General features: G+C 43.0%; 5 protein-coding genes, 1 long non-coding RNA gene and 2 pseudogenes across 6 annotated transcripts; 5 read left to right on the forward strand and 3 right to left on the reverse strand.

The window, feature by feature from the left end:
- Positions 1–2,456: 2,456 nt before the first annotated feature.
- Positions 2,457–4,593, forward strand: LOC127293617 (uncharacterized). The gene is made up of 9 exons (XM_051323258.2): positions 2,457–2,578; positions 3,089–3,278; positions 3,440–3,479; positions 3,595–3,680; positions 3,797–3,882; positions 4,010–4,070; positions 4,153–4,185; positions 4,276–4,311; positions 4,441–4,593. Exons 1-9 carry the CDS (start codon positions 2,457–2,459, stop codon positions 4,531–4,533), a joined length of 747 nt encoding a protein of 248 aa, XP_051179218.2. The 3' UTR covers positions 4,534–4,593.
- A 171-nt stretch (positions 4,594–4,764) lies between these two features.
- LOC127297837 (U2 spliceosomal RNA) lies at positions 4,765–4,926 on the reverse strand (annotated as a pseudogene).
- A 2,934-nt stretch (positions 4,927–7,860) lies between these two features.
- LOC127297838 (U2 spliceosomal RNA) lies at positions 7,861–7,982 on the reverse strand (annotated as a pseudogene).
- Positions 7,983–20,262: 12,280 nt separating this feature from the next.
- Positions 20,263–22,596, forward strand: LOC127293619 (uncharacterized). Its single transcript, XM_051323259.1, has 2 exons — positions 20,263–20,624; positions 20,839–22,596. Exons 1-2 carry the CDS (start codon positions 20,367–20,369, stop codon positions 22,363–22,365), a joined length of 1,785 nt encoding a protein of 594 aa, XP_051179219.1. The 5' UTR covers positions 20,263–20,366; the 3' UTR covers positions 22,366–22,596.
- Positions 22,597–24,814: 2,218 nt separating this feature from the next.
- On the forward strand, positions 24,815–30,119 carry LOC127293621 (uncharacterized). The gene is made up of 10 exons (XM_051323261.2): positions 24,815–25,139; positions 26,090–26,282; positions 26,360–26,517; positions 26,640–26,785; positions 27,764–27,826; positions 27,941–28,033; positions 28,535–28,696; positions 28,818–28,915; positions 28,989–29,152; positions 29,390–30,119. The coding sequence occupies exons 1-10, from the start codon at positions 24,908–24,910 to the stop codon at positions 29,701–29,703; spliced, it is 1,623 nt and encodes a 540-aa protein (XP_051179221.1). The 5' UTR covers positions 24,815–24,907; the 3' UTR covers positions 29,704–30,119.
- Positions 30,120–31,986: 1,867 nt separating this feature from the next.
- LOC127293622 (uncharacterized) lies at positions 31,987–38,778 on the forward strand. The gene is made up of 2 exons (XR_007845991.2): positions 31,987–32,631; positions 33,996–38,778. It is a non-coding gene; the product is annotated as an uncharacterized lncRNA (long non-coding RNA).
- A 7,630-nt stretch (positions 38,779–46,408) lies between these two features.
- On the forward strand, positions 46,409–51,193 carry LOC127293620 (cationic amino acid transporter 3, mitochondrial). The gene is made up of 14 exons (XM_051323260.2): positions 46,409–46,788; positions 47,795–47,996; positions 48,111–48,195; positions 48,285–48,425; positions 48,513–48,631; positions 48,711–48,807; positions 48,880–49,052; positions 49,153–49,219; positions 49,478–49,636; positions 49,786–50,032; positions 50,140–50,248; positions 50,332–50,444; positions 50,551–50,626; positions 50,724–51,193. The coding sequence occupies exons 1-14, from the start codon at positions 46,647–46,649 to the stop codon at positions 50,875–50,877; spliced, it is 1,884 nt and encodes a 627-aa protein (XP_051179220.1). The 5' UTR covers positions 46,409–46,646; the 3' UTR covers positions 50,878–51,193.
- Positions 51,194–51,610: 417 nt separating this feature from the next.
- Positions 51,611–55,444, reverse strand: LOC127293624 (RHOMBOID-like protein 12, mitochondrial). Its single transcript, XM_051323264.2, has 8 exons — positions 55,052–55,444; positions 54,811–54,934; positions 54,577–54,696; positions 53,571–53,681; positions 53,246–53,275; positions 52,927–53,031; positions 52,789–52,830; positions 51,611–51,989 (listed from the first exon to the last, which is right to left on the reverse strand). Exons 1-8 carry the CDS (start codon positions 55,339–55,341, stop codon positions 51,903–51,905), a joined length of 909 nt encoding a protein of 302 aa, XP_051179224.1. The 5' UTR covers positions 55,342–55,444; the 3' UTR covers positions 51,611–51,902.
- Positions 55,445–70,329: the final 14,885 nt, after the last annotated feature.

Raw genomic sequence — 70,329 nt, forward strand, 5'->3', positions numbered from 1 at the left:
GCCACACCAAGCCCTCCTAGGCCGCAGCCCCAAGTGGCCGGCGCCCTAGACCCCCTCTCCCAAACCCTAGCGCTCCTCCTCCACCACATCTCCCGCATACGCTTAGCGAAGCTCCGCCGGAGATCTCCATCGACACCGCCACCACGCCGTCGTGCTGCCGGGATTCCGAGGAGGATCTACTACTTCCGCTGCCTGCTGGAACGGGGAGAAGGACGTCGTCTTCATCAACACCGAACGTGTGACCGAGTACGGAGGTGCTGCCCGATTGTGGCACCGTCAAGATCTTCTACGCGCTTTTGAAAGCGACAAGTGATCGTCTACCGCAGCAACGAGAGCCTCCTCTTGTAGGCTTTGGAAATCTTCAAGGGTTACTCTCGTTCATCCTCTCGTTGCTCCCATCTTCTAGATTGCATCTTGGCTTGGATTGCGTTCTCGCGGTAGGAATTTTTTTTCTATGCTACGAATCCCTACAATCTCCTGGTTTTCAAAGAACCTGAGATACAGCCTTTGAGCCAATATACTTTCTCTTGAGGAGTGTTTGCCATACTCCCTCCTCGGTAAGTAGCTTAGATAGCCATTTACCGAGTAGGTCCCTATTCTTGACCTAGGATCTTGGATGTCAAGTCCTCCATGGTCTTTGGGGCGACAAAGTACACTCCACTTAGCCAGTCGATACTTACGCTTCTTACTATCCCCTTGCCAGAAGAATCTTGATAAAAAATAATCCAATCTTTTTAAGACTCCTCTAGAAAGTTGGAAGAAAGATATCATATATAGTACCATGTTACTTAGTAGTAAATTGCCTTTCCAACTGCTTATTCTAATATTTAGTCTTTCCTCAACCATTTTTCATTCGGCATTGGTTAGTCTCCGATAATGCATCGGAATACCCAATTACCTAATCGGAATTGGCCTTGCCTACAGCCGAAAAGCTCAGCATATTCTGCAACATGGTCTTAGGCCTCAACAAAACAAAACAACTCACTTTTATGGAAATTGATTTTTAGACCCGGTACCTGCTCAAATGTTGTTAACTTTAGATTTCGAGCTTTTTCGATTTCATGATCCATACAAATAATTGTATCGTCGGCATATTGATGAATGGACAATCCTCCAACAACAAGATGAGGAATGACCCCTTCAATCTAGCCCTCTGATTTTGTGCGTTCAATCAAAACAACAAGCATATCAGCCACTATATTAAATAGCACTGGCGATAATGGATCTCCCTGTCTTAGTCCCTACTTGGTTTGAAAGTATTTGTCCACATCATCATTGACTTTAATATGCACCTACACACTAAGGCTGAACCCATTTTCCCTTGTTAGTTTCCAGAACTTCTATAGTGTTGCCTACCTTTCCTGTTTTGGGATAAGCTTGTCGACAATGTAAAATTTTAAGCATCTAAGATAGATAGATTTATTGATGTACAATATATTTTTTTCTTCATTGAAAGGCATGCAGATGGCATTGCATTGATAGGACATGCCCATGCGCTCGGGCTGCTAGGTGTTGGCAGCATAGCCAGCATAGGACTTCGATCAGATCTCACACATCTAGTTTGCCTGATAAGTTTACCTCAACACTTCATTACTGCACCTAATTTGTCATTGCGGTTCTTTGCTTCTTTTCTCTCGCATTTATTGCCCTTTTTTTTGTAAATGTGATGTGAACCTTTCATGGATTTGGCGGAGTCTGCATGTGCTATGGAAACAGTACCTTGTGACATATTAATAATAAATTCTAGTTTCTAGGTAATCATTCTTCTCGCTTCTTATCATTTTGAAAGATCTTTACTTTTCTGCTAAACTTTCCGCCTATGCAAACCAATTATGATGAATTATGTTAATGTGGTAGAATGTAGAGGATTGTAGGTACACAAAACTAGTGCGGTATCTCTAGTCTTTTACAAGAACTGTATAAAAGGGTGGCTGGGTTGATAGAGAAAGACGCCATCACTCGTTCTTCTTGATAAAAGATAGGACATACACTCCCAGTTCCTTTTGCTTCCGCGGCATATACTGGTACTTGTGTATTTAATGAGTTTTAGTTTCTTTGCTGGTTTACTGCATTCTTTTTTTCTAATACGGCTATTGCTCCGGGGTCCCCCCCCCCCCCCCCCCCCCTAAACTTTGTTCTATTTAGACGGTTAGGATCTCTGCTGATACCCCTTCGTGGGTTGACTTAACATGTGTGTTTGGTTCATGGACAAACATGTACATGATGGGATGGGATAAAATATGTTTAATTAACGATTAATAGAAAAAGATAAATATGTCATTAACACACCGGTTAATATGTAATTAATGGGTCCTTTTCCCTTTGTGGTAGAGGCCGGACCTAGCGGGCGGCCGCCTACCCGTGCCTAGCAAGGTCACTACCCGCACATATTTAGCGAGGCCGTTTCTGTCGACTGGGTGTGGCGCAGACGTAGCAAGCTCGTTGCTCGCCACGCCATGGAGGCCGCCGCCGCTGAGCTAGGGAGCCACGTTGAAATCAAGCCCGCCGCTTACCACGCCCTGGAGGTCGCCGATGTCGAGCTGGGGAGCCACATGGAAAAGCAAGCCCACCGCTCGCCGTGATATGGTGGCCGCCGCTGAGCTGGGGAGCCACACATACGATGGTGGAAGGTGTCGGAGTCGCGTCGACGACCATGGATTCTCATACGGCTAGTGAGATTAGTCATGAAATTCACGGATCATATGGTCCAGCCTTTCTCAGAAATATTCGGCTTTTCGGATGGGATCATTCATATTTTCTGGTCACGAACCAAACACACGTTTACCACCTGGACATCGTTCGCAGAGGGGACACCGGAGCACAGCCCTTCTAATACAGGATGCAAGGTCATCGATATTCTGCTTGATCTTCCATTTAATTTATGTATTTGGAAATGTTTTCTGTATCTATATGGGCACCCAAGTTTACAAAATAAAGAAATTTGATGGATTCTGGATCTTTAGTTACACAAGCTGCTGCATTGTCCTTTTGCCACTTGTTATGCCTTCGTTCTAAAACAGAGAGTTGCACAAAACAGACAGCCAGATTTCCATGTTCCTTACTCACATGTGGTGAGCTTGATTTTCAGAATGAAGTCTAACAACAAGACAGCACAAAGCAGTGATGTTTCTTACGTGTCGAGCATGCTGGCCTGTCGCATTCTCAGGGCAATGCAGCCGACAAGGAGTTTACTTCGTTGGACCGATGACCTCCATAAGATGAGAACTGAGTTCCAGCTCAGTGGCAAGGCAAGGCGAGTGCGCAGCCAGCCCGCCCGGGTTCGAATCCCCATCTCGCGGTAATTTCGCGGGAGGGGCGAACTTTAATCGGGTTATCATCCTAGCGTCTATCCGCGGGGAGAGTCCCATTTCTACCTAACAACATATAGTCAAGGGAGGGATCATTCCCCCGTTGGTCAACGTTTTATGATCTCCATAAGATCTTCGTGGAAGCTGTAGCGCAACAAGGAGGTCCCTATGGTTTGGTTTCTTGAACTTTGATCCTACAATGTCGAACAATTCATTGTTTGTTCTTTTGATCTGAAATCTCTTGATGAAACCGACGGTGTGTCATTCAACTCTTGCAACTCTTTAGAGGCAAAGCCAACTACGGTGAAGCAGACAATGGAAGCTATGGGAGTCACAGGCCTCACAATCCAGAACATAAAAAGCCACCTCCAAGTACCTCATACGGCCCTACGATCTTGCAGCTTTACACCAGATATAAGATATAACTTGCATCATTCCCGTTCCACAGTGCAGGATCTGAATACACTTTGCTTATTCTTGTGTGCCAGAGATACAGGGAAAAGTGTGATTTAGGAGGTCAACCTCCTCGGGATGTTCGAGGTGCTGCATCACCAATCATGGCAGGACATAATCTGTATGATTCCTATATGCAATCAGATTGTTGGATCCGCATGCTTTTCCTGCTGTGGTCTTTTCTTAGAACACTGACTGACGGATTGTGGTGCTGGTGCATAAGTTCTGAAACATGTTCTGATGCGCAGGACATCTGACAGTGAGATTGTGATGGACAATACCGCAGCTATGCGTATGGCTGAAATGGAGGTATAAATGATTTCTTCAACTGAAGATTTGGAAATTTCTCGTCATTTGTTTCTAATCGAAGCTATGTTTCCTCGTGAATTAGATGGTGAACTATTTTCTTATGGATGACAGGGAGGTACAGTTTTCTTTGCATACCTGCAAATGCACTTGATCTGTATGTGAAGGTGTGATGACAACCTTATATTATCTATGTTGCCTCTTGCAGATGGTGGATAACGAGTTCTCTGCAGACGAGGTGCAGGTACATTCAAATGATCAAATCATGTTTTACCTGTTTCGACTGATCACTGTCTCCCTCACATTAACGAAGTTTTTGATGCTGACACGCGGTAACACTTTGCTACTGTTACATAAAAAAAAATTGATACAGATGATGGAGAACGAACTGATGAATGAAATCAAGGCGTCGCCAGGTTCTCGAAAAGAATTGCAGGCAGCACCTTGTGCTTTCAACGGTGCATGAACCAGCTCATATGCGTAGTAATTCGGCAACAAGAAGAATGGTAGGCTAAGGAAAATGGCAGGACTCAGTCACAGCGCCCTTCCAGTTGCTTATAAAATAAAAAATTTGTTTCCACAAGTTTTTGTATGCAGCAAATCTTTTGATGTGGCTAAATGTACAGAGTTAAGTTCAATCATTAAAAGTTGTGGTCTTCTTTTCCAGTCCGATTGGTAAAACATTTGATTGACTTGGTTGGGGTGCGCCAGGCCTGGGCAGTAGTGCAACACCCAGGCAACACCTGAGGGCCCCAGTGGCAAGCCACTGTGGTGGACCCTCCCCCACAAAAAATAAATTTAATATCGTTGTGGGCACATGGCCCACATATCAGATATCTATACCTAATAATAAAGGGAGTAGCGTTTCCGTGGTTTAGTCCGTCACTTTACGCTTTCGTCAATCCGTCTAGGCGCTTTCGTCCTGTCCCTGTGTATACCACGTAGGCTAAAGCGTTTGAGTTCGGGTGGTAATCCTTACTGGTACCGGTTCCATCTCTGGTTAACAGGAGGTCTGGTCTCTCTTGTCTTCCTTTGTAAAACGTTCGTTGCTTCTTTCCACGAGTCCCGTCAGCTCTGATTACTATCCAGAGTTGCCTTCGATCAGACTTGCCGTATTAACACGGGCTGACCCGGCCTTATAATCCATGGCGCGACTTCATCTAGCGCAACCAGACGCGTTCGGCTTTGGACTTGCCACACATCCCGAGCCAGGGGTCAATCCTCTCGAAGAACTCGATTTGCAGGAAGGCTATTCTGAGAAGTTCGAGGAGGATCCGGGGCAACCACCGGAAACCGTCCAGCCGAGGGTGCTGACATGCTCACGATGTATCCTGTGAGATGGATGGCTCCGTCTTCGAGCTGTTGGATCCGGCAGAGGTGTACGTTGCTCGCTATGAACATGTGGTGTGATCCGCTCGGTGATTTTAGCAAAAGACAGAGGACGGAACTTTCCTGCTCCCAATCCGCTCGGTGACTTTTGCTTGTAGTTGTCAGAAACAGTAAACCTCATATATTGTTGCTAGACGCATGAAGTTAGTTGAACCTGCTGTAGCGCGGGCAATTAATCCAGAGTGGACGTTCGTGAACTCTGTCAAGACAAGAAGTCCACAAACAATAGCACAACAGCCAGCCGGCCAGCCAATCCAATTAAACAAAGAACAAGCAAAGGAAACTACAGCAACTATCCTCGCTGGCCTGTTAATGTGCAAGTAGGCGGCATGAGCCTCCGCTAGCAGTAGACGAGCGATATCCGCTTTTCTCTCAGGATGATTTACCGACCTAACACTGAATAATTCTTGGTATGGAGATGCCTGGTCTGGGCATGTACAAATCTTGATGCTTTCGACAGAAACTTTTTCTTTTGAAAGCTCAACGGGGGAGGGGGAAACCCCTCCACCTGAAGTGAAAATTTATTGAATCATATCGAGGGTTTACAGAGTTGCTCGCAAAGCAGCATAGGGCTTACAGACGGAAACCAAACGCTACAAAGTCACACAAAATAGGCTCTAAGAGCGGACAACCATGCATCTACAGGTTGCCGATTGTGGCGACGGGGAAGCCGGTGAAGCCAGAGGTCACAGTGCGTCGCGAGGAGGGAGAACATCTGCCTGGGGTGCAAGCGCTGGGCGTCGAAGACCATGCGGTTCCGGCTCTTCCAGATGATCCAGAGGGTCAGCAACACCAAGGTGTGTCGCACCGGCGGGACGAGGTCACTGTGGGCAGCGGCGAGCGACGCGCAACCCTCAGCCAGGTCGGTCGCCGAGGCCGCAGCATGCGCCCCAAGGCCGGCAAACCAGGGCCCCAACCGAGGGCACCTGAAGAAGAGGTGCAGCGGGTCCTCATCGCGGCTGCAGAAAGGCAGCGAGCGGCCGACAGGATCCCGTGCCTATGGAGCAACACACGCGTCCTGGTGTTCCCGTGACGGGCGATCCAGAAGAACACTTTGACCTTGAGTGGCGCGAAGTTCGCCCAGTTGTAGTCGGAGAGCGGTAGCACGATGCCAGACGTTTTCATGACACGGTAAGCCCCAGCCGTGGAGAAGGCGGCGGCCCCCGGTAACGAGCGAGTGTCGGGATCATCGAGAGAGACGCCACCTGGAGCGACGTCGCCAGCGCGGCAAGCTGGGAGCGAGCGATAGCCGTGACGCGGGGGTGTAGCGGGATATCCAGTGGTGATCGCGCAAGAGCCGCGGCCACCGTGATCGACGGATCAGTGCAGTGAGTCAACAGCTCGGGGACGCGTGCGAAGAGGGGCCCGGCGGCGTGCCAATTATCAAACCAGAACGAGGTAGTCGCACCATCGCCAACCCGCACGTTGGTGAGCCCGCGGTAGATCGCGAAAACACGCTTGAAGGATCGCCACGAGGGGGTGTCGAGGGGCGACGGAGGCTCGGCGATCCCATTGGCGCCATACCAGCGGCGAAACTGGCTGTGATGGAATTGAATCATCCATGACTGTTATGATCTAAATCCCAATGGGTTTCATACCATGGAGAGGGTAAGTTTGATTGCTATATCACTACATTCTTTAGTCTGTTGTCTTTTGAAAAAATGATACGATGCTGCATTTGTGTAATATAGATTATAATACATTATTTGCTGATATCAGAGAATTAAGATTTTTATCTGAGTTGCTTTTCATGTAAGATATTTTCTGTTAAAAAGCCAATGTGGTAACAAACACAACACGTATGCATACCAGTTCTTCGTATCATGTATTATTGAAGTCATCTACTCATGCATTATTAATTGGCAGTAATGTAAGTAATATATGTACACTAGATTGAAAATATAGATACGCACAGGTTCTCCTGTAGAGATGCTAGGTTGCAGGCTTCCAACATATGAACCAAAAGAATAATAGCATCTATTTAATTCTCTGCAAAAGCTGGTTCCATATTTTTAAACTAGCATCATTGTTGCAAGCGTTGAACCCTTCAATATTTATAGACGGTAAGTATTGATATGGATAAACTTATTACTTGATTTAACCGGTGATAATATCTTAAGCAATGATGTTTCGTTGCTTATGGATCTAATTATCTCGAACAAGTATTGGATGGCTGCTACCTATAATGCAACCTCATTTTTATATTGCTTATGGCTGTTTCAAATATAAACATATTATAACTAAAAAAATGTAAAATAATGGAATAAATAAAAAATAAAAATGAATTATAAGAGAGTAGATCAATTAAATAAAAAGATTATAAAATATAAAGATTATAAGTAATGGGCGAACTAAGGCTAGGGTTTGCAGTTTATCCGACGTTGAGACAAAATTTAGATCGAGCAGAAGTTTTTAATTCAAAAGTTGTTTTTCCTCTTTCCGTTGCAACGCACGAGCATATTTACTAGTTAAACTGATAAGAACATATACTACACTTGATCTTAGCCAAAAGGCCGAGAAAGGTATGAGTTGCTAGCGCGGCCACCCCGTCCTTCTTATAGCACAGCCGCGCCCGGTCTCCTGCTTCGCTCGGCGAGGTGGGACTAAACAAACGAACCACTAGACTCAGCTGGCGTCGGGGAGCAGCCAGGTTCGAAGAGGCTATCAGGCTAAGTGGGCTTTCGTTTCAGCAGGGCCCGTGGGATGTGCTCAGATCGAGAGATGCTTCGTTTGGCCCAGTCGCCTTTGTATACTCGGCCGATGAGTACTTATTTTTAGCCCAAGAATGCATGTCCGTACTACCCTGGTAATACTTGGCCACTCAGCCGAGCAGCTACTATGATTCAAAAAATGTGATCATATACATAACTCCATTTCATGATATAAGCCGTTTTAGCAAACTATGTCTCAATGAAATTGTAAGTTCTCGTTGTTCGATGTGCTATATGCTAGTACTATATATTACTCCTGGGACGAAACTAAAATCGGTGAGAATAAGTTGCGATATTGCATCAAATTATTGTGTCGATAAGTTCATTCCAATATTATCCATTGTAGTGGACTCAGAAAAAGTCAGCCAATCCGTGCACAACTAAAGTATGGAGTTACTAAGCAAATAAACCATGCAAAATTGTGCGACTAATCGATGTATGTGTTTTATAAGCAAGAAAGTGCCAAGTATGTTTATACCCGCACGCGTATGTATAGAAGCAATCGGGCAAACACACACTCAGGTGTAGATATTATAGCATGTTCAAGTTCTTGCATGATTATTTTCCATTGAACTAGATTTGTGGTAAGTAAGATCAATTGACAGCTAGCCTTGTTTACAAGAAGCGGTAGGTTCAAGAAATAACACACTCAGGCGTTTTTTGAGTAGGGTTAGATCCGACATACCGGTTGCATTTGGTGCCTATCTACCTAGCGTTCTTTGGTCCTCGGTAAGTTTCCATGCGGAAGGTGTGACTATAAAAAAGAACCGCATACTCTGCACTTGCTCACCTACTTAAAGTTGTACAATTTAGAGTGAAGCACGCACGCATCACTAACCCGTAACTAAAATTTCTCTTGAGAGACGGCAAATACTTGACATTTAAGCCTTTTCGTCTGAGATAGATCAACGTATGTATGTGAGGCATCAGGAATTGTTAACATGCTAGGGCGATAACAGGTGCTCTTCCGTAGACTATTTAGTGAAGGTTCAGAATCTTATCGAGCTGAAGATGAAGTGTATTCCGTGAAGGTTCAGAATATTAGAGATATATTTCGTGTGCATGTATTTGGTAGTTTAGGATTTGCAATCGTATTTTACCTTATCTCTAGGAGAGCTTTCTTGATCTTTAAGTCTTGTATCACTATATATACTCGTTCATGAGGCTAAATAATACATTCATCATATTCCGCTTATCTCTCTATCGTTCTACGTGGTATCAGAGCGGCACGCTCCTTGACCTTCCCCCTGGGAGGTTGATCTCCATGATTTGCTCCGGGGCCGCGCAACCCGTATGAGGGTTCGCCCGCCGATCGGTTGATCGGCTGCCCTTAGTCGCCCTTAGTCTTTTTTTCGATCTATCGATTGGTTCTTCTTTGTCCGCCAGTCGCTTGACCGGTGTTTTTTTTTTGGTTTACCAATTTTAGATCGGATTGAGTTTCCCATCGCCGTCGTCGACCTGCGTCTCTACTCTGACAACGGCGTCGATCTACACCGGCCATCCTCAACAGCCGTGTGGCATGGCCGCACGCGTCACACACGGGAGGCCTATGTGCGACACAACAGGTTGTCTCACCCACACGATATCCATCGCCGGTTTGTCTTCGCCTTCATCGTCTGGGACATCATCGGCAACGTCACCATCGGCTCTGATATGCGTTGTCCACGCCATGGGCGTACAACTTCAAAGTCGGTCTGATCAACTGATAGCGCGCACGTCTCCGCTAAGCACGCCCCCGAGCATAGGGGTGGACACAAAGCTCAAGGCTCGAGGCTTGGCTCGGACTCGACAAGGCTCGGCTCGGGCTCGACTCGGCTCGATGGCCAGGCAAGCCAAGCCTAAACATTCTAATCAAGGCTCGAGGCTCGACAAGCCCGCTCCATGAAGCTTGCAAGCCGGCTCGAAGGCTCGATGTAATAAAAAAATGTCATAGCCTTTGCCAAAAATACATCATTTCACAATTAAAAAACAATTTAGAATGAATACATCCATAACATTGTCAAACAAGTTTCATAAAATACTAATAACAAAATAATGTATCACAAGGTTGCCATACAAAATGCATTCAGTTAGTACAATATGAAGTTTCATGCATCAGCAACACATGCACTTACTAGTAGAGCTAATAGAACATGCACCGTGATGAGCAGGTGTCCAAATTAAATATTGTTAAACAATGCTCTGTTAGCGTTCCCAAACTGGAACCGAACCAGTACTAGCAAAGTAGCAGCCGGTGGTGGAGAATCAGAAAAGGAGCAGCCGGAGATGGGAATTCGTGGTGGTCTGGTTAGAGGGGATGAGCAGGGTGCCGGTGCCTGGCAGATCTGGAGGAGCTGGCTGCACCGGTAAGGAAGACCATTCACTGACGGACGGAGGGCCACTGCTACCCCCAGATAACTGGCACCTCGCGGGAGCTAAGGCATCAAATCGAGAGGAGCAACTGAGCAAGAGTAGGGAGAGCCATGGAGGAGGAGATGAGAGCGCTGGTGGCTGGCACGAGAGGTGATGGTGGCAGCGGCCGTGGCGCCGCCGGCCCTGCCTGAGATGAATGACAGAGTGAGAACGAGGTCAACGGGATGGGAATTGAGGACGGATTCCTCCCACGCTGGGGGGGCAGGTAATTTGGCTGTTGGCTCGACGAGCCACCGAGCCGAGCCGCAAGCCTCACGAGCCTCGCCTCGAGCCTCGTTTCTAGGTAATTTTTTGCTACAAGCCGAGCCAGGCTCGGCTCGATTTTTCTCGAGCCTGTCCGAGCCAAGCCACGAGCCGGCTCGGCTCGGCTTGATTCCACCCCTACCCGAGCACTCGGCTATCACTGATCGAGCATCGGTCTGCTATTGCGTCGCCTCTTCGAGTCACAGCGCCGCAACCTTTGGTCCACAGTACCGGCCTCTGGCGCACCTTCCAAGACGTGTACCTCACCGGTAACTAGGGGTGGAATCGAGCCGAGCCGAGCCGGCTCGTGGCTTGGCTCGGTCGGGCTCGTCAAAACTCGAGCCGAGCCCAAGCTCGGCTTGCTGGTACAAAGTTTCTAAAAAGAAGGCTCGAGGCTCGGCTCGAACGGCTCGCGAGCCCAGCCAAAAAAATCCCCAATGTCTTCCTTCTTCTCTGTCTCGTACGGGCCAAAGCTCAGGCCTTCCCACGCCTCCGCCGCTCATGCCTCCACCCACGGTCGCGACTCCTATCTCTACCGGCGACCGCAAATTTGAGCGGCCACTCCTTCGCTGGACTCTCCTTCCTTGGAATCTTCTCCGCTGGTCACTCCTTACCTAGACGTTGCTGCACTGGTCGCTACTTGTTTGAGCACGAAAGCTTCGTCCATGGCGCTGTCCCAGGAAAAATCAGAGGCTCTTCGTGGGTAACTGGTCATCAACAAGGGGCTGCTGTGGTTGATCTACGTGGATTTGGTCTTGTAAGATCGGTTGCTTCTTGGTAGTTTTTTTTTTGCGAGGAAACCACTGATTATATTGAAACAAGAGTTACAGAAAAGAACACCTGAAAGCTAGAAATTACACACAGGTCCTTTCTGCAAAACAGCATCGCCGACGCGGAGAAGAACGTGCCGGTGGCGGGCCGCCGCTGCATCTTCGCACAAGCCTTGGATCGGAAGATGTCCCCAGGCGGCGGGGTAGTCACCGGACCTCGAACTCCGGGGAGCCTCCACTCTGCTCCGCCGGTAACGCCGTCTTGATCCAACATCAGGGGCTTCGGGATTGTCAACTGGATCCGCCGCGTCGAGATCCAGAGGGGGATAAACGCACGCATCGTCCACCGGGACCCGCGAGCGCGGACGAGGAGGCGCTCCGCCATGGCGCTCCGAAGAACTCCACCGCTGGAGGGGACGAGCACCACCTGCAAAACGAAGACCAGCCGCGCCGCCCACTCCAAAACGCCGGTGGCCAGGGTCCCAGCAGAGCCTACCCTACACACACAGACGAGACGAGGCTCCCCCATCCTCCCGCCGGCGCAGCGGCCGGCGGAGGACAGGGGACCCGGCGAATCGACGGCGAGGGGGTGGATCTGCTCGGGGGTTCCAGAAAGTCGCCTCTACTGTAGCGGGAGAGGAGACGCGTATGAAAGTCGCTTCTTGGTAGTTATTCCCGAGTCTTCTTAGATTAGGTGATTTTATACAGTTTTCTAAGACGTTTTAGCAGTTTATAGATTCACTGATCCTTGTTTTGTTTTTAGTCTATTTTTAGCGTGTAAGTTCACTTCTCTTATATTGTATCTAGTCTAAATGAAAAGTATCTAAAATATTTTATATTAGTGAATGGATTGACTACTCAGTAGCTATGATTTCCTTTAATCTTTTCATTCATTCTTCCTTTCTAAGTGATGAATTATTTTTACACAGAAGTTGAGTTGTAGGCCAAGCTACTCCATACCACCCATAACAATTGTTGTGGCTTTAGTTAACAATGTTATAAATGTATCTATGCTTAATTGTTTTTTATAACTGTAAAAGTTACATTTTTATTAAATGTTTATGGCAAAATAAATTATTACATCGAGCCTTCGAGCCGGCTTGCAAGCTTCATCGAGCAGGCTTGTCGAGCCTCGAGCCTTGATCGAAAGGTTGAGGCTTGGCTTGCCCAACCTTCGAGCCGAGCCGAGCTCGAGCCAAGCCTTGTCGAGCCCGAGTCGAGCCTCGAGCTTCGAGCATCAAGTCCACCCCTACCGGTAACCTCGGGTGCTGCTGTATGCCGAGCTGGTCGGCGCGGAAGCCGGTTGCCGCACACCCCGCGCCCAGATTACTAAACTGGGCCGCAGCCCAACATCAGGTAAGCTGGTTTTTTCTTTTTCGTTTCTTTTTTTCTGTTGTTTGTTTTCTTTTTTAAAAGAATCTTTTTTAAAAATCTGAATATTTGTAAAAAATTTAAAAAAATTAAATTAAAAATAAATCACTTTTTAAAAAATCTGAACATTTTCAGATTTGAACATTTTTTAATTTGAACAAAAAATTTATTTTTTTTCTATGAACAATTTCCGAATTTGAACATTTCTAAATTTGAACAAAATTTATTTTTGAACAATTTTCGAATTTGAACGATTTTTATATTAGAACCATTTTCAAATTTGAACAAATTTCGAATTTGAACAAATTTCATATTTGAACAAATTTTAAATTTAAACAGTTTTCGAATTTTCGTAATTCTCAAATTTGACGTTTTTCGAATATAAACTTTTCTATTTTGAACAAAAGAAAAAATAAACAGAAAGAAAAAGAAAATAAAACAGAAAACGGAAAAAGAAAAAAGGAAAAAAAAGAGAAAACGAAAGCGAAAAAGTTAAATGGGCCAGGCCCAATACCCGACCAGGGGTGTGCGGCAACCCGCATCGGCACCGACCTGGTCGGAGAAACCTATTCATCGCTTATTGCGATCTCTATCTCGGACACCGCACAGGAGCATATTTATTGGGCCGGCCCACTATCAGCGATGGGGCTGTTCATTCGGTTTTTCGTGGGTTCTGGTCACATAAGTTCCTGGCTCTTCGTCGGGTTTTTTCTTTTTCTATTTGATTTTTTCTCCGGCTTTTCCTATCTTTTTTTCTACTTCTTTCTAATATATTAGCAGTTTCCTGAACAATTTCTGAAATTCAAACAAATCTTAAATTTGAACTTTTTTAAATTTGAACGTTTTTAGGATTGAACAATTTTCTAGTTTGAACAATTTTCGAAGAACACTTTTCAAATCTGAACAATTTTATACTTTGAATATTTTTTGAGTTTGAATGTTTTTCGATTTGAAACACTTTTCAAATCTGAACAATTATTAATTTGAATTTTCTAAAATTTGTATATTTTAAATGTGAACAATTTTTTAGTTTGAACATTTTTTGAATTTTGAACTTTTCCAAATTCGAACTTTTCAGATTCGAACATTTTTGAAATCTGAACATTTTTTGATTTTGAATTTTTTTCAAATTCGAACTTTTTTAGATTCAAACATTTTTTCAATCTGAACATTTTTTGATTTTGAACTTTTTTCAAATTTTGAACTTTTTGAGATTTGAACATTTTTAGATTCGAACATTTTTAGATTTGAACATTTTTTAATTTGAACTTTTTTGAATATTGAACATTTTGAGATTTGAACTTTTATAGATCGATTTTTTTTAATCTGTAATATTTTTAATCCAAACTTTTTTAGATTTAAAATTTAAACAATTTTTAAATCTGAACTGAAAGGAGAAAATAGAGGGAGAAACAATACCTTTTGTTGGGCCGTACGTGGAGCGGCCCAGAAGGGAGCTCTTCAGGCGGAGCGAACCGTCACTCCCGCTTAAGGCGGAGAGTAGGCGCTCCCGACCTGGTCGGTGTATAGGACTGGCCGGTAACCTCCCGCCGCTGCGTGTAGGACTTTGGTTTCAGCAGGGCCCGTGGGATGGATTGCCCAGACCGAAAGATGCTTCGTTCAGCCCAGTTGCCTCTGTATGCTCGGCCCCACGCTTGATGAGTACTTCGTTTAGCCCAAGAATACATGTCGGTAGTACCCTGGTATACTTGGCTATGTGGACATTCTCAAAAAGAAGTAAGCTTGGCTACGTGGCTTTTCTCCAAAAAGAAATGCTATGTGACTCTGTCGTCAAAAAGAAACTTGGCTATGTGACTGAAGCCACTCAGCAGAGTAGGCATTGACTATACCGGTTCCCCATGTTCTTCTTACCTATGATCCCGAAAATATGATCATATATATCATCCCGTTCTATAATAAAAGATGTTTTAGAAAACTATTTTAGTTTACTAAAATGACTTATATTGTGGGACGTTCTTGTTTGTTCATATTATCAAGAGAATAGCATAGCAATTTTCATGGACGGGGTATGTAAGAGCATCTCCAGCCGTCTCCCCGACAAGGCGCCTAGAACACCTTTTTTTCATCCGAATGGACGAAAATGGCCCAGTCGCGCCCCAGACTTCTCGTTTTCATCCGGATTAGGCATTTCATCCGTCCGGAGAGCTCAGGCCATCCCCGGCCCCCCGAGGTGCGCTCGGGGACTCCGGACGAGAGAAAAGCGGGGACGGGCCCGCTCTGTCGGTGTGAGAACAGACGAACCCCACCACTTTGTCCACGCAAATCTCTCCTCCCCTCCCGTTGCTCTGTCGCTGCCGGTACCACCCCTCGCCAATTCGTCGGCCGGTAGCCTCAACTCCGTCGTTCCTCCACCCAGCAGCCTATATTCCGTCGCCCGTCGTGCCCTCTGCCAATTTTCCGCCGCCGGGCAGCTCCCTCGCGTCGCTCCTCGTCGACACACCCGACAGGTGTTCGTCCAATTGCTTAGCCGAACATGGACTCCAACGAGGAGGAGGAGCAGATGTTCGCCCAGCTTCTTGAAGAAGAAACGACAGCCGCCGCCCAAGACGAGGAGCACCTGCTAATTCTAGCTTGCTTGTCCGGCTTGTACGCCGAGTCGGCCATTGGTCGCCGTGGTGGGTCGGCACCAGGTCGCCGAAAGTGCAAGCCGAGGCAGCGAATAGAGGGCTACTGCATGCTCTACGCCGACTACTTCGCCGACGATCCATCGCACGGTGAGGCTATTTTTAGGTGTCGTTTCAGGATGAGCCGGAAGCTCTTCCTAAAAATTGTGTATGCCCTTCGAGAGTACGACTCCAATTTCAGATGCAAGTTGGATTGCACCGGCATGGCAGGGTTTTCCGCCCTCCAAAAGTGCACAGTGGCATATGAAGCTCCTGGTGATTCTACCGATGACTATCTTCGGATGGCGGAGTCCACCGCCCTTGATTGTTTCTACCGGTTCTGCAGGGCGGTGATAGCAGTGTTCGGGGACATCTACTTGAGATCACCGACTATCGAAGAAACTGCTAAGATCCTCACTGTCAATGAAGCTCGAGGATTTCCAGGGATGCTTGGAAGCATTGACTGCATGCATTGAAAATGGAAGAACTGTCCGTTTGTCTGACATGGAATGTAGAAGGGTCACAAAAAAGGCTGCACTGTGATACTTGAGGCAGTGGCTACCCATGATCTCTGGATTTGACACTCCTTCTTTGGTATGCCGGGATCCAACAACGACATCAACGTCTTGCAGTGCTCGCCAATCTTCTCCAAGCTTGTTGAGGGTCATGCTCCCCCGGTTAACTCTGTGATCAATGCCCGGCAGTACAACAAGGGATACTATCTTGCATACGGCATCTATCCAAAGTGGACAACATTTGTGAAGACTATCTCAGGCGCCGTCGTCCCGAAGGAGGTGGAGTTTGTCAAGATACAAGAAGGTTGCCAAAAGGACGTCGAGCGTGCATTTGGTGTCCTCCAGCAGAGATTTGTTGTAGTCCGGTTCCCGCTTTGACTTGGTCCAAAGATCAGATGTTGGAGGTGATGAACTGTTGTGTGTGCTTACACAACATGATTATCGAGGATGAGCGGAAGCATCCGGTGAGTGAACAAGCTGCACCATATGACAGAGAGGGTCCTCTTGCACAGCCTAACCACCAGGTGCCGGCATCGTGGGATGCGTTCATCGCTATGCGTCAGGAGATTCGAGACTCCAAAATGCATCAACAGCTGCAGGATGATCTGGTGGAGCACATATGGACGCTTCGAGGCAACACCAACTAGTTTCCATTTGATTTGTTTGAAAACTTGTCTTGTTATGTTGAACTGTAACGTTTATTTATAAAAATAAGCCAAATATTGGCAAAACTGGTCAAATTCGCTGAATTATGCAGACATCCAGAGACGTTTTTCTCTAAAAATCGCCGAACCCCGCGTGTCTACCAGGGAGAAACTTCGGTGCTCCCCGAGTCAAACTTTCGTCCAATCCAACGCTAAATAGCGCTGGATTTCGGCCCTGGTAGCCCCAACGGCTGGAGATGCTCTAAGGATCGTGCCATGCACTAGCAATACCTTACCAACATGATGTTGCTTGCGTTACCGGATACATATGCTAGTATACTAGGGTTGCCACACTTTGCCATACCCATATATATATATGTTAGACAAGTTTAACCATATTAGTCTGTTAGCCACCCTCGTGGTAGGATTGTACTCTGAACTACACAACACTACTATGCTTGGTTGTTTTGATATTGTGAAGTAGACATATGGAAGTATAATCAGAATTTTGAGACTTGAGGAAGTTTCCATCCATAATTTGTTGCAAAAGTACCATGTTTTTACCATGACATAGATTTTCCATTGCAAGAGAAAGGCCTATTAGAACAAAACTCCCACTTAATACAACAATAAAAATTCGCAGCAATATTTATAAAATATCACCACGACATTTTTTTTGTTGCAATTTGAGACTCTACTGCACTATGTCGTTACAATACGACAAAATTATAGCTACATTATTACTTTTTGTGCAATAGAAGACTATATCTCAACGAAATTTGAAGTTCTTGCTATTCGTTGTGCTACATATTATTCTCGGGAGGAAACTAAAATCGGCGGCAATAAGATGCAACAATGCAACAATTTATTGTGTCGATAAATTCGTTCCTATAGTACCCATTGTAGTGGACGCATAAAAGTCAGCCAATTCATGCACAAATAAAGTATTGAGTTTCTAAGAAAATAAACAATGTAAAATTGTGCGACTAATCCATGTATGTGTTCATAATCAACAAAATGCCAAGTATGCTTACACTTGGGTATGTATAGAAGCACTCGAGCAAACACACACTTTTTATGTGATGAAGGAACAAGTGTACCATGCCAAAATGTGTAGATATTATAGCATGTTCAAGTTCAAGCATAATTATTTTCCATTGAACTTGATTTGTGACAGGTAAGATCAATTGACATGCTTGTTCGCAAGAAGCGGTAGGTTCAAGAAATAACCCACTCAAGTGTTTTTGAGTAGGGTCAGATCCGACATACCAGTTGTATTTAGTGCCCATCTACCGAACGTATTTTGGTCGCTATGTTTCCATGCAGAAGACGTGCCTATAAAAAGAGCTGCAAACTCCGCACTTGCTCACCCACTTCAAGTTGTACAACTTAGAGTGAAGCACGTACACACTACTAACTCGTAACTAAAATTTCTCTTGAGAGAAGACAAATGCTCGAGATTCCAGTGCTTTCGTTCGAGATAGATCAACATAGGTATGTGAGGCATCAGGAGTTCTTAAAATGCAAGGAGCATCGAAGGTACTTTTCCGTAGACTATTCAGTGAAGGTTCAGAATCTTATCGAGCTGAAGGAGAAATGTAGTCTGCACAAAACACTTCCTTCATGCGAGACCTCAAGCTGGAGGAACCCACTGACTGCAAAATAGAAAAGGGCACACATTATTTGACCCATGTAGATGTAGGTAGATGAGCTAGGAGCACTCGACTAACATATGGCGTGCTTTGCAAGTGTGTGTAGTAGACCACCAGACCTGAATACTTCTGGACGTGGTATAATGTGGCATTTGATAACCGATATGCATTTATGTATTTAAAAAACAATGCAAAACATTTTAATGTAAGAGAAAAACAAAAGTTACAATCTGCATTAATGAAAAATGAAATCATTGCAAAAATTGGCAACTTCATTGCTGAAGCTTGCACTAAGCGTTCCTTTTTTCGTTCTTGATGGGCAAACAATAGTGTCTCTACATTAAAATTCCTTCAGCTCGGAAAATCATCGTTTTAAATTAAGTCACCCGCTTGTCCAAGCACGTGAAGGATCACAATTTTCATGAAGGGAACAACCATCAAAGCTTCAAATAAAGACAATGATCCAAGGATTAGAGCAGAGGCTACTTTGAGGCATTTCGGTTCAAATTAAATTATGGGAGAATCTTCGTATGTATTTACGGGTTTATGGTTTGTTATCTATCTTTGGTTGCCTTTAGGAGAATACAAGACTTTGTCCTTGAAGAAAAAAGATTTTGAAGATCTCGAAGATTTATTAGTATATTTTAGATTTTATTATGTTACCGTTGGAGACAAGTTGTGTCTCTCTACCATGTACTATTTATTACTATGAATATGAATAAATGTGGCATTGATTGTCAAAAAATACGGAGTATGACCCACCTCAGATCAACCAACCGCCCAACCCTGGGTCGATCAGGTCGCACCTCGCGCAGACAAGTCATCCTGACATCGAAAACAAGATAGGCCAAATGGGAAACACAACTGGCCAACTCTAGTATCCTTAATATTCTGGGGCAGGAAAGGAAAAGGACTTTCCTCCCGTGGTCTCTCCTCTCAGCCGCCGCCCTAACCCTAGCCGCCTCCAGTTCATCCTCCTCCATAGATTGGTTCCCCCTCCTCCGGTCGGCTTCGCCGGCGTCAGGAGGAGTGGGGAACCCGATCTATGCGTGGAGTTTTGAATAAAAGTATTGTTTTCATTAGATTATGTTAGGATTTTGGTAGCCGCCTTCTTGTTGGTTTCCCCTCAATGGAGATGGCATCGTATGCAATAAGTGATCTTCGGACTTTCGTTCGGCGACGAGATCTTCTTCCCGGCGTCAATGGTGGTGTTGAACAATCACAATTTTCTAGGTATGGGTCTTCGGATCTTGCTTCGCCAGATCGATTTTGGATCTTTTGTCATTGTTGCCGCGAGGAGGATTATCCTCGCAGTTTTTGTCCCGGCTGCTACGTCCTCGACAATGGTGATTCGTACTCTCGGCTCTCCATCGACGACGACAAAGCTAGTTGGTTATTATTCCCTGATATACTGGTGTTGGTACTCTTGCCGATGTTGTATGACTGCTTTAATGGTTGCGTGCGTGCACGCAGTCTTGGCATTGCGGCTCAAAAAATTATGGGAGAACTTTCGTCGGTATCTACAGGTCTATGGTTCGTTATGTATCTTTGGCTGCCTTCACAAGAGTACAAGATTGTGTTCTGGAAGAAGAAAGAAATTGAAGACCTCGAAGATTTGTTACTATCTTTTAGACTTTATTTTGTAATCGTTGGAGTCAGTTCATGTATCTCTACCATGTACTATTTGTTACTATGAATATATGTGGTATTGATTGTCAAAAAAAAAAATATTCTGGGGCAGGGTGGTAAAAATGAGCCGGAATGTGAACCAACAAACTCAATGCATTACTCATCTAACAAAACTCACCACAATCTGAAAAAAAAAAAATGAAAAAAAACTCACCCCTCCCCGCTCCTCCTCAATACTCGCTGCACCCAGCGCTGAAAAATTTGAAGCAAAAAAAGGTCCCCGCTTTTCTGTCCCATCCATCGGCAGCACAAATCCTAGGGTTTACCGCTCCGCCGGCGATGTCCGACGCCGTTGAGCTGGAGGGCGCCCGCCGCCTGGCGCTGCTCGCCTTCGCGAAGCTCTCTCAGTACGGGCTCAGCGCGTCCTCTGCTCCTACCGCCGATCTCCCGCGACTCCTCAGCTGCTGCTTCCAGTTGCTGCGCCGCCTGGACCACGCCGACCTCGACCTAGCCACCAGATGCGCCGACCATCTCCGCTCCTTCATCCACAGCGTCCTCTCCCGCGACCCCGGCCCCTTCCTTCTCCCGGCCCTCGAGGTACCCTGCCTGCCCACACGCATCCTTAGTTCCTTCCTAGGCGCAATTAAGCTGCAATGTCCTCTTCCAAAAGAAAAATCTGCAATTTCCAGGGACGAGTTTGCTGAAACTTTTAGATGGGCCAATAAAGATTGTTGCTTGCCATCATTTTTTCCATGAAGAAGGGGGAAGTTGATTTCAGAAATTTGATTAGGCATTCGGCTATGTATTGCAGGTGTTATTTGAGAATCTTGTGGATGTCAACCAGCTGAGGGGGAGTTACACCATGCTCGATGATGATGCCACACAGAAAGGGTCGAGGATCTCTAAAACATGCCAGTGTGAGTTCCGAATCAAACTGGAGCTCATGTCCCACCATTTCATTTCATCTTTGCAAGATGAGGTGGGATCTGAGCAGTTTTTGGCCGCACTCGATTGGTCAGAGAAGGCAACGCAGCGCATCCCAGAACTTGGCTTGGCTACAGCTCTTTCCCTAGTCCGAAGGAGCTATTCGTTCTCTATGCCTGTCATTGCACAAGCTCATTTTGTATTGCTTGCGGCCAGATGTGTTGCCAATGGGGATCTGGACCTGCATTTGCAAGTGTTTCAGCATACCATGAGTGCTTATTTGATATGCTTGCCATCATTGGGTGTTTTCGACAGAAATAATGCCATGAAAACCCCGTTCAGTTACTGGGCCAACACGAGACCTCCTAACTCTTTCATCCCAGACGCGACTAATCAGAAACTAAACTGTCAGATCGATAGGCTGCTTTCTTGCTGCAAGGCGCACTCTGATGATGGCCTACACCTCAAAGAGACGGATGCATTTGATATTTGTGTGAGCTTCATTGAAGAGAGCCAGCATATGTTTCCTGAACAACTGAGGCAGGAAGCTGTCATTATTGTCAAGAGAATAGTGTTAAATAGCCTTGGTTGTGCTAAGCAGAAGGAGACACATGGATTGGATGCTAAAGTTTCAGAGGAGGTGATCTACCTCGCTGCTGTACTTAGGCTAATGGGTTCTTCTTTTCTAGAGATTCTTAACTGTCTTAGGAAAATGAGGGTTGAAGATGGCATGCAACGTGAGAAATTTACCGCGCTTTGCATAGAAACCATCCGCTTGCTTGGGCAATATGAAGCTAATGGACTTCATAGAGATGACTTGTTTGCCAGGTTTGACAAGCCTGTTGACAGGGAAATGCCCTTGGTGTTGATGCTTTTTCATTTTGCTAGTCTGTTAGTCTTTTGTTTGAGAATGAGGTTTGGTTTTTTGTGGAAAGGTTGCATTATCATGCTGATGATGACCATGAATCTTGTGATTGATCAAGAGAGAAGTCTGAGTGCATTTCAGTTTCTTATTGCTTCAAAAGATTCTGCAACTCCTTCCATTCACCAAGAGGACAGTTTGAAGGTTTCTGTCCCCAGAAAGTCAATAGCTTCTCAGTTCAACAATTTACGTAAACTTCGTGTTGGAGGTGACAGCAGTTTGGGCGCCCCTCAGAGGTGTAAATCTCGAGACGGAAGAGCCATTTTCGAGCTCATTCCAGGATACAAACAGAACTCTTCAGAGTGGGATGATCTTGTGGATTTTGTTGAATGCGATGAAGATATGGATTATTCAAGTTGGTTTATGCAGCGGGCCAAATTCAAGGAGTATAAGGACACCAAATGGAAGAGAAGCAAGCGACCCAGCGAGAACTCCTCCAAGATAAGGGAACTCTGTGCGAATAAAAGTGAAAGGCGGAAGACCTCACGGTGACTCATCTGGCTAGATTCCATGGATTGGTCCAAATAACAGATTGCGTACTAGTCCTGCCTTGTTGTTTGAAATGAAACTGTTCTGTGATGTGATATAAGTGAAAGTATGTCCATTTACAGAAGTGTATATATGACAGTTGACTGCTGATCAGGGATCGTCTTAGCCGTTAATTTTTTGCGCTGTGCTTTCATGAAAAGAAAGACAATTAAGCAAAATTGTTCTGTGTTTTCATGATGTTGTCTGAGTTTGAAGGGTTTTTATCATTTCTTAAACGGTTTTTGCTATATCTTAGTCGACCACGAGATAACTACAAGTCGACAGTAAGAACCATCTGATTGAAATATTTGGATTTAAATAAGTAGGGATGAGAAGATCATCATCTAAGAACTATGAATGTCGACTGAGAAGTTGTAACTTCTTTGTGAAAATTATGTGATCTAGTGGCATTCGAGCTGTTTGTATCTTTGGAATACGTGCAGCCTTGAATTTCAACGGTCATACTAATTATTCCCGTGATTTATCTATCTATTTGCAATGGTCAAACTATAATGGATCTTTGATACTGTTTGATCTGCATATGCTTCATGCCTGGTCTTAGCTGCATTGTTCTTTCTTAGAACTGTGCATAGGTTCCGATGTGCAGGACATCTGTGACTGAGACGGTGATGTACAATTATGTGTCTGAATATGACCCGAAATTGAGGTACAATTTAGTTTTTGGTCAACTGGAAATTTGGAAAATACTCAGTCCCTATTGAAGCTATACTAATTGTGATTAGATGGTTTACAGATATCTATGTGAAGGTGTGACGACAACTTACCGTGTATGTGCCTCTTGCAGATGATGGATACCGTTTTTTTCTGCAGATGAGGTGCAGGTTCATTCAAATCATGTGTGCGCCATTGTTTCCCTGATATATTATCGAGGTGCTGATGTTATTGCAAAAAAACCAAATAACTTTTGATACAGAATGAGTTCATGAATTCCAGGCACTACTGGGTTTTGGAAGGAAATCCAGGCAGCACCTTATTCATCGTAAGGTGCGTGGACCGGTTCATGTTCTGACCTTTAGTAACTAGTTCTGCAGCGATAATACTACTCCTACTTATATTGTTGATTCTGACCGTATTCTTAGACGGAGCTTGATGAGCACATGCATGTCTGAAATTGTTTGTATGACTGCTCTGATGAATGAGAACTTTTTTAGTAGGATTTGGAGGTTCATCTATCTTGTCAGTTCTTTACTAGTATCTCAAAACCAGTACCACTTCATTAACAGTATTCTTCCTTACAGTCTGATTATTGTGGAGCAGTTCAATTTGATTTGGTGCAGACTGATAAGTTGGATCTTGGATGTGCACTAGCCTTTATGGACATGGTCCCTGTGGAGCTGGAAACGTATCAAATGGTGGCAACAAGTCTGATATAAGGCACTGATGTTATAATCTGACACATGAAGTCATCGTGATGTTCCACAAAGGCAACTTCCGGTGAACCTTGACCTTCCATACCGTGAATGACACTTGTGTCCAGGTTGGAAATGTTCTGAGTGTTCCTGGTTCTTGAACCTCTGCAGCAGGCTCTGCTAAGAAGGCGCCCTGCAGTTCATCCAGTGGGAAATCCATCTGGAGCTTTTGTAGTGGGGTTCGTACTTTCTTTTGTACTCCCACCGTCCCACCAAAAGTGTCAAAGTTGTTACACTTTTGGTGGGATGGAGGGAGTAGTAGTGATCCGTGTTAACTCGGTATTTCTCAGTTGGAAAGTTCAGTATGTTTGTACTGTTTCTTAGTAGTACATTGCATACGGGAGAAAATAAGGTACGCCTATTCTCGAAAAAAATGCCGTAGCATGTCTGGAGTTGGATGTTGTCGGGCGAGAAGTGGAAATATAAAATGCCTTTCGTGACCGTGGGTATATCTCGAATGATTGCAGTTTGCTATTATTGTTAGCAAGTTAACAGTGATCGTCATAGCTTGGACAGTGAATTTTCAGGGAAGAGAAAAACATAGGAATTTGCAACAGTAACCTACCAAACCACCTTAGTCGGTGGTGGACTAGCCTCTCGTTGATTGGTGCCACCTCTAGTCTATCGCGAATTACCTCGTCCTCCGTCTCAGTTCATAGGGCTTGCAAATTCCGTACGTTTTCGCTGAACTATTCGTGTTGCGTTTGGTGGCCGCCCCGCCGGTATTTTAGCAAAACATTCTTTGTTGTTTTCGTGGTGTTGGTCCAGTTTGAAGAGTTCATCAAATCTTTGAAATACTACTACTGTATGTGATTCAGTGGTCCTCAAGCTGTTTGTATTTTCGGAGCATGCGCAAGTTTGAATTTCAACGGTCAAACAATAATTCTTTTTTCAAATACTACTTGGCTGTTGAAGTGGGCCGTGTAATAAATTCAGCAGAGAAAAAACCAATGTCTCTGTCCAGTACACACGCTTTCCCCCGACAAACGAAGCGGGTTTCCTAAACTCGAAGCCAAGAGCTGCACGCAGCCCGCCCGCCCGCCTGCGCTTCCACATCCAAAGCGCCGCCGCGGGAGATGGCCCCCGCCGCCGCCGCCGCCGCCGCGGCTGCCGTGCCGGGGGCGGCCACCACCACCACCTGGTCCACCTCAGGGGACGCCGCGCGCCCCGCCGCCTCCACCCAGTCGCCGTCCCGGCGCACGGTCCCAGGGCTCCTCGTTTTCTTCTCCCTCGCCGCGCTCCTCATCCTCTCCTCCGGCGACGACGCCGCCGCCTACGAGGCCGCCACGTCCGAGCGCCCCCTCAAAGGTCCGTGCTACCCCGAACCAAACTCGTTCCGCGACCGCTCGCCGTGCTCCGATTTAGAGCTCCTGCTGCGTGAGGATTGCGGGCTCCCTCTAGGGTTTAGGGGTTTTCCGCGGTCCTGCGTTAGGAGCTCTGGCTGGGGCTTAGTTTTCCGTATATGGTGTTAGGGTGTTTTTATTTTTCAGTAGTAATTGTACTTGAGAAGTCGCGCCTTCTTTTTGGGCGAGGATATTCAGTAATATGGCCTTCAGGGTTTGTGCTCTGGACTCAGTTGGGGTGCGGAGGGGTTGGTTGATTTCGTTCTTCTTCCAGTATCGCAAATGCCGCTGTAGGTTACAATGTTAGTGCTGCCCTTGCGTTGGCTTGGCTAGTTTCTCAAGTATGGTTGATTCAAGGAGGGATACTAATTTCATCCCTATGTGCAGTGATATGTATGTGTATAATGTGTGCTAAGGTTTACTTACACATACGCCTCTAGTCCTTCCTTTTAACCCCCCTCTAGCTGAACACCTGAAGGATGGTTACAGTGTTAGGAACTCTGGCGGGGCTTAGTTTTCGAATATGGTTTAAGCATGTTTTTATTTATCAGTAGTATTGTAGGAGAAGTTGCGCCTTCTTTTTGGGCGAGGATATTCAGCAATATGCCTTCAGAGCTTGTGCTCTGGACTCAGTTGGGGTGTTACAATGTTAGTGCTGCCCTTGCGTTGGCTTGGCTAGTTTCTCAAGTATGGTTGATTCAAGGAGGGATACTAATTTCATCCCTATGTGCAGTGATATGTATTTGTGCTAAGGTTTACTTACACATATGCCTGCAGTCCCCTTCCTTTTAACCCCCCTCTAGCTGAACACCTGAAGGATGGTTTCTAAATATTCTTGTTATACTTCAGCACATTTATTGCACTATTTTAGTATTTTACATGCGCTGATATTGACCTAATTAGTTATCACTGTAGATGTTAGTTTGGAGCATCCAGAGTTGACATTTGCTCTCTCATCCATCGGTGGGAAATTTTGTGAGCGAATCCGCATATCTGGAATACCAAGGTGGCAGCTTCAAAGCTATGCAAACCAAATACATGTTGGACTCAATGTTTCTCATTCAATGCCAGTAAAGTTGCACTGGAAAATTGGTATCTGCTTTCATAGGTAAGTCTTGTATTGTCTAATATGTGAAATGTACGCATCTTTGCTATGCAGAAAACTGAAGCAATTTTCGTTTGCAGGAATGTTTCTATGGGTTTGTGCGAATGCGAGACAGGTGACTGGCAAGTTTTGCAAGATGGCATGTGGAATGCTGTCAAGTCACCATATGGTAGCAAATACGTTGACGTGAAGCTGGCTGATAAGAAATCTACTGCCTTCAGCCTTTCCATTCAGGAAGGTAAGGATATTTTTTCCTGAAATGATTCTTTCTTGCTGGTCACATATACTATCTAAGAGCATCTGTATCTGCCTTTTTGTCTCAATCAATTTGTTGTCATTCCGTGCAATATAATTTTGCAGAGCTTCAGAAATGGCGTTTAGCTTGCCTTGCTATTGGATTTGTTCTGCTATTCATATCACCCATTGTTAGTAAATGGGCACCTTTTTACTATAGCAGCTCTATGGCTCTTGGAATCCTACTTGTGGTGCTGATTGTCCTTTTCCAGGTATTACTTTAGTTACTCGAATATGATTCTCTTCATAAAGATTCATTATTAAAAAAGTGAAATGAAATTAATGCATTCTATCAAGACAACCTATTTTCTAAGGCGTTCTCACAAGTTCACTAATTGTTCGATGCTCAAAAATTTGGAGTACCACTAAGCTCTCTGGATGCAGCTTAAACTGAATTTGCTGTTTATGGTAGTTTCAAGTAGAGTAAATCAAGTCTAAAGTTTGCACCATTTCCCCTTAAGGATCCTTGCAAAGTGTAAAGTGTTAATGCTAACATTTATTTTATTATTAAACCTAGAGACTTCAGTTCACTTATTTAAGTAAGATAGTTAAGCCCAGTAACTTTTTTTTGTTAAACATTATTTTTTATGGTGATTCAACATAGTACTAAGTTGATTCAATAGCATTTTACCGATCTTACTGTGATAGTATTGAAGTTCTTTTGTGCAAATACTCTATTAAACTTTGTAGCTCCTTGTAGCATCATGTAGTGAACAAATGGACCAGCGTCTTGTAAGATCCCTATGTAATATTGTAAAGTGGATCAGCGCAAGCATAAGAATACCGTAATCTCAGTCAGAGGTCTGATTGACCCACCAGCATTGAACTTTGTTTACTTCAGTACATTTAAATGACCATTTTCTTGAAATCAGTACTGATTTTGCTGGTTGAGGGAATCACGGGCATGTCTGATGAGGGAATTATTTTTTGTTTAGGTTCATCTCTGTCTGTTCTCTACTCTTCTAGATAAGTAGATAACTATTCTAGTGCTCATATAATATGATGTTACAGTAATCAAAACTCTCCATTCCCTAAATTTGGTAATGTTTGCTCAATACACCTTGATGGTGACAAGTTATCAGTCTGACACTCTATAATTGCTGATAAAGAACAGTCATTTGCGACCAGGTTTCTGTTATTTGCTGATGGAAAATTGGTTCCCTTATATACTGACCTAGTTCTTGTTATAGGGAATGAAATTGCTACCAATGGGCAAAAAAAGTGTATTATACCTTACAATTTATGGATCTGTGGTAAGTTCTGCATATCCTCAACATTTTCATTAACATTTTATTACACCATAAATATTTCTCTTTGACTATTCTCCCTAATTCATGACATCTGTCCATTCCTTTCCCAATATTTAGTTAGGTGTTGGCTCCTACGCCGTACACTATTTCTCCACATTGGTTGCCTCTATTCTGGAAAACTTTGGCTTGAGCGAGGAGATGCACAACCCTGTAAGTAATTCATCCATGTATCAATCATCAGAGTTGTTGATCGAAGAATTAATTATTTTTTGACCCGGAAAACAGTAGGACTCCTACTGTTAGATATTAATCAAAAAGGGATAATTACACAAAATTATATGTACAAGGCCACATGGGCTTGAAGCCACATGCTACATCGAAGAATTAATTAGCTCAATACCTCACAGAAATGCATAATTGTTAAAGTACCATTGAGCGCGAGGAAGACATGTGGTGGTATTGCATTTGTCCTAAATACCCATATTTGCAATGATACTGACCTAATTCCTTGAATATACTTTAGCCTAGTTTTTTGTTCGCCCTTTCGCATGATATTATTTTATTTGCGCAATCTGCTGACTTCCCAAATATTTCTGCTTTCAGAAATGGTTCATGCCATTTTATCTTGTCTAGCAATAATACTCATTTATCATTACTTTGGATAATCTACAAGCTCTTCAAATAGCAAAATTCATTGATCATGAATTACAGGTGTCCATCTTCCTGGTGGTAGCAGTTGTCTTGACTGGAGCTGGTTTTGGCTATTGGATGGTGAGGAGATTTATCATTTCGAAAGACGGGAGCGTTGATGCTGGGATAGCACAGTTTGTGAAGTGGGCTATGCGTGTTGTTGCAATATTCTTTATTACACAGGTGTGCTTCTTTTCGAACACTTAGTATTCTTCTCATGCATCTGTGAGGACTCTGAATCTCGGTTACTGCCTACATCAGATTTAGCTGTTTTTGGAAATTCATATATGACATTATCTTGTAGAGCACACTCGATCCTATTCTAGCATCGGCTGCTCTTGCTGCTTGCTGGTGGATTTGCTCTGTATTGACAGCAAACAGAGTCCGCAAGCCAATGACATGGTAAGTCCCGAGTTAATTAATGTTGATGTTGCGAACTTACTTTGAAGCCCTGAATATGTTGATTCTACCGCAGGAAGCAAAAGCAATCAATGATTTCTTCTCCTCCAAGGTTTACTCAAGTATCACCCAACAGCCGCCAGGTCCAGTTCTTAAGTCCATCATCCAGGGCAGGTATTGGAAGAGTCACATCAACCAGTTCAGCCACACAGTATGGTTGGAACAATTTAGCCAATGGAGGTAAAAACAGTTTTATTATCTGTGTACAACTGGGAGTCCATGTACTGTCCCTCTTATGGGAAACTGGAACTGTCATAAAGAACCTCAACATATTTTTATGTTGATGTCTGCTTATTTTTGGTACTCCGTACTACAAACTAAGGATGCTCTTACAGTCATGATTAACTCAGACCTATAAAACCCATCAACTTTGACACATTGAAGCATTTGACAAGTAGCTACCTGTTATATTTGCAGGTCCGCCCCCCTCAACACTTACAAGGAGGGTAGCACCCAATCAAGATGAAGACTACTACTCCACCTTCCACAATATCGAACCACGGAAATATTCGAAGAGAGAATGGAAGGATTTCACTGAGGAATCGACCAGAAACGAACTGATGAAACACACAGCTACGCCAGAGTTTGCCCAATGGGCTGCTGACAATGCTCACCGGGTGCGGGTGGAGCGAGATGATGCATCGGAGGATGAGACGATTGAGAGCTCCTCGAGCTCTTCCAAAGAAACCGAGGAAGTTGATAAAGCTTCTGGTCTGTTCAGGTGGCTTTGATATTGGACGCAGACTGAACTAGCTCAGCGTGCTGCTTTTGTGCACGGTGTGTATAAGTAGGAAGACCGCGATTGAAACTTGGTAGCAGTAGGGGTGGTAGTTTATCAATGTAGGCTGTAGTTGATTTAACCTCTCAAATCTACTAATGCTAGATTTAGGTTGGCAGTTCATCCATGGATTGTTTGTCGTCAGTTGATGCATGCATCAGAGGACTTGAACTGATGCGACTTCTAAGTGGATCGATTAGAAACAATTCTGTTGGAACTTTTGTCATTGTCTTGTTGAGAACTTCTTGTCGCCCCCTTTCTCAGATGTAGAGTAGCATTTCAAGGCCTCAAGGGTCACCGTAATCTTATTTGTATGAATTTAAGCTTGTATGCAAAGGTAATGAAAAGAACGTTGGTAATTCTTGTTTATATGGGAGCTGATATGCGATGCTAAGGCTGATTGATTTCACATAGTATACAGAATATATATATATATACTATATATAAAAGTTGAACCCATTTGCTGAAATCTTAGAGCTTTGGATTTGGACACTGTTCACGGTTGCATTTTATCCAATTGAATCTTGACGCGTGGACAACTTCTACTGTTAGAAGGGCGATGGGTAAATCCTTCTAGCTGATTTCATTCTAAACAGATGGTGAGGGCCGTGTACAAGTTGCCGGTGGAAAACCAAGGGTACCGCTAGGGAATCGACTACTAGATGGATCCTCTATTTTTCCAGTCTGCATTTTTTTATCGGAAGCATTATATTATATTATATATTATATTATATTATACTATATATAAAAGCTGAGGGGATTTGCTGCTCCCACAGCGATATAAAAGCTGAGGGGATTTGCTGCTCCCACAACGATTTGGGCACTGTTCACGCGACATGAACAGTGCAGTGAACAGTGCATCGATTTTTTTTTCTTTTCTGGATTTTTAAAAACTTTTCATACTATTTTTTAAAGAATCTGATGGTAAATTTTTGCAGTAGATCGTCGATTTTCGTAATAATTTGTCGCGCTAACAATATTTAAAAACTCTGATCGTAATTTCTCACAGTACATCGTCGGTTGAAATAGTTAGATTTCGTAATAATTTGCAAGGCGGTAAGTATCTCTAATTTCTCAAAAATAATTTCTCGATGCAATCTTTTAACATGAACAGTAAGCACGAACAGTAATTTTCAGGTGTCAACTATGAAATAGATCGCTAATTACCTAATTTCTCAATGGTGCAACAACGTGTTAATTTCAACCTCAAGTTTAGTTTCAGTAGTATTTTTTTGCGAGGTGGCAACTACCTATATTTTTGTGGAAGGCAATAGCTTTGCAGACATCTCGAACATTGCCAATGTCAACTATGAAACACGCCATTAACTACTTACTATTAATTATTTAAGGCTGCATATTTTTCCGTTAGTCATTTTTCAACGACGCACGAGGGTAGTAATTTTTACACGAACCTTCCACCTCAACCGTGGTTCCGGATCGTAATTCCCCACCGATATTTCTTTAGTCCTGCATAACTCTTCAACGATGATTCAAAAAAATCCAACATTCGCCCCTCTTTTACTCGGGGAAAAATAATGTTGTCTTCTTCTACGGTAACATTAGAAAGATATATTTACTCCATCACCCGTTGTCTCTTTCGACCGGAGAAATACTACCATTTGCTTTTGTAGCAACACCGAAAACAAAAGCACTCACCATCTGCCGCCTATTTCACTGCCACTTTTGCGGTACTTAGCATCCATATATTGTTTTATTTCTACAATATTTAACCAATGATCTAGAAACAAAAGCACCCCACCATACGCCACCTATTTCACTGGCACTTTCATGGTATTTCAGCAACCCAGATATTGTATTATTTCTATAAAATTGTAACCAATGATCTTGATTGCAAGGGCACGGTCGAGTTTTAATATTCTTCAGCTGTTTTGAAAAGGAATCCCGCACTCTTAAACCTTAAAACCACCCTTTTAAAAAATAATACCGCATCACGGACAACACGAGCGCGGCGTGCGCCGCGCCGCAAACTTCCTAGTATATACTATATATAAAGGCTGACCCCCTTTGCTCAAATTTTAGACATTTAGGTACTGTTGATTTGGGTACTGTTGATGATAACATTTCATCCAATCAAATCTGGACGTGTCAGCGATTACTACTGTAGACGAGCACTCCGTTTAACTTTCCACGCGGGTCAATGCGGTGTGGTTGCTTCTCGAATTTTCTCCGAGTCTCCATCTCTTTCTCTGTCCCGTTATCTGGAGCGGGCCTCCCCATGAATCAAAACGCGAGCGAAACAATACACGCACATGAGGGCTCCCGGCTGGCGGAGAAGGAGAGAAGCTGGATCGAAAAACAGCCCGAACGGGCGCTGATGTCGCCGCCGACGCCATGGGAAGCGTCCTCCGCCTGGTCGGAGGGAGCTCGCCGACGAGGTGCGCAGGCGACGGGCCTCCTGGGCGAACACAGCGTCGGAATCTCCAATGCAGTCGCTTGGGGATTCGTTTGTGGCACCGCGGTCGCTGTGTCTGGCGGTCTCCGCCTGGTCGGAGGGAGCTTGCCGACGAGGTGCGCAGGCGAGCCCTCCTGGGCGAACACGGCGCCGGAATCTCCGACGCTGTCCCTTGGGGATTTGTTTGCAGGCGTGCCGCAGACATCGACCACTGCGTCCAGCCAGGCAGTCGCCCTTCCTCCCGTCCTCCGCTCCTGCCTCCCCGCGATCTCGCCCAGCGGCCGTCGCCATTTCGTGCAGAGGAAAGCAGAGGAGAGGTAGGAGTGCCACTGGCGACTCAGGTCAAAAGCTGGCGGCATGGCAACCGATCACGCCAAGATTCGACTACCACGAGACGATAGTGGCGGTGGATCCACAGCACGCAAGTCAGAACAGCTTCAGGGGCTCCAAGACCCCGTCCCGGCCCAGGTGACAAATTCATCTCTGATCTCTCCACCGTTCCGTACTTCATCTCTCTCCTAACTTCTCTGTTCAGTCAAGTTAGAAAATCACGTCATCACCAGTACACGATATTTCCTCTTTGAGCATTGATAAGGTGTGTTCACGGACCACACGGTCATTCGGTTTATCTTGATGTGGATATCCACATAAACTGTGATTAAGTTCTACCTCTCTTTGGTAGTCCAAATAGATTGACGACTAACTGGTTTCATGAACTGCTGAATTTATCTTATTGCGGTCATTTCTTTGTACTACGTTGAAATTGCAGCAATATAGTTACATATAGATTTGGTGTTATGTAAGAAATTTTTGGCAAACATGAATGAAAGGATTCAATTTTAGTATTATAGCAGAAATGAGTTCTCTAAAACATGGCCATGCACTTTTTAGATCTGTGGATGGTTAGATTTTTACAATGCTTTAGTGTTGTGTCTAATAGCAAGCCTTGTGTAGTTATTTCTATGATTTCTGTAAAAAAACTAGCAGTACCTGCTTCTTTCCCTGTACTGTTTTCAGAGAACAGAGATATTCATCCTACAACGAAATCAATATAGTATAATATAGTGAACTCATTCATTTCCCTTGAGTCCTTTCATGTCTAGATTATTTGCAACGTAACTGAATCTACAGAAATATTCATGTGTGGTCAATCCCATTTCTTTGTCTGCACCTATGCGTTTCCATTTAGTACAAAAAAGTAGTCTCTATCTTTTACTTCCTTCCCTTTCTGTAAGAATATAGGAAATTGCATGGCACCGATGAGAGATCAGTTTGAAACTTATTTGGTAGTGATTCTTATTGTCAATGCACCTTTGATAATTGGTGTCTAGCTTTATTTAGTTTACTTTGACCTACTTAATATGTCGTATCTGCTTACTTCTGGCTGCTCATTTTCCTGTTCTATTAATGTAATGGTGCTTCTTTCATCTGAGGTTTCAACCAGCATGTTCTGGCTTGGAAGTCTGTTCATACTTTTGATTCAGAACATCAAAGCATGGAGCACCATGTGTCAGGGCTCTAAAGTATACAAATGGTTGCTTATTTGATGGCCTTCTGGTATACTATGATGCATCTGTTTGTGGTCTGAATAAGAACTAATATGATGGCGCCAACAAGTAGCAGTGTTAGTTCAGTTGTGCAGCATATGTTTGACATATGCAACTTAGTCAGTATTATTTGCTACTCTTTGTCATGGAACAAAAACAGAAACCTTCTTAATAGCAGCCTAGCTATTCCAATAGACTCCATTTCTTGAATGAATTTATTAGTTCCTTACTTCTTGGTACCTATCTAACACCACTGCTCTTTTACTTTGTGCTTTTGTCTTGCAGCCAACCATTTAAAAGTGATATGCTCAATGGTGAGTTTTCCAGTTCTTGGTGCAGGTGTCTTGACTTCGTAGATTTGTAATCACCGTGGGGAGTACATTTAGACTCTGCGCAGCATGTCTTTTTGCTCAAAGGATAATTTCATATCTTTCCTTTTTCAATTATGTGCTATAATGTTTGGTGAGGTCATCTTAGTATAGTCAGGCGCATCCGGTTGGTCACCGTTGCATCCATATATACATTGTGCGGAAGACATCGCCTATGGCTTCTGTCCAAGATAGATCAACCAGTATGCTCCAGCTCCCTGGTCCCTTGTGGTGAGAGCTAGGTATGCTATCTCTTTCTGATCACAATTATCTTATCCGTGAGTAAAAGACAACTTTGGTTTATTGGGAAATTAATGGACGGAGTTTCCCTGCAAAGTAGCATTCAATTTTTTCACCAATCAGTGTGACACTCCATGCAATTGTTGATGGGTGAATTACAATGGATAAAACTGCCCTTTATCAACGTTGGCTACTTATTTGTTAAGAGCTCTATATATACTATCGATGTCTGAAGTTGTGTTGATCAAATTAGCCAAGTCATATGCTTGAATAAACTAGTATATGTGCACGTGCGCTGCACGTCCGCAAAAAATGAGATGAATAGGCCCTAGTCCAGGACATATTATACAAAATCACGGTCAAATATACTTTATGTTATATTTTACATATAACTCAAAAACAAATTTCAATAGACCATATATAGGCCCTGGCATCAGAAAGTTTGCTAATCGACTCAATTTTGAGTTCTAGAAATAAAGAAAGTTGAGATAGACAGTCTTAAAAAGAAAGTAGAGCTAGGAAGCTCTGTTGAGCACCCACCTTAGAAATACCTCAGTGTTATGCAAGCCTTTCCAGGCAGTCAAGAAATTCTATTTTTGTTCTAGCATAGTGCATATCAGCTTGACATCTCAAGGTTCATCTCAAAGGATAAAAAAAAAGCCATAGATACCAGAGACCGTGTATCCACTCATACAAAGAGCAAGCACCTTCAGCTATAGAAAGCTTGGCACACTGCACATGTCAGATCACATTATGATTAAAAATGCTGTCATATGCCGCCATGCCTCTAAGCAACTGAAGTGCAGCATTGGACATGTACATAATCATGCCTTCAAACAAAAGGTAGATAATATGGTTGAGTGGAAGTTTCTGTTCGTTTCAAGGCACACGATAACATCGACTTTGTCAAAGAAAAGATAAACCCATGCTTTAACTAAACTAAACCAAAATCATTCTTATGATCAGTGTAAAGAGCATTCAGTGGCAAGAGAAAATGTGGCATCTTCTGAAGTACGCACCAAGCTGCAACCTTGACATGGATGCCATAATCTTTGATGGCTAGGCCGAGTTATCGATGTAGATATCCAAACTGAAGCAAGCTTAAGCAAAATCATGATTCATAGCATTAAGCAAACAATATGTTGAATTGTTTGCCTTAAGATTACCTTACTGGATTACACAGGGACATTTGTAATATATTTTTAATGAGTTTGGGCTTCCAAAATAATAGTGGAATAGGCACATCAACACATATATGCGAAGAAATATGTGTGCATGACGTGTCAAGGTGATTGATTGTTTCAAATTTATCAATAGTGGTTTTTTGTATCAACAAATCACTGATTTTTATTCTTCATGGCATAAAAACGTAATTTTGTCGAGATTATTTATTTATTTTTTACTGGTGAAATTCTCAGTGGCCTAAAAGTATTAAGTAAACAAAAACTAAGAGGTGTATTGTGGCAGCTAGGTGCTCGAAAATAGCAGGAACCCCAAAAATAAAGTGTGTTCTATTTTTTATTTTATTTTTGTAATCGTAACTTAATAAATTGTTGTACCGTAGCAACGCACGGGTATAATGCTAGTAGCATTAAGAAAACAATATGTTGAATTATTTTCCTTAAGATGACTTTACTGGATTACACAGGGACATTTGCAATATATTTTAATGAGTCTGTGCTTCCAAAATAATGGATCTCATTACTTAGTTATTTGCATTTATATGATGAGCATATAGAATTGGATACAATCAGTTTATATCTTCTCTTTGTATACATATGAAGAGATCACAAAAGTATTTATATAGTTTGCTCGGAACAGCAGACCACCAGATTAAAGATTGTGTAATTTTTTTAGGGAAAGTATTGTGTGCCCAAGACTCATGAATAAGAGCAAATAAGCTGATATTTGGACCAGATTGGTGATGCAGAGTCATACATGGCGGGGAGGTTGAACATTCAGAGTTTCCGAACACACATCTATATGAGAAGTTTGAACAACGTGATAGGTTATTAGATATAGAAATAAACACAGATTTAAGAGCATACAAATTGATTCTCTGACAAAAAATATATCCTCTAACACGGAAATTTGGAGACATATAACAGACTGAAACAATTTTTTTTAACACCCTTCAGATTACGGAACTGCAGTTTTTAATCTATAATCTCCTCAATAATAGAATACTTCCAGCATTCTTATCTATGTAATATTCCATTTCTCACCAGTGAGCATAATATGTAAATTTCCCGGCTGAGAATAACATGTGCACAGATCAAAATAGCATGTTCATGTGCTCTAATGGAAAGAAAATACATGAAGTGTTAAATGGCTGACATGTAGGGTATAGGGAACGAACTAACAACATACGAAAGCATGGCCATTCCACTTAGCCATCCGATTCTGGTATGCAACCTCACAACCACACACCAATCTCCTGCCTTCTGTTGGTGTATCACTTCAAAGCAGTTTGGACAAAACCACAAACACCTTGTGTGCAAAAACACCTAACCTCCACAAGGGACAGCAAATGCCCAACTTTGTAATGTGTTGAGGAAATGAGGAGAGATAGGTGTTAGCAGGAAGCATCATGTTGCACGGTTCTCTCATGTGAGAAAACATGAAGCGAATTGGAACCACACAAGAAAAATTCATACAAAGAGGGAAATACACACAGGGCTCACCCATGCCCCGTAGGCTGGGGCACTTCCGCTCCCTCCGAGCTTAGATCACACAGGCTGGAAGGAATCGATAGTAAGGAGATCGTGTAGATATCAGGTGGAGCCGTGGAGGAGTCCGTGAGGTGCGGAGTGGAGTGGACAGAGACGCTGGTCTATGGTGCCAGACTGCCAGGAAGTGTTCCGTGCTGGGCTAGATTCAATTTTGTTGACCGGCAGAGCATGTCACCTGAGGAACTATCGCGAAGGTGCGAGCAGATACGTGCAGAGGTGAAACAGACATGGCGAATCCAGGAAAAAACAGCCGTCGGATCTGGCTGGTTAGCATTAGATGGAGGGCGGATATGAATGCAAGAGGACAAATCAACGGCTGTAACTGATTTAGTATCGCTCTGGCAAGAACAGAGGTGGTAAATCCAAATTCAAAACTGCTACACTATAGTAGTAGAGATTTATATTCGACATGCTAATCCTTTGCTCATATGCTACATAGAGTAATATTATTAGCAGAATTTATCACCTTCATATAGATGCAAGTTAAAGTATTTTTACTTTGTTGCATAAAAGATGCATTCAGAGTTTTACCCATTATTTTTTTAGAGAGCATTTTTGTTGGTCTGCCTTTCGATGGGATGTTTCAGTTTCCCTGCTGTTCCTTATTTTAGAAGTTAGCTGATGGTAGTCTACGCCAGGTATGTTCAATTTGTGTGTCCCCTGTTTCAGGTTTGTGTACTTATTTGTGTGTTCTTTGATTTATTTGTGCATAATATATGCATCGCCATCTATTAGTGTGGTTTTATGAGTAATGTTTAAAGTCTAATTCTGTTCCTATTTCATGAACAAAATTCGTACTGTCATCTTCAAGTGGTACTGAGCTTCGATTTAGTAAAGCTGCAATTAAGCAATTTAACAAGTTTACCTTCATATCTCTCCTGTAACCGTACAACCAGACCAATTTAAATACTGCTCCTTTTGACTTCTTTTTCACCGTTCTATTTTTTTTTCATTTGGATCTAAAATAATGCTTATTATTATTTTTGTTACAAAATTGGCTGAACCATAGATACATCCATTTTCATATGGTACTGATACGATTGTACTGCAAGTCTGCATATTCATGAGGCATAGGTTGAGAATTCAGACGTCAGTGATGTATCATGCATGTTTTTCATATTCAAATCGTTTAAACTTTTCATCTCCAGGACCACTCTGCAGCTAAAAGGTGTTGTAATGGCATTATTTTGGATGCATGTGCCATTTGCCATGATGTTTTTCTTCGTGCTTAGGATTCTTTTAATTCTCTTACAGTGGGACTCATGTCCTACTCATGTCCTACCTTTTTTTGTGTCAGATCACAACTTATATTTTACTGATTAGTAATTCAGCACTTACTAATGCTTTTACAGTGTGGCTTTCCTCACAGTTGAAAATCATGTTGCCGGAGAAGCATTGAGGGACCTTGGATGCTGAGGTATATAAGGTGCTCTGCTTGGTTAGGAATTTTCAACATCGTGATGGTAGTATTCGAAGAATTGGTGTTTGGTTGCACCTACTTATATCATGTAGCAGTTGTAGCTTGCCTGCATGAGTTTTTTGTACTGGAAAGTCCAAAATCACTGAGTGTTTCGGCTTGCTCCTACGTTGGCAGTAATATTGTACATCCTCTAATTGATGTGGAAGTATTATATGTGTTTTCCCTTTGAACTACTGCTGATTTGTGTAACTTCTATGTTTCAAGTTTTTTTTTTCTCTTTTTGAGATAATATCATCTTCTATTTTTCACCTCACAATCTCATCATTGTTGACAACGCTTTCCAGGGCTGAGCCCGAATTCTTTTTGAAAACGTCATTAGGTTCCTTTTAGATGAAAAAAACAAATCAGCATCTCATCATCAAAAATGTTACCATAACGGGCGCGGCGCGCCGCGCTGAAACTTCCTAGTACCTATAAGGCTAAAAGATTCATGAGTCATGTAGCACCTTGTTTTTGTAGCCATTATTTGACACTAGAATCACAACACTAAAATGGAACCACATGCATACTTTTGTTTGGTTGCTACTGGATTTGGAAAATGAGGCCGGTATGGAAGATGATGATGCAAGGAGGCATGAAAAGGGAAAGTCACGTTCCTAGTTGGCAAATTGCTAAGCACAGATTCCGCAACTGGACAAAAACTATGTTCCAATGGCTACGCGGCTACGCCAAAACCACGAGTGTTCAGTATTCTCGCGTGTCTTGCGGACGACTGTGCGAACCTACCGCCATAAGAATATAAGATGACATAGGGATACGATCTTCTGGTCGGTTTCTGAATGTAGAAAGTAACAACTGTTGCTAGTTGCACATTTCGGACGTATCAGATAAGATATCTCGGTCTGCTGCTGCGCGGGGTGGAGCTAGTCCGCCGCGGCGACGGTCGGAAGGCAAGCATGCGTCGAATCCCTCTCTCCAGGAATCTCTAGCCTCTCCTCCTACGTTTTCTAGGACTACCGATTCTGGATTTTGCCCGTGTGGCGTCTGGCGACATGCCGTTCCTCTCCTTCTGATGCCCCCTTCCGATTCCTCCTCAGGTTCGATCTCTTCTTTGATTCACCCCCAAATCTTTTTTCTCTACCACTTGATCTATCTCTCCCCATCAATTAATTTCTAGTTTTCTCTTGCCTTCCCCGCGAATCCAAATTTCCCCCAAAAAAGAGATAAACTCCGCTACGCAACTTTGTTGGTGACCCGCCGCTTTTCCTCACCGCTTGTGACTTGCTCGCTGTGATTGGAGCTATATTCATCGGGGAGAAGTGGAGTGGCTGCTGCAGGTCGTGAATCCATCTGTCAGGATACGGGCACCATGAAGCTGATCGGATGGAATTGCCAAGGTAAGGGAAAGAAACTTGACAGTTCAAAAAAGATGGAGCATCTTGCCAGGCTCATGAACTCCACTGGAGCACAGGTAACCTTCGTTTCTGAAACCAGATCATCCAAAGTAACTTGTGGACAGCTTATTACTCGTTTTAACATAGCTGATAGTTTCGTAGTTCCGTCGATTGGTCTCTCAGGGGGGCTATGGTTGATGTGGTCTGATGAAGTTCAAGTATCAGTCAAGTTCTCCAACCGCTATCTTATCTTAGCAGTAGTTGTTCATTTAGCTACTTGTACTCAATTTTTGCTGGCTTGTGTTTATGGCGATCCCCATCATCGTTTCACCAAAATGATTTGGGATCTTATTTCCACTTTTGTCCACGATAATTTAGGGAAGCCAGTAGTTTGTTTAGGAGATCTCAATGATATCATGTGTGTCCAGGACACCACATCTGCTAATGTAAACCATTATCGTATGCGATCTTTTAATTGCTATGTTAAACAATGTGGTCTTCTTGATATGGGCTTTAGCGGTCCCGCTTACACTTGGACTAACAAGCGTTTTTCTTCTACTCCTGTTTTTGAAAGACTTGACCGTTGTCTTGCGAATGCTGAATGGTGTGATTTGTTTCCGAACACAAATGTTTTTAACCTTCCTATCATGTTTGGTGATCATGCTCCTATTCTTGTATCAACTGAATCTCAACATCACAGACCAAAGCTAAAATTTAAATTTGAGAATTGGTGGACCATGGAAGAGGACTTCCAGAATGTTGCAAAAACTGCTTGGGATTTGTCTGCAACTAAGCCTTTCCATTCCAGAACTACTAACCTTGCAGGTACTCTCAAGAAATGGTGCAAGAAGAAAAAGCCGATTCAACAACAGCTTGATACTCTCCAACAACAAATCAACTCCATCCAGATGCAACCTATTCAAGAACAGGATCATTCTCTCGAGGCAAAGCTTATAACCCAATATGAAGAAAACATGACAAAACTTACAGAATTTTATAGGCAAAGGGCAAAAAAACATTGGGCTACTCAAGGTGACAGGAACACTTCGTTCTTTCATAATGCTGTCCTCAAGCGCAAGCGGAGAAATCGTATTGTGTCAATTAAAGATGCTCATGGAAACAATCTTTTCGATCCTGAAGACATTGCCCATGAATTTGTTGACTATTTCAAAAATATTTTCAATTCTTTGTGTCCTAACAATGGCAGGCCGTTCACGAATACTTCTCATCCCCAAGGTGAACAGGATTTTACAAACTCGATCCCGGACAAACATGAAGTTTGGGAAATTCTCAAGTCCATGAGGAAAAATGCTTCTCCGGGACCTGATGGATTCAGTGTGGGCTTCTACACTTCGGCATGGAGTTGGATTGGAGATGATGTAACTAATCTAGTTAGAAGCTTCTACATCACAGGTAAACTCCCTCCCCGCCTCAATGAAACACAAATTGCCCTCATTCCAAAAAAGCTTGTTTGTCATGTTCCTTTGGATTTTAGGCCCATCAGCCTCTGCAATGTTGTCTATAAAATTATTGCAAAATCTTTGGCAAATAGATTGAAACCACATCTACCGGACTATATCCATCCTTCTCAACAAGCTTTCATCGAAGGTAGACGCATTAGTAACAATATCATTGTAGCTCAAGAAATTGCTCACTCTTTTTCTCTTAATTCTTGGGATGGCAAGGATTTCATGCTAAAAATTGATTTAGCCAAAGCGTTTGATAGAATTGAATGGAATTTCATTGTCTTTGCTCTAGCACGTAAAGGGCTTCATAGCCATTTCATAAATTTGATACATGCTTGCATCTCTTCTCCGACATTCTCAGTTATTATTAATGGCCAATCTTTTGCACATTTCAAAAGTAGCAGAGGCATAAGACAAGGATGCCCGTTGTCGCCCTCTCTTTTTGTCCTTGCAGTAAATGAGCTTTCCCTCATGCTACAAGATGCTCTTCAGGCTAACCACCTTTCTGGTATTTCTCTTGGACCGAGATGCCCTCCTATTCATTCTTTGATGTTTGCAGATGACCTCCTAGTTTGTGGAAAGGCTAGTGTGCAGGAAGCAACCACCATATCCAATATCCTGAAGGATTTTTGTCACCGGTCCGGACAAGTTCCAAACTGGAACAAATCGGGTATAATGTTCAGCACAAAAGTGAATTTACAGGTCAAACAAGACATCAAACAAATATTCCCTGTCCCTGACATCGACAACAACACCATTCATTTGGGGCACCCGCTCACACTTCCAGCGAAGGACCGATCGGCAGCATACAACTTTGTCTACGACAAATTCAAATCAAAGCTAAGTGCCTACAAAGCCAATAGACTTTCGCATGCGGCACGTCTAACCCTTATTAAATCTGTCTTTTCTTCTATCCCAGTCTACTATATGTCTAATATTCTATTCACAAAAAAATTCCTTGCAAAGCTCACCGCTATCATTAGGAATTTCTGGTGGACAGGGGTAAAAGAAGAACCAACTACAAAATCTCTTTGCTTAAGAGCTTGGGCAGATGTTTGCACAGAAAAAAAGATTGGTGGTCTAGGCGTTAGGAACCTTCAGGCTATAAACCAAAGTTTAATTCTTTCGGCGGCTTGGAGGCTAGCAAAAGAACCCCAAAGTCATCTTGCACTCATACTCAAATCTAAGTACCACAGTGACACGACCATTTGGAGGGCCAAACAAAACTTGCCAAAATCTGCTTTCTGGACATCAATTCTTAAAGTAAGACATTTGTTATTTTCAGCTTCTTTTTACCAAATTGTCGATGGCAGCAGCTCCATTTGGAGTACTCCCTGGTTCTCTCAATGGCAAACTATTTACGACAACCTTAACATTCAAGAAACTCCATACACTTACCCGGCTGTGGTTAAGGACCTTTGGGTCCCAAACCAAAAAACTTGGAATATTCAACTTGTCAAAACTCTTTTTAGTCCACATACTGCTGATGCTATTTTGCATACATCCATTGTTAATGCTAGTGGGCAAGATGTTCTGGTTTGGAAACTAACCCCTGCAGGTGAACATACGTCAAAGAGTGCTTATAAACATTGCTTTACCAATCTGGCACTACCAGCAAGACAAAGGCCAAAAATTGTTCCTCCACAGGTTGTCAATCTTCTTAATCAGGTTTGGAGAGAGAAATCGATGGTGCCAAGAGTGCAGACTTTTGCTTGGAGGCTTTTGCGTAGAGCTCTTCCAACGGGTAAGCGAGCTAGCAAATTCTCTAAACATATTTCTGAAAATTGTGCTAGATGTGGTAGCTTAGAGGATGAAATGCACATGCTCTTCCTTTGCCCCTTTACTAAGGCTGCTTGGTTTTCTTCTCCATGGCACATTAGAACTGAAATGATTGCTATGCACAACCATACTATCCCTCAAATGATTAAAGCTTTGCTAGATTCAAATCACCCTCACATTAATATAACCAGAATATATACATTCTTGTGGTGCATGTGGAAAGCTAGAAATGATGCCCTGTTTGGTAGCAAATTTTGTAAGCCTTCGCAGGTATACCTGGCGGCCAATGCAATCTTACAAGGCTCCAAGATTGAAGAAATAATGGAAGGACAAGAACAATCATCGGGAGCCATAGCTCATCACAAGACATCTTTACAGGAACCACCATGCTCTACAGGACATCTAATCTTATGTGACGCAGCCTGGACAAAACAAGACAACATGCAATCCTCTCCAGCAGGTATAGGAGTTATTATACAGCTCGATGGCAATCAGCACTGCCGTCAGATACATGTAGCAGCTATGTCTCCTCTAGCGTCGTCTCCTCTACAAGCTGAGGCATATGGTCTTCTTCTTGCTACGAAGCTTGCAGACTCACTTCGCATCCAGCAACCGCACTTCTACACAGATTGTTCGGCCCTAGCTTCAGCAGCAGCATCAACATCCATCTTCAAAGAACCAGGTCATTGGAACATCAGGCCCATTATAGCTTCAATCCAGGCGTCATCCTCCTTCAAGAGAAACAGGGTTAGTCATATCAACAGGTGCTATAACATCAAGGCACATCATCAAGCAAAGTTAGCTACTAAAATTTCAAATAGACAGGTAGCTCTTAGATGCCTCTCTTCTGATACAGGTCCATGTACTGAGCGGAACTGTCTCGCTGTCTCAAGTGTGAAACCTTTCACACTCCTTTCTGTAAAGTGTTGCTAAAGTAATAAAATCTTTTGTTGTTCAAAAAAAAAAAAAAAAAAAAAGATAAGATATCTCGGTTGCCAACCAATTATGAAGCTACTCTTAAACTGATTATGTGGTAGGGCTTAGGAGTAGCTGTTAAGATGGAAAATGACAGTTGTTTCAGTTACTGCTGAACAGGCGAGCTAGAGGCGCTGCAGTTCTATATTGTCAGCCGCTACACAATCCTAACATGTGGATCCGGCCTGCAAGCGCGATCCGATCGCTTCCTATGTGAGATAGATGATTGCCTTGTTTGTGGGATCTGAATTTTAGACCAACGAAAATGGATGACGAGCCGTATGGAGGTGGAACACCCAGCCAATCACTGGATGCACACACAGACATACGGGAACAGACTTACGGGAACGTGGTTTTGTCTGTCAGTGATACACAATCGAGCGAATCAACGGAAACAACGAGAACAAACTGTGGACTCTGCTGCGCGCGGTACTGCCAAATACTTCCTCCGTTCTCTTCTGGTCCACATCTTAAACTAAAATTTCACAAAGCAGCACCGATTATATGTGAGAGACGATGCTTGCAAGATCATGCGATAAACAGTGTATATGTGGTACTCGCCAGCGACGCAAAATTGCGCCCATACCTGCTCGTGTAGCACATGAACAAGCTCTTAGGGTATGTATTAACGTTTGAACAAGTCTTTTACATATGAGAAACATATATAGGAAACATTCGTAAGTATTATAGTCTAGAGTCATCCAACAATTAATCATTTGTTTTTTTTTCACGTGTTACTAACTTTTTTAGTTGTGCACGAGTCCATCGAAAGAAAAAACCCTAGTTGCTGCCTTCGGCTATCTTCCTCCACTAGTGGATCGCCGCCAATGCCTTGTTATAAGGTTATGTTTTGCTCTCTGGTTGCCGGTGGCGAAGCGATGACATCACCATCAAATGGATCAAGTCTTTTCTCCTCACCCTTGTTTCGGCAAAGCTTCATGGCATCATTTGGGGGCATGTGGAGGTTGGTGTTTTCTCCTTGTGCGAGCAAGCCAACTCCATGTCAATTCCTTCAGATCAATTTAAGAGTTTAATGGCGACACCTTTGTCTCTAGGACGCTGGTCCTTAGGGCCAAGTGCATGAAGACTTTCCGATGTCATCAACAAAGTCAGGATGGCTCTAGTAGGTGAGCAACAACAATGACGCATCAGTGACTCGTTATGGTGGCACTAGTGGCCGTTCGTGGTCCATGGACCTTGATGTATTTTTTATTATATTTGGGGTGCTTTTATGGCGAACCTCTATAATAGATATGAATCCTTCTTTTCTATTTTTTTTTTGTAGTTGTGCAAATTTAGAATATCCTGATTTTGGGCTCAATATGCGATTGCTAGTTGAAGTTATGGTATAATCTACTACACAAATCTAGTCGCAAACTAAAATATAACAAAACATGCAAAAACTAGTCGCGCAAACAAGATTATCAGTAGCCACAACCTTAATTGCACCAATAATTGTATGTTATTTAGCCTATAGCTTCAAAATGAAAAATATTACTTTCATGGGGATCGGCCGTGAAGGCGGTCTCTCCCATCCTAATGAGTCCAAAACATCAACAATTGTATGACTAAGAGGACGTGGAGTTGTACTGAATGTTTACTGCCCCAACCTAAACGCCGAATTTTGACCGATGGAGCCGAGTCTAGGATTTTGAGAAACACGGGAGGACATCAAACCATGCCCCTATAGGCCTATATGTAACTGAGGCAAAGATAATGTAGTGATTTTTTTCAAAGGCTGGAAATTATGACCAAGATTAAAAATATCTTGCAACTTAAATGCACAATCCTAAAAATTGCGTACACATTCTTCTATGCAGATTGAAAATATTAATTCATACATACGGTTGTACTAAAAAAGCATGACTTATGTATATCACTCTCCAAACTTTTGTACTCCATCTGGTCCGGTATATAAGTCACACGCGTATATTTGGATCGTCGATATGATATATATAATTTAAGTTTTATAACAAACAAATCATACCATTAAAAACTACTATAACATTTAAAGTTTACAATGATATATATTTTTATAACTTAATGCCCTCTTGCCTATTTACTCACAAAAAGAAATGTAATACTCCCTTGTGAGTATTTACTCACAAAAAGAAATATAATACTACTCCTACCTTCCTTGTAAATTACTTGTAGGAGTACAAGAAACCTCAAAAAAATTACTACCTGTACAAGTAATTTCTTAATTTCTTATTATTTTATTCCGTGATAATAGAATCCAAGAATCTCGAGCCGCCCCAGTCCCAGTCGAATCAGGCAACTGAATCTCTGGTGGACTTTCATAAATCGCAATGGCAGAGGTAAAACCTCTCCTATAGGTGGATCACTATAAGAACTCCTCTCCAATCCGCTCCTCCTTCCGAGATACAAAAGAACACACCACCAGAAATCGAAGCCGTCGCGCTCTCTCTCCGTCTCTAGCACTCCCGTCGTTATCTCCCCCTCGCCTCTCGCCGTCCAATATCCGCGTAATCGGTCGGCGGAACCCGATGCCCTTATCCGTCTTGTGATCGAGCCCCGATTACTTGGTTGCCAGTAATCTCGATGGCATTGGATGGCGGCGGCGGCGGCGGCGGCGGCGGGTTCCGGAGCCTGATGCGCCGGAAGCCGGCCGACTCCGACAGGGTCCGCGCCGAGGGGCAGCAGCTCGCCAAGGAACTCAACGTCCTGGAGTTAATCGCCATCGGTGAGGCGCCGTCTTCCTCGTCCTTTTTTTTTTTTGGTCTCCGTCGTTCTGTGTATTCTTTCCGGCTTCCTTATTTCTGCAACTGAGAAAGGTGAAGTATTTTGTGATTTTTGGGACCGAGAAACTTCAGTGGTACTACGAGTTTCGTGGTGGTGGAATTAGTTTAGTTTATGGTGAATGCTGTCAAATTCAGTTGTCTTTTGGGTCAATGGAACTGCTAGATTTGGAGATAATACTTTTGTTTATTGTGCTTATTTACAGTATATAAAATGTTCCTTTTTTACTCTGGGATAGGCCTATAAAAACTTGAGAATTTAATTGGGAATTTTTTGATTTGTTCTTTTCGTTCTGAAATAATAACAACAGAAAGAAAAAAAACTTGCCTTGGTACTCTTTTTGTCTTTTTTGAACTAGTAGATAAAATAAATCAGGATTTACATTTGTTTTTTTTGATAGTCGTATCAGTATTAGCCTGTGACAAACGTTCAGATGAGTATCAACTACACTTCCGTATGTGTGTGCCAGAAGTTCTATTTTGGGTAGTTGTTTCACTTCTAGTTGTTAAGTATAAATCAATACGGAGTAATAGCTAAAAACTATAAGAGGTCGTTGTTGGTTGGTCACTCAAATCAAATGTGGTTGCCCTCATCCTGCGATTTTGATGATATCACGATCCTTTGCAGTAAATTAGTTTAAGGCATAGTTCCACCGGCGTGGTGTATTATCTACTTGTACTCTCGTTTGCTTAAGATTGTGGTCGCTGAACTTATTTTATAACAGAAAATGAAACAGCCACAGAAGTATGAAAAGGTTTGTTAAATAAATGGTAAAATATGCAAAGACAAATGGCATTATCAATTTACCATAATCCCTCACAGTGCCAAATAGAGCCTGATGTTTCAGATTTTGAAGTCAATAAAGTTTATTTTTCCACTTCATGGAGGGCTTATGTGGATTGCCTATGATATATTTGTGATTGTTAATGAGCCCTTGCCTTATCTACCAGGGGTTGGTTCAACAATTGGAGCTGGAGTATATGTTCTTGTGGGAACAGTTGCTAGGGAGCACACTGGCCCAGCATTGACGGTTTCATTTCTGATAGCTGGAATAGCTGCTGCACTTTCAGCATTCTGTTATGCGGAGCTTGCTAGCCGTTGCCCCTCTGCTGGAAGCGCCTATCATTATACATATGTCTGTGTCGGCGAAGGGTAAATAACTGGCCCCGTGGCATATAATGCATTCTTGTTACTGTGTTACACTTAAGGTCCTACAAACATATGGCTTGGATGATCTAATATGGTTCACATGTTTTATTTATCTAGTGTTGCCTGGCTGATTGGCTGGGCTTTAGTGCTGGAATACACTATTGGCGGATCTGCTGTTGCCCGTGGCATATCCCCCAATTTAGTAAGTGTGATCTACCTTGCTCTGTGGAATTTTGATCAGTGCTCGCTTGCTATATTCTTGATTTTTATAAACTGCATTTCTCTTGCTAGGCCTTGTTTTTTGGAGGACCAGATAGCCTACCCTGGATTTTAGCACGCCATCAACTTCCATGGTTTGATGTTATTGTTGATCCCTGTGCTGCTGCTCTTGTTTTAGTTGTCTCTGTTTTGTTGTGCCTGGGGATTAAAGAGGTTAGCACTTTGCTCAGGTCATAAGGTGAACTGTTTTTTACCCGAATATAGGGACATTAATGATTGTTCTATCTGAATTTCTTGCAGAGCTCATTTGTACAAGGAATTGTAACAACTCTGAATGCTTGTGTCATGCTATTTGTGATCGTAGCTGGTTGTTATATTGGCTTCCAGATTGGTTGGGATGGCTATAAGGTTACTGACGGGTATGTACCCTGAAAACCATTTGGTACTCTGCATACTGCAGATTGATTGTTAGTAAAATCACACAGCTAAAATTTTCAGGTACTTTCCATACGGAGTGAATGGAGTACTTGCTGGATCAGCAACTGTTTTCTTTGCATACATAGGCTTCGATACAGTAGCTAGTACTGCTGAGGAGGTAAGGAAGTTCCTACTTAGTAACTTTGTCCACTTCCTTTATGGAGTTATTGATTTTGTTTTACCTCTGCAGGTAAAGAATCCGCAACGCGATCTACCACTGGGAATAGGAGCAGCATTGTCAATTTGCTGTTTGTTGTACATGATGGTCTCCATTGTTATTGTTGGGATTGTACCATATTCTGCCATGGATCCAGATACACCTATTTCATCTGCCTTTGCAAAACATGGAATGCAGTGGGCAATGTAAGGACTTAACTTCCTTTTTCTTTAGCCGGTTAGCTACAATGGTCTTATAACATGCTTCTGACTGAATTATTCACTGTCGTGCTTTTACTTATTTTAGGTATGTTGTGACAAGTGGTGCTGTTCTGGCACTGTGTTCAACCTTGATGGGCTCACTTCTTCCACAGGTATACAAACACACCATTTGATGTGTGTTTCAAACTCTTGATAGTCTCAAGTATCTTAAACAGTTATATTTGTTTAGACTTTACACTCATGGATTCAGCAGTCTACACTATAACATTCAGTTTATATATAGAGTTGTCAATCTAAGGGCAGCTAATATTCCTGAGTACATAGGTCATAGGTGAACCTAGCTGTATAGCTTGTTGAAGCTGAATACTTCTAGAATAGGTGCTAAAGTACGTGAATGTTGTTTCTCACAGCCCAGAATACTGATGGCCATGGCACGAGATGGACTATTGCCATCTTTCTTCTCTGATGTTAACAAGCAGACACAAGTACCTGTCAAGGGCACAATTGTGGCTGGCATATGTGCTGCTGCCCTGGCTTTTTTCATGGATGTTTCCCAGTTGGCAGGAATGGTAAGGAAACATCAAACTTTATCTTTTGCATATTTTGATAGTCTTCTACACACAAAAATTAACTGTTGCACTCTGTAAAAATATATGCATGCATATAATCACTGCATAGATCTAATATGAAGAGAGAATTAAATGCTTGAGTGTTGCAGGTCAGTATAGGCACACTCCTTGCGTTCACCATAGTGGCAGTATCGATCTTGATACTCAGATATGTTCCTCCGGATGACGCCCCCCTGCCATCATCTCTGCAAGAATCATCCCATTTGAACCAAGAGTATGATGAGGAAAAGGGTAGAGATCTACTGGGAGATGAGATCTGCAACAAGTCTCAAATAAAGGATTTGATTGTGGAAGAATCAATGAAGGACCCTCTTCTCGAGAAGAAGCAATATACAGGTAGTATGCACACAGTTGCTTTAATTTAAACTAGCTGTACCATTTTCCCCACAAATGGTACTTCTTCAGCTAACCGTAAGGAATTATATTTTCTTATAATATATTAGGCATGATGGATGAGATGAAACGTCGAAGGATAGCTGCTTTCAGCATAGGATCTGTCTGTCTAGGAGTTCTAGTCCTCACATCTTCAGCTTCTGCCACATGGCTACCTTTGTAAGCATGCATATGGCTGTTTCACTTGTTTGAAAGATATGAATCATTGCTCTAATAAATACATGTTTGTTTCTTATTGTCAGTCTCCCGCTTTGCATTGGCTGCATCATTGGGGGTCTGCTCCTGATAGCTAGTCTTGGAATATTGTGCTCGATCGATCAAGATGATGGCAGACACTCTTTTGGTCATGCTGGAGGTATATTAAACTGCCTGTACTTTATTATCCTCTGTTTTTTTATTTTGGTCGAAGAGATTGAAAAAAAAACTGAATAAAAACCTTCCCGATGATGCCTTTTCTGCAGGATTCACATGCCCATTCGTTCCATTCCTACCTGTCCTGTGTATCCTCATAAACACCTATCTGTTGATAAACCTGGGGTTAGTTCTGTTCCAAATGATCCATTTTATGCACGGAATTAGATGTTTATTTCACTCCATTTCCTCCTTTATTAATCATCTGCAATGTTGTTTTCAGCGGAGATGCATGGATGAGAGTCAGCATATGGCTGCTGATAGGTGTTCTCGTGTACATCTTCTATGGCCGAACCCGCAGCTCGCTGATCGATGTTGTCTACGTCCCTGTAGCTCAGGTCAATGATTGCAGGAGTTCATCAGGTTTTTTGTCCTAGAAGAGAACTGTGTCATCTTCATTGACATGCCCTAGATGACAAGATCTCGCCCTCCGCCGCGTGTAGATGGGTACTCGGGCATCAGCCAGGCGGTGGCCTGTTGAACCGTTCAAGCTTTGTCCACAGGATGTCACGGATGCAAGTTTTGCACTGTCCATGAAAGAGATATATCAGATGATGTGTATAGGTCGGTGTACCCAATTGGGTGGATCATGTGATTCTGTTTGTAATTCATGTATAACAAACCCCTATGTAATCAAATGGGTAAAAGCCGAAATGAGTTAACTGTTATCTTACAAAGATCCAGTTCTTTGAAGTTGGAATGTGTTTTTGCTGTTTTGTGCTCCTACTTCTTTTAGATGGTCAAGTGTTTCCCTAATTAACGTGGGAATTTCTCAAGGGTCTGTAGACGAGGCACATGCTAATGCTATTCCTGTGGACGATGATCCAACCATTGTTGACTCAGGGTAGCATCTGAGATAATAATATCTTCAACCGAGATTGTCCTTCATGTCAAGGATGGCAAGGGCCTGTGCCAAACAGTCGTGGGGCTCCCTGCTACTCGCCTGGTGCTCATTGCTGAAGCTCCAACATAACGATTCGGCTCCCTTAGGCTAACTATACCGTGTTAAGAATCTTAGGTGAACATGAACAATTTCAGATTTATTCACTGCGTTTTCCTACTTCCAAGTAAGTCGTGTCAAAACTTGCACTCGAATTTGACACAGATAAGTAGGAACACAAGATTTAACAATGCACTTCTACTTCTTTCATGTTTGAGGAAGACTCCTTTGAAGATAAATCAATTGGACCAATTAATTTGTTGGCAAGATGTTATCTAGAATTCTAGACTTCGTTTAAAGACCTCTACCTCAGTAACTTGGATAATGAGTAGCATGTTCTACGAGTCATCCCACAGACCCACACAAGTCAAATAACAACAGATTTCAATCCGAAGAGGCCCCATTGTGGAGGCATGCCAGCCCTTGGATTTGCAGCACATCAGTAAGAGTAAAGCTGTATGATCAGATCCAACCCTTCAGTTTTGTCCACACAAGCGCTCCGACAAAGGCGCCCCCTAAATGAGCAGAACCTGCCACACCACTCTGACCCTAAAAAATGAACAGGCATTAGTTAGTTGCATTGTAGACGAGAAAAGCGTGAAGAAATCATGGTTAGTAGAACATGAATAATAAAAACAATGATCATTGAGAAGGTGCAGAAGATACAAGAATAAACAGGGATGAAGATAAATAGCATATGGTTATATCCTCAGTAGTCAATAATGCAAATTAATCACATCGATTTGAATTTTGAACTGTCGCCAATCTCCCTAGGTGTGAATATTGAGTCATATTTTCAAACCCAGGTGGATGAAAGACCAAGAGTTAAATCGTATGGTTAGGAACCACACAAAATTCACAAATTTACAAGTTCCGGGTAATAATAGATGAAAGTAGCAGTGGACATGGTCAAGACTCATGGCTAATGAACATAAGCAACAGTGGCACAGATAACATTCACTTATTACTAGAGTTGTTTGGTACCCGGCTTTAATAGAGATTAAATATATATATATAAACTAAATAAAATAGAGATTAAAGTTATATACATGCTACATTTTTTTCACAAATGTAGTGCATTCTAGGTTTATTCAGACAAAACAAGGAGCCTTCACGATGTCGCTTAAGATTTTCGAGTCTCCATGCGAAAGTGCATTGGGAATGGAATGCACATATGTGCCCACTCATAAAGCTTGAGGCATGAGGCGTAGTGCAGAAAATGAAAATAATAAGTTATGACCCAGAAATTTAATGAGGCAAAGGTGCACTAGTGGGAGGCTAGAACGGAATGCATTTTGGAAATTCCCATAATCGTAAAATGCTCTACATTCTGAAAAGAAGCCAGTACCTTCTTGACCCTCCACAAATCAGCACCAATGAAACCAGCTCCCTGAAATAAGTGAAGTCAGTTAAACAACTTGTGTTCTCACTACCTAGCACACATATGTTTGACACAATTTTTATAATGAAAATATAAGCTTCTCACCGCTATTGCAGCTGGAACAGGAATGCAGAAGTGTAAGTACAACATTCTCTTTGGATACAGAAAAATCTCAAGAAAAACTGTTGCCCTAACTGCAGCACTTGCACCCTGAGTGTCATGAAAGGACCATATTCAGCGTGTAACAACTTTTGCACAAAATCAGCAACGGTATCTATTTGGTGGTTTTCATATTGTATTAGAGTAAATCACCCTATCACCTCTGATCACCACATTTACCATACACTCAATATTTCCTGGATGACAAATAATTTGCCGGCTGGGGCAATTTTATAGTAATATATGATGACAAGAAATCACTTACAAGCATAGGAGTTTTCCATCCTCCAAAACCCTGCAATAGAAGCAGTACATATTACGCTAGGAATAATATCACAGTAAGTTTTAAAAAATGGAATCTGATGCGGGGTTTTAGATCTTAAAGCCAGATCCCAGAAGATTAGCTGGCATCCGGTAGCGGACTGATTACCAGCCTTCTCACAGGAAAATACAAGGGAAAAGATAAGTACAAAATCAGAGATAATCACGCCATTGGATTTTATGTGATAATCAGATGTAATTGAATGTCATGTCGAGGATTTGGAATCCAAGTCCCTGATTTATAAACGTTGTCGGTGTGAGAATGTTACCTCTTCCCGTGGAGCTAGGCAAGCCATTTCTGCCAAGAAGAATGCAGATCCAGTGAGTGCTCCTGATACATACAACTTTAAGAGAAAAGCAGGACCAAACATGCCGGCAATCTGGTGCATACAAAGTGAAACAAAATTCAACATGTGCAAGAAAGGTAATAATTGGTCACCACAAAACAGATGGTGAGCGTGAGTTACTCAAGGTAATAATGAAACAAATAGTTAAAAACCAGGATAGCGTGTTGGTTTAAACATGGAAATATAATATTGATTAATCCTAGGGAATCCGGTTGAAGCTTGGAGAATTCAGTCAAACGGAGTATATATTTCCAAGTCTCAAGTTTCATATACCAGTACCACTTATATGGTTATACACTTACATGTTTTTTTTTAGAGATCTCTTTGTTTTACATTATCTTATCACTTCGAGAAGCCCGCATTGCTTATGTTACAATAATGTTTATTATCGTTTCTCTGAAGAAAAAACAGATAAAACATGCTAGAGCTAATTCACTCCTGTCACATATAATATTTTTTTAAAACACCAGCATATGACTTCAGCATCTCTTATAGGAACAAGTGAATGTTAATTAATCTACACTTGCTTGAAACGAAGATAACATACTTCCAACAGGAGGTTCTCTACAAGACTACAAGCATATACTACTAAGGCATCTCCTAGGTGATGTATAAGTGCAGGTTCTGTAAGATGTTGGTCTGATTGGCAATGCGGACAGGAAAGATAACTTGTGCAGAAGGAATCGTGCATTGCAAAAAAAAAAAACATTAGATTTTCAGAGAAAGCGGCATGTTCTACCGCAAGGGGTTGCTCTCAGGGGAATTGGGAAAGCAGGAGTGAGCTATCTGTGTATCATTTATTCATACCAACAGCTGTCAACTTATCTTCTCACTTGTTAATATGTGAAAAATCACATACAAACCAGAAATTATGAATGTGCGGTACTCAGCCTGACAAACAAGGCGTGCAGTAGAGTGAGCATCTTACGTCTGAGCCGAAGAAGTAGAAGGTGCTCATGTTTTTGAAGAGGTGGTCAAGATGTATGTGGGTGAAAGCGCTGGTGAGCAAGGTGTGCAGCCGGCCGCTCTTGAAATTGTCCAGCGAAGTCTGCTCATGACGACGCACCATCAAAAGAAATCATCAGGTGAGTGAGTGACACCAGACCAGGAGTTGCGAAAGTAGATCGAGCACAGGAGCCTTGTGTGTTGCGTAAGCACTGACCGCGAAATGGTTCATCTTGAAGCTGGGATCCGCCAGGCGGCAGAGCGCGTGGACGGCGACATTGGCGCCGACGAGCGTGAGCACCATGCCATGAGGGCCTTCAGGGGTCGATCTCCAGTGCACCCTAGGGAGAGAGACACGAGAAGCCGAAGGTGACGAAAAAGGCAAAAGCTTTCTTCTCCCCGGACCCGGAGGCCGGAGCAGAGTGAAGACGTAGGAAAGAGCCGAAACCCTCACTCACCATGCTGAGAGAAGCGCGGCGACGACCTGGGCCGCGGGGAGCACTGTCTCGGCTAGCTCGACTAGGTACGCGGCGGCGGTCGGGGCGGCCTCCTCCACGACGGTCGCAGCGCTCAGCGGCGGGAGCGAGCCGGAGCTGCGCGAGAGGAGGTTAGGTGACGGGGAGGGGGCGGCGGCGACGGCGTCGAGGAGGGAGGGGGTGTGGAGGAAGCGGCGGCGGGGGGTGGGTGGGGGTCTGGGCTTTGGGATGGCACGGCGGAGGACGCGCAGGAGCCGCCTCCGGATGGCCATTCTGCCTAGCTTCCACCCAGGCTGCTCTGCTCTGCTCTTGCCGCCGGCCGGTGGGGTTTTCGGTTTGATCAGTTGCGACTTCCTGCGACTCGGGAAAACGCTGGTCGGAATACAGTGTGGGCATCAATGGACCTACCTATGGCTAGCCAGGAGGACGCGTCCGGTCAGACCATTTAATCGCAAACCGTAATGTGCGTTTACAGACCGTAGAATTTGCGATTTAGGAACCGAAAAATGCCTCCCAGACCAGACACCGGAACCAGACACCGAAAGAGGTATAATCCATAATATGCATTGTTTAACCAAATAGATGTGACACATTTTTTGCAAAAAATGCAAAAAATGATTGCAATATAAAATAAAACTTGATAGTTTTAAACATCACATAATACAACAATACTCCTTATTACAACAATAGTTCAAATCCAAATAATTAAACAAATAGTTTGGAACACAGATAATGGTTCAAATCACACGTCAACGAATATAAAACACAATGAATTAAATAGAAGTGCCACACTATCGACCGCTATGCCTAAGCCAATGGTGCTGAATGAGATCATGCTCGGTTATCGAGCAGCTCGTCCAAATCAGAGTCATCAGAGTCCGACAAATCCTCCATCAAAAACAACGTGCACGGACTCAATCGCATCGACATATGCAACGACAGAATCACACTGGTAGAAAAAGGGACTTTAGTCCCGGTTGGCAACTGCCATTAGTCGCGGTTGCGCAACCGGGATTAAATATGCGCGAATAACCCCCCTCCCCCCCCCTAGTCGCGGTTGCTTACGAACCGCGACTAAAGGCCCGTCCACGTGGGCGCCAGGCGACTGTCGGGGCGGAGGATCTTTAGTCGCGGTTCTTCTGGCCAACCGCGACTAAAGGCCGCCGCAGGTTTAGGGTTTTAGCCCCCCCCCCCCTAAATCTGGTTTCTTTTTAATTTGTATTGTTTTATTTCTTTTGTGTTTTATTTTAATTTTGAAGGAGTTTCACATATTCTACGATACTACATACATGCATAGGAATGTACAATTTCAAACAAATTTGAAATTAGAACCAACAAGAATTCAAGAGGAATATACAATATATATTCAATATCGGATAACCATATACAATTTTTGAACAAGTTTCCATACATAATTTACTGCATCAGAAGTTCTACGTCCTCGTAATAGTGTTCTCCTTTAGGATGGAGGACTTCCCTCATGAACCATCCTGCTAGTTCCTCTTGAATTGGTCGGAAGCGAGCTTCTGGACTAAGCGTCTTCCGCAAGTTATTCCTCTTGACATTGTTATCCGACGGCGTCCGCTCAGAGGTGTATCTCCGGATGAACTCACAAACATAGTATCCACATAGATTGGTCCCCGGTGGCTGAATTTCCCCAGTCAGTGACCTTCTAAATTCTAGCTCTTTTTTGAATTCACCGACCGTTTCATCTGTGAATCGTCTCCAAACCCTACGAGGCAAAGAAAATTAAATGAACAAGAGAGTTATTAGTTACTTGATATTAGGAAATGAACGAAAGAGGCCGATCGATATAGAGCGCAAATGAATGAAAATAATTACTTTTGCAGCATTCTTCTCATGTCGACCCAAAACTTTGGATCCATATTCAGAGAGTCGATGACGAGAACTGTGGAGGTGTGAAATTGAATTACTAGTAGAATCCAGTGGAACCTGGGGACACGATACATGCACAGTCATGCATAACTCATCGATTAGCCACATACCATGCATGAAGTAAACAAAAGAGAATGTGCTCAAGAGAGAAACACTCACCCAAAATGGTAAGGAAATAGAATATCACTTTTGAGTTGCTGCTTTCTAAGAAAAACCACAGGTCTTGCTCCACATCGGCGGGGTGATTTTCTAACACATATCCATTAACGATTTGTGGCTCAATGAACCCAACATCATGGATCTGCAGTCCCTAATCTTCATTCTGCATAATAGTGTACACAACAATATAGTTAGGACAATATATATATAGTGCAGGCAATGAACGAGATGGGGTAGAAATAAATCACTTACATAACGTAGCAACTGATGATAGATTTTTCGAGCTCGCGCAGATTGAACAGCTGGAACAATTCACTCAGATGAACTGTTACATAGTAATTTTTGAAGTGATGCTCATGTCTAACTTCCGCATAAATATATTCTTTGCCGGCGTTAGTTTTTATGTAACCCTTGTACCAACGTAGCAGATTTTTCATTTGTGGAGGTAGATCATCTTCCTGCGCAGGCTCGACGAGAGGCCCATTCGGCACATATGTAATTTCTACCTCACTTATTGGCACCTCCTCAAGGCCTAACACTGCACGAAGAGTCATACCGATCTGGGCCGCTTGTTCTCTGGCACCCGTTACAATCATTCCCTGTGCTGCCGCAGCTTCTATGATTGTGGGGTCCATTAGTTCAGCATCCGGACCGGCGGCTTTCACTATGAGCGTGGGGATCGATTGTTTACTTTGTTCCCCGAGCTGGGCAACTCGTTTCCCGCTTTTTTTTACTTTCTAATTCTTTCTCGGCCTCCTCCAAGGATTTCTTCTCCTGCTTCTCCGCCAAGTCTTTCTTCTCCTTCAACATGAGTGCTTGCCTACGAAGTTCACGTGCATAGTCATCAGGCATATTCTTCGCGGCTTGGGACGGTGTGCTAAAAAATGACTTAGCCCACTTCTTTTCCTTCTCAGAAAATACTGGCTTGGGCTCAGGCTCTCTTTTCGCCTTCATTTCCGCCTTCCATTTCTCATACTGAGCAGCCGCGGCCGCGTCAGTTTCCTCGGCACTACGTTCCCAAGGCCTTGGGAGGAGAGGCTTCAGTGATGGCTCCGGTACCTTTGTGGTCTTAGGTACATAAGGGTCCGGGTTAATAGTCCAGGAGGAGGTTGCCTTGTTGTCCGCCTGCTTCCGCTTCTTCGCCGGAGGTGGATTGGGGGGCGGCGTACCCGCCGGACGAGGACTGGGGGGCAACGACTGATTACCTGCCGGAGGTTGTGGATTGGGGGGCGGCGTCGGCTGACGTGAAGGAGGTGTAGGTGAACCGCCGCCACCACCACCGGAGGGGGTGGACTTGTTTGCCTTGGCGCCTCGCCTGGAAACACTATGTACTTCTTTTTCCATAGAATGAACTGGCGCTTGACATCTCCAAGTCTTCTCTCCCCTTCAGGTGTAGCAATGTCAATCTCCAGCTCCTCAAACCCTTGGACTATTTCTTCCACCGTGACACGAGCATAGCCACCTGCAATGGGGTTATTATGGTGGAGTGCTCCAGGTGTACAGGGTAAAGCACTGCCGCTAGCTACCTTCGTGGAACATATGCCCCCCACTGGAAAATGCAGATCACATTCTTTCATCTCCTTTACATCATCCACGGGGTAGTGAGGCTCCGGTGCACGAATCTCGATCGTCGGTGCATTAGCACCAGCCGAGGTAGCACCAGCCGGGTCCAGCAAGGGTGCATTAGCACCAAGCGGGGCTTCCCTGGAAGCCACACTGCTTCTCCGCTGCTGGCTACCGAGATCTTCATGCGGCCCTGCAGCAGCCGATCTTTCTTTTGCTAGTTCATACACCATCTGCTTCACCTCATGGAGTTCCGATGCCAACTTTCCCATAAATTATGCATCCCGATCCGTCTTTCTCTTACGGCTTCTGTAACCGTACGGGTCATCGTCCTGGGAAAACCCGACGGACCACGGAATGGCGCCTTTGCCTCTTACACGTCCTCCGTGTTTAGGATTCCCGAGGGCTTTTGTCAGCGCGTCATTCTCTCTATTGAACTTGATCTTCCCCTCTTGAGCATCCCTCATTGCGTCAATAAGGGCTTGGGTGGGTTTAAACGCTTTCTTCCGGTGAACACACACCCCTGTCTCCGGGTCTAGCGATCCCCCATGCCCGTACCACCAGCTTTTGGCCCTTGGGTCCCATCCTCTGTACCTAGAGAGATTCCTCGCGCCCTCGGGTCGTTCTCCATCTTCTCCCACTTAGGCTCCGAAAGGCGGTACCCTCCTGGCCCCATAATATGATTGTACGCTTTCTTAGCCGCATTTTCCTTATTTTTTTCGATATTTCAATGAACTACTCCGATTTCTTTTGCCTCACAAATTCTGGCCAATCATCTTTCAGTTTCTCATATTGTCCTTTGAAATCCGGAGTCTTGTTCTTGTTGACATAGTCACGGGCTAGATTTTGCTTGAATTTCCGGAATGTGTCGGCCATCTTATGAAGAGCGAACTGTTTGACTAGCCTCCTCCTCTCACGTCCACCCGGAATCTCGTTACCGAATTCATCGAATTTGTTGTATTTCGGAGGTAGAACGAAATGTTCCATAAGCTTTTTCCAGCAATCTTTTTTTGTTCTCTTGTCGACAAAACTGAAACCAAGACGTGCCTTCTTTGGCTCATTCCACTCCTGGACGGTGATCGGGACGTTGTCTCTAACAACGGCTCCGCATTGGTTGATAAACTTGGTGGAGTGCTTTTGGGGATCCAGCGGCTTGCCGGTTGCACTGACAACCTCGATGGTATATGTTTCTCCTTGTTTTAACATCTTGGTTGCGCCACGCTTTGACGACGTATATGTTTCAGAATCTTTGAACTCTCTGTCGATCTTTCTCCATTGCATTCCATCTGCGGGGTGTCTCAACTCCCCGTCCGACTTACGGTCCTCTTTGTGCCATCACAACAACTTGGCATGCTCTCTGTTCCTGAACAGACGTTTCAACCGTGGTATTATAGGAGCATACCACATCACCTTGGCGGGAACCCTCTTCCTGGGTTTCTGGCCCTCAACATCGTCACCAGGGTCATCGCCTCTGATCTTATAACGCAATGAAGTGCATACCGGACATTCATTCAAATTCTCGTATTCACCGCAGTAGAGGATGCAGTCGTTAATCCATGCATGTATCTTCAGAACCTCTAAACCTAGAGGGGGCAGACAACCTTCTTTGCTTCGTACGTACTGGCGGGCAACTCGTTATTCTTTGGAAACATATTCTTCATCATTTTCAGCAAATTTTCAAATCCCGAGTCAGATAGACCTTCATGTGCCTTCCATTTCAGCAAATCCAGCTTTTTCAGACCATTATCGCATCCGGGGTACAGCGACTTTTTGTGATCCTCTAACATGCGATCCAAATTCTTCCTCTCCTTTTCAGTTTCGCAGCCTCTCCGTGCATCAGCAATGGTCTGACCAAGATCATCAACGGGCTCATCACGTGCCTCTTCTTCACCTTCCCCTTCCCCTTCACCTTCCCCACCTTCAGCATCCTCCATGAAAGTATCACCGAAATGATCAAGATAGTTTTCATCGATGATATCATCCCCTTCTTCATCTTCTTCCATTATAACCCCTCTTTCTCTATGCTTGGTCCAACAATTATAGCTTGGCATGAAACCCTGCCGAAGAAGGTGCATATGAACTTCTCTTGAGGAAGAGTAACCCTTCTGATTCTTACAGCCAACACATGGACATATAACAAAAACCCCCTGCTTGTTCGCATTAGCCACTATGAGGAAACCTTTCAAACCCGTAGTGAACTCGCCGGAGAGTCGGTTACCGTACATCCATTGCCGATTCATCTGCATTATTATTATATGAAGTATATAATTAACCATCATGCATTTGTTAAACTAACTAGATACAAATAATAGAAATTAAACAATGAACTACACACATGCATATTTTATCAATGACACATGAAAGGTTCAAGTTGCTAACCGCGATCGAGGAAAAATAAATGAGAAAGCTCAAGTGTGGCTCGGACACTTCATATCATGTTTATCTCGGGCATTTCATCGAACACCTTGTATGCATAAGAGGAACCAAAATCAAACCCACAACCCACTTGTGAAGAGAAGTGGCACCAAATGGCTAAGTGAGTGTGCTGAACGGTATATATAGGGGGTGGGGCTTTGTTGGAGATATGCCCAAGAGGCAATAATAAAATGGTTATTATAATATATCTTTGTGTTTATGATAATGTTTACATACCATGCTATAATTGTATTAACCGAAACATTGATACATGTGTGTTATGTGAACAACAAGGAGTCCCTAGTAAGCCTCTTGTATAACTAGCTTGTTGATTAATAGATGATCATGGTTTCGTGATCATGAACATTGGATGTTATTAATAACAAGGTTATTTCATTATATGAATGATGTAATGGACACACCCAATTAAGTGTACATAAGATCACGTTGATACGTCTCCGACGTATCGATAATTTCTTATGTTCCATGCCACATTATTGATGTTATCTACATGTTTTATGCACACTTTATGTCATATTCGTGCATTTTCTGGAACTAACCTATTAACAAGATGCCGAAGTGCCAGTTGCTGTTTTCTGCTGTTTTTGGTTTCAGAAATCCTAGTAACAAAATATTCTCGGAATTGGACGAAATCAACGCCCAGGGGCCTATTTTGCCACGAAGCTTCCAGAAGTCCGAAGAGGAGACGAAGTGGGGCCACGAGGGGGCCACACCCTAGGGCGGCGCGGCCCCCCCCTTGGCCGCGCGGCCCTGTGGTGTGGGGCCCTCGTGCCGCCTCCTGACCTGCCCTTCCGCCTACTTAAAGCCTCCGTTGCGAAACCCCCAGTACCGAGAGCCACGATACGGAAAACCTTCTAGCGACGCCGCCGCCGCCGATCCCATCTCGGGGGATCCAGGAGATCGCCTCCGGCACCCTGCCGGAGAGGGGAATCATCTCCCGGAGGACTCTACGCCGCCATGGTCGCCTCCGGAGTGATGTGTGAGTAGTCTACCCCTGGACTATGGGTCCATAGCAGTAGCTAGATGGTTGTCTTCTCCCCATTGTGCTTCATTGTCGGATCTTGTGAGCTGCCTAACATGATCAAGATCATCTATCTGTAATTATATATGTTGCGTTTGTTGGGATCCGATGAATAGAGAATACTTGTTATGTTGATTATCAAAGTTATGTCTATGTGTTGTTTATGATCTTGCATGCTCTCCGTTACTAGTAGATGCTCTGGCCAAGTAGATGCTTGTAACTCCAAGAGGGAGTATTTATGCTCGATAGTGGGTTCATGCCTCCATTGATATCTGGGACAGTGACATAAAGTTCTAAGGTTGTGGATGTGCTGTTGCCACTAGGGATAAAACATTAGTGCTATGTTCAAGGATGTAGTTACTAGTTACATTACGCGCAATACTTAATGCAATTGTCTGTTGTTAGCAACTTAATACTGGAGGGGGTTCGGATGATAACTTTGAAGGTGGACTTTTTAGGCATAGATGCATGCTTTGGATGGCGGTCTATGTACTTTGTCGTAATGCCCAATTAAATCTCACTATACTCATCATAATATGTATGTGCATGGTCATGCCCTCTTTATTTGTCAATTGCCCAACTGTAATTTGTTCACCCAACATGCTGTTTATCTTATGGGAGAGACACCTCTAGTGAACTGTGGACCCCGGTCCAATTCTCTATACTGAAATACAATCTTGCCAATCTTGTTCTACTATTTTCTGCAAACAATCATCTTCCACACAATACGGTTAATCCTTTGTTACAGCAAGCCGGTGAGATTGACAACCTCACTGTTTCGTTGGGGCAAAGTACTTTGGTTGTGTTGTGCAGGTTCCACGTTGGCGCCGGAATCCCTGGTGTTGCGCCGCACTACATCCCGCCGCCATCAACCTTCAACGTGCTTCTTGGATCCTACTGGTTCGATAAACCTTGGTTTCTTTCGAGGGAAAACTTGCTGCTGTGCGCATCATACCTTCCTCTTGGGGTTCCCAACGAACGTGTGAGTTACACGCCATCAAGCTCTTTTTCGGCGCCGTTGCTCTGGGAGATCAAGACACGCTGCAAGGGGAGTCTCCACTTCTCAATCTCTTTACTTTGTTTTTGTCTTGCTTAGTTTTATTTACTACTTTGTTTGCTGCACTAAATCAAAATACAAAAAAATTAGTTGCTAGTTTTACTTTATTTGCTATCTTGTTTGCTATATCAAAAATACAAAAAAATTAGTTACTTGCATTTACTTTATCTAGTTTGCTTTATTTACTGTTGCTAAAATGGCCAACCCTGAAAATACTAAGTTGTGTGACTTCACAACCACAAATAATAATGATTTCTTATGCACACCTATTGCTCCACCTGCTACTACAGCAGAATTCTTTGAAATTAAACCTGCTTTACTGAATCTTGTTATGCGAGAGCAATTTTCTGGTGTTAGTTCTGATGATGCTGCTGCCCATCTTAATAATTTTGTTGAACTATGTGAAATGCAAAAGTATAAGGATGTAGATGGTGACATTATAAAATTAAAATTGTTCCCTTTCTCATTAAGAGGAAGAGCTAAAGATTGGTTGCTATCTCTGCCTAAGAATAGTATTGATTCATGGACTAAATGCAAGGATGCTTTTATTGGTAGATATTATCCCCCTGCTAAAATTATATCTTTGAGGAGTAGCATAATGAATTTTAAACAATTAGATACTGAACATGTTGCTCAAGCTTGGGAAAGAATGAAATCTCTGGTTAAAAATTGCCCAACCCATGGACTGACTACTTGGATGATCATCCAAACCTTCTATGCAGGACTAAATTTTTCTTCGCGGAATTTATTGGATTCAGCTGCTGGAGGTACCTTTATGTCCATCACTCTTGGTGAAGCAACAAGGCTTCTTGATAATATGATGATCAATTACTCTGAATGGCACACGGAAAGAGCACCACAAGGTAAGAAGGTAAATTCTGTCGAAGAAACCTCTTCCTTGAGTGATAAGATTGATGCTATTATGTCTATGCTTGTGAATGATAGGACTAATATTAATTCTAATAATGTTTCGTTAGCGTCATTGGTTGCTCAAAGAGAATATGTTGATGTGAATTTCATTAAAAATAATAATCATAATGATTCTAGGCCATATCCTGCTAATGGTAACTCTTATGGTAGATATGCTTCACCTAATGAAGAAAAGATGCTAGAAATTGAAAGATCCACCAAGAGCTTTATGCAATCACAATATGAGCAAAATAAATTGTTTACTAAAACTATGAATGAGCAATCTACCTTGTTGAAGAATATAGGGAATCAACTTGAAAATCTGAATAGGGAGATCTCGGGGTTGCAAACTAAACTTGCTAATGCTGAAAACCGAATCTCATACATGTCTGCATCACAATCTTCTTTAATTAATAAAATGGCTGCTAAACCTGAGGATTTAGATGACAAAATTACTACTACAGCAAATGCCATCCAAGTTAGAATTAATGAGAATATAAGATTAATGGCTGAATTACGTGCTAGGTGGGATAGAGAAGAAAATGAAAAACTAGCTAAAGAGAAGAATGTAGCTAAAGTTTGGACTATTACCACCACTAGTAATGCTAATGCTACACATGTTGCTGCACCTCCTACTATTAATAATAAAAGAATTGGTGTTAGCAATGTTTCCACTTCTAATGCAAAGCGCGAGAAACTGCCCGAAACTGCTAAAATGCTGAAATCGCCTGTGATAAAACTGCTGAAATTTTTTCCAACATTGGGGATGATGATCCCATTGCTTTAGATTATAATGGTTTGAATTTTGATGATTGCCACATCTCTGAAGTTATAAAGTTCTTGCAAAAACTTGCTAAAAGTCCTAATGCTAGTGCTATAAATTTGGCTTTCACACAACATATTACAAATGCTCTCATAAAAGCTAGAGAAGAGAAACTAGAGCGCGAAGCCTCTATTCCTAGAAAGCTAGAGGATGGTTGGGAGCCCATCATTAAGATGAGGGTTAAAGATTTTGATTGTAATGCCTTATGTGATCTTGGTGCAAGTATTTCTGTTATGCCTAAGAAAATTTATAATATGCTTGACTTGCCACCGCTGAAAAATTGTTATTTGGATGTTAATCTTGCTGATCATTCTACAAAGAAACCTTTGGGGAAAGTTGATAATGTTCGCATTACCGTTAACAATAACCTTGTCCCCGTTGATTTTGTTGTCTTGGATATTGAATGCAATGCATCTTGTCCCATTATATTGGGAAGACCTTTTCTTCGAACTGTTGGTGCTATCATTGATATGAAGGAAGGTAATATAAAATATCAATTTCCTCTCAAGAAAGGTATGGAACACTTCCCTAGAAAGAGAATGAAGTTGCCTTTTGATTCTATTATTAGAACAAATTATGATGTTGATACTTCGTCTCTTGATAATACTTGATACACACTTTCTGCGCCTAGCTGAAAGGCGTTAAAGAAAAGCGCTTATGGGAGACAACCCATGGTTTTTACCTACAGTACTTTGTTTTTATTTTGTGTCTTGGAAGTTGTTTACTACTGTAGCAACCTCTCCTTATCTTAGTTTAGTGTTTTGTTGTGCCAAGTAAAGTCGTTGATAGAAAAGTTCATACTAGATTTGGATTACTGCGCAGTTTCAGATTTCTTTGCTGTCACGAATTCCGACCTGTCTCTCTGTAGGTAGCTCAGAAAAATATGCCAATTTACGTGCGTGATCCTCAGATATGTATGCAACTTTCATTCAATTTGGGCATTTTCATTTGAGCAAGTCTGGTGCCATTTTAAAATTCGTCAATACGAACTGTTCTGTTTTGACAGATTCTGCCTTTTATTTCGCATTGCCTCTTTTGCTATGTTGGATGAATTTCTTTGATCCATTAATGTCCAGTAGCTTTATGCAATGTCCAGAAGTGTTAAGAATGATTATGTCACCTCTGAACATGTTAATTTTTATTGTGCACTAACCCTCTAATGAGTTGTTTCGAGTTTGGTGTGGAGGAAGTTTTCAAGGATCAAGAGAGGGAAATGATGCAACATGATCAAGGAGAGTGAAAGCTCTAAGCTTGGGGATGCCCCGGTGGTTCACCCCTGCATATTCTAAGAAGACTCAAGCGTCTAATCTTGGGGATGCCCAAGGCATCCCCTTCTTCATCGACAACATTATCAGGTTCCTCCCCTGAAACTATATTTTTATTCCGTCACATCTTATGTGCTTTGCTTGGAGCGTCGGTTTGTTTTTGTTTTTGTTTTTGTTTGAATAAATGGATCCTAGCATTCACTGTATGGGAGAGAGACACGCTCCGCTGTAGCATATGGACAAGTATGTCCTTAGTTTCTACTCATAGTATTCATGGCGAAGTTTCTTCTTCGTTAAATTGTTATATGGTTGGAATTGGAAAATGATACATGTAGTAATTGCTATAAATGTCTTGGGTAATGTGATACTTGGCAATTGTTGTGCTCATGTTTAAGCTCTTGCATCATATGCTTTGCACCCATTAATGAAGAAATACATAGAGCATGCTAAAATTTGGTTTGCATATTTGGTCTCTCTAAGGTCTAGATAATTTCTAGTATTGAGTTTGAACAACAAGGAAGACGGTGTAGAGTCTTATAATGTTTACAATATGTCTTTTATGTGAGTTTTGCTGCACCGCTTCATCCTTGTGTTTGTTTCAAATAACCTTGCTAGCCTAAACCTTGTATCGAGAGGGAATACTTCTCATGCATCCAAAATCCTTGAGCCAACCACTATGCCATTTGTGTCCACCATACCTACCTACTACATGGTATTTCTCTGCCATTCCAAAGTAAATTGCTTGAGTGCTACCTTTAAAATTCCATCATTCACCTTTGCAATATATAGCTCATGGGACAAATAGCTTAAAAACTATTGTGGTATTGAATATGTACTTATGCACTTTATCTCTTATTAAGTTGCTTGTTGTGCGATAACCATGTTTCTGGGGACGCCATCAACTATTCTTTGTTGAATATCATGTGAGTTGCTATGCATGTTCGTCTTGTCTGAAGTAAGGGAGATCTACCACCTTATGGTTAAGCATGCATATTGTTAGAGAAGAACATTGGGCCGCTAACTAAAGCCATGATTCATGGTGGAAGTTTCAGTTTTGGACATATATCCTCAATCTCATATGAGAAAATTATTAATTGTTGTTACATGCTTATGCATAAAAGAGGAGTCCATTATCTGTTGTCTATGTTGTCCCGGTATGGATGTCTAAGTTGAGAATAATCAATAGCGAGAAATCCAATGCGAGCTTTCTCCTTAGACCTTTGTACAGGCGGCATAGAGGTACCCCTTTGTGACACTTGGTTAAAACATGTGCATTGCGATGATCCGGTAGTCCAAGCTAATTAGGACAAGGTGCGGGCACTATTAGTATACTATGCATGAGGCTTGCAACTTGTAAGATATAATTTACATGATACATATGCTTTATTACTACCGTTGACAAAATTGTTTCATGTTTTCAAAATAAAAGCTCTAGCACAAATATAGCAATCGATGCTTTCCTCTATGGAGGACCATTCTTTTACTTTCATTGTTGAGTCAGTTCACCTATTTCTCTCCATCTCAAGAAGCAAACACTTGTGTGAACTGTGCATTGATTCCCACATACTTGCATATTGCACTTATTATATTACTCTATGTTGACAATATCCATGAGATATACATGTTACAAGTTGAAAGCAACCGCTGACACTTAATCTTCCTTTGTGTTGCTTCAATGCCTTTACTTTGAATTATTGCTTTATGAGTTAACTCTTATGCAAGACTTATTGATGCTTGTCTTGAAGTGCTATTCATGAAAAGTCTTTGCTATATGATTCACTTGTTTACTCATGTCATATACATTGTTTTGATCGCTGCATTCACTACATATGCTTTACAAATAGTATGATCAAGGTTATGATGGCATGTCACTCCAGAAATTATCTTTGTTACCGTTTTACCTGCTCGGGACGAGCAGAACTAAGCTTGGGGATGCTGATACGTCTCCGACGTATCGATAATTTCTTATGTTCCATGCCACATTATTGATGATATCTACATGTTTTATGCACACTTTATGTCATATTCGTGCATTTTCTGGAACTAACCTATTAACAAGATGCCGAAGTGCCGCTTGTCAAGTTTCTGCTGTTTTTGGGTTCAGAAATCCTAGTAACGAAATATTCTCGGAATTGGACGAAATCAACGCCCAGGGGCCTATTTTGCCACGAAGCTTCCAGAAGTCCGAAGAGGAGACGAAGTGGGGCCACGAGGGGGCCACGCCCTAGGGCGGCGCGGCCCCCCCCCCCCTTGGCCGCGCGGCCCTGTGGTGTGGGGCCCTCGTGCCGCCTCCTGACCTGCCCTTCCGCCTACTTAAAGCCTCCGTTGCGAAACCCCCAGTACCGAGAGCCACGATACGGAAAACCTTCCAGAGACGCCGCCGCCGCCGATCCCATCTCGGGGGATCCAGGAGATCGCCTCCGGCACCCTGCCGGAGAGGGGAATCATCTCCCGGAGGACTCTACGCCGCCATGGTCGCCTCCGGAGTGATGTGTGAGTAGTCTACCCCTGGACTATGGGTCCATAGCAGTAGCTAGATGGTTGTCTTCTCCCCATTGTGCTTCATTGTCGGATCTTGTGAGCTGCCTAACATGATCAAGATCATCTATCTGTAATTCTATATGTTGCGTTTGTTGGGATCCGATGAATAGAGAATACTTGTTATGTTGATTATCAAAGTTATGTCTATGTGTTGTTTATGATCTTGCATGCTCTCCGTTACTAGTAGATGCTCTGGCCAAGTAGATGCTTGTAACTCCAAGAGGGAGTATTTATGCTCGATAGTGGGTTCATGCCTCCATTGATATCTGGGACTGTGACAGAAAGTTCTAAGGTTGTGGATGTGATGTTGCCACTAGGGATAAAACATTAGTGCTATGTTCAAGGATGTAGTTACTAGTTACATTACGCGCAATACTTAATGCAATTGTCTGTTGTTAGCAACTTAATACTGGAGGGGGTTCGGATGATAACCTGAAGGTGGACTTTTTAGGCATAGATGCATGCTGGATGGCGGTCTATGTACTTTGTCGTAATGCCCAATTAAATCTCACTATACTCATCATAATATGTATGTGCATGGTCATGCCCTCTTTATTTGTCAATTGCCCAACTGTAATTTGTTCACCCAACATGCTGTTTATCTTATGGGAGAGACACCTCTAGTGAACTGTGGACCCCGGTCCAATTCTCTATACTGAAATACAATCTACTGCAATACTATTCTACTATTTTCTGCAAACAATCATCTTCCACACAATACGGTTAATCCTTTGTTACAGCAAGCCGGTGAGATTGACAACCTCACTGTTTCGTTGGGGCAAAGTACTTTGGTTGTGTTGTGCAGGTTCCACGTTGGCGCCGGAATCCCTGGTGTTGCGCCGCACTACATCCCGCCGCCATCAACCTTCAACGTGCTTCTTGGCTCCTCCTGGTTCGATAAACCTTGGTTTCTTTCTGAGGGAAAACTTGCTGCTGTGCGCATCATACCTTCCTCTTGGGGTTCCCAACGAACGTGTGAGTTACACGCCATCACACGTCATTAAGTTATTTGCTATAAGCTTTCGATACATAGTTACCTAGTCCTTTCGACCATGAGATCATGTAAATCACTTATACCGGAAAGGTAATTTGATTACATCAAACGCCACTGCGTAAATGGGTGGTTATAAAGGTGGGATGAAAGTATGAGTTGAGGCATATGGATCAACAGTGGGATTTGTCCATCCCGATGACGGATAGATATACTCTGGGCCCTCTCGGTGGAATGTCGTCTAATAGCTTGCAAGCATATGAATGGTTCATAAGAGACCATATACCACGGTACGAGTAAAGAGTACTTGTCAGGAGACGAGGTTGAACGAGGTATAGAGATACCGATGATCAAACCTCGGACAAGTAAAATATCGCGTGACAAAGGGAATCGGTATCGTATGTAAATGGTTCAGTCGATCACTAAAGTCATCGTTGAATATGTGGGAGCCATTATGGATCTCCAGATCCCGCTATTGGTTATTGGTCAGAGAGAGATCTCAACCATGTCTACATAGTTCGCGAACCGTAGGGTGACACACTTAAGGTTTGATGTCGTTTAAGTAGATATGGAAATATGGAATGGAGTTCGAAGTTTTG

Source organism: Lolium perenne, chromosome 4 (assembly GCF_019359855.2).
Source record: "Lolium perenne isolate Kyuss_39 chromosome 4, Kyuss_2.0, whole genome shotgun sequence".
NCBI lineage: Eukaryota > Viridiplantae > Streptophyta > Magnoliopsida > Poales > Poaceae > Lolium > Lolium perenne.

Excerpts from the sequence above, each read along its gene's own strand:
- LOC127293617 (XM_051323258.2), top strand. The coding sequence starts at position 2,457 with ATGGAGGCCGCCGCCGCTGAGCTAGGGAGCCACGTTGAAATCAAGCCC. Across the intron at positions 2,579-3,088 it reads AAGCAAGCCCACCGCTCGCC|AATGAAGTCTAACAACAAGA; the intron begins GTGATATGGTGG and ends CTTGATTTTCAG. Across the intron at positions 3,681-3,796 it reads ACATAAAAAGCCACCTCCAA|AGATACAGGGAAAAGTGTGA; the intron begins GTACCTCATACG and ends CTTGTGTGCCAG.
- LOC127293619 (XM_051323259.1), top strand. The coding sequence starts at position 20,367 with ATGTCCGACGCCGTTGAGCTGGAGGGCGCCCGCCGCCTGGCGCTGCTC. Across the intron at positions 20,625-20,838 it reads TCCTTCTCCCGGCCCTCGAG|GTGTTATTTGAGAATCTTGT; the intron begins GTACCCTGCCTG and ends TATGTATTGCAG.
- LOC127293621 (XM_051323261.2), top strand. The coding sequence starts at position 24,908 with ATGGCCCCCGCCGCCGCCGCCGCCGCCGCGGCTGCCGTGCCGGGGGCG. Across the intron at positions 26,283-26,359 it reads ATTGGTATCTGCTTTCATAG|GAATGTTTCTATGGGTTTGT; the intron begins GTAAGTCTTGTA and ends TTTCGTTTGCAG. Across the intron at positions 27,827-27,940 it reads TTACAATTTATGGATCTGTG|TTAGGTGTTGGCTCCTACGC; the intron begins GTAAGTTCTGCA and ends CCCAATATTTAG.
- LOC127293620 (XM_051323260.2), top strand. The coding sequence starts at position 46,647 with ATGGCATTGGATGGCGGCGGCGGCGGCGGCGGCGGCGGGTTCCGGAGC. Across the intron at positions 46,789-47,794 it reads CCTGGAGTTAATCGCCATCG|GGGTTGGTTCAACAATTGGA; the intron begins GTGAGGCGCCGT and ends CTTATCTACCAG. Across the intron at positions 50,033-50,139 it reads CGAGAAGAAGCAATATACAG|GCATGATGGATGAGATGAAA; the intron begins GTAGTATGCACA and ends ATAATATATTAG.
- LOC127293624 (XM_051323264.2), bottom strand. The coding sequence starts at position 55,341 with ATGGCCATCCGGAGGCGGCTCCTGCGCGTCCTCCGCCGTGCCATCCCA. Across the intron at positions 54,697-54,810 it reads TCAAGATGAACCATTTCGCG|ACTTCGCTGGACAATTTCAA; the intron begins GTCAGTGCTTAC and ends CGTCATGAGCAG. Across the intron at positions 52,831-52,926 it reads CTGTTCCAGCTGCAATAGCG|GGAGCTGGTTTCATTGGTGC; the intron begins GTGAGAAGCTTA and ends CACTTATTTCAG.